General features: G+C 37.3%; 1 protein-coding gene across 1 annotated transcript; it reads left to right on the top strand.

Annotated features, from left to right (window-relative positions):
• The first annotated feature begins 13,191 nt into the window (after nt 1-13,191).
• prrx1b (paired related homeobox 1b) lies at nt 13,192-54,379 on the top strand. Its single transcript, XM_057841142.1, has 4 exons — nt 13,192-13,820; nt 22,915-23,090; nt 42,076-42,257; nt 53,236-54,379. The coding sequence occupies exons 1-4, from the start codon at nt 13,574-13,576 to the stop codon at nt 53,366-53,368; spliced, it is 738 nt and encodes a 245-aa protein (XP_057697125.1). The 5' UTR covers nt 13,192-13,573; the 3' UTR covers nt 53,369-54,379.
• Nucleotides 54,380-72,089: the final 17,710 nt, after the last annotated feature.

A 72,089-nucleotide genomic window follows, 5' to 3' on the forward strand; every position in this document is an offset into this window, starting at 1 on the left:
TATCATTATGCAACAGGAATCGTCACAAATGTGATCACACAAAACCCAACCACGCATCGCATCCCCGCATTTCAATTCTTCTCCTGAGTCCTCACAAATATAACATAAAATTGCGGCGGGTTTTCGGGCTCGGGCCTGCATATCAAGTTAATTGATCGGCTTGGGCCGGGTCAGGCTGGATTTTTTTAGGCCCGATCTAACCTCTACTCTGAGGATGTTCAAAGGACATACATATTCATACAGTCAATAGGACTAAACATACAGTTGTGGTCAAAAGTTTACATACACTTGTGAAGAGCATAATGTCATGGCTCTCTTAAGTTTCCAGTTATTTCTACAACTCTGATTTTCCTCCGATAGAGGGATTGGAACAGATACTTCTTTGTCACAAAAAACATTCATGAAGTTTGGTTCTTTTATGACTTTATTATGGGTTAACAGAAAAAGTGATCAAATCTGCTGGGTCAAAAATATACATACATGGATCTGAAAAAGCGAATCATTGACTTGAACAAGTCAGGAAAGTCACTTGGAGCCATTTCAAAGCAGCTGCAGGTCCCAAGAGCAACAGTGCAAACAATTGTTTGTAAGTATAAAGTGCATGGCACTGTTTTGTCACTGCCACGATCAGGACGAAAACGCAAGCTATCACCTGCTGCTGAGAGAAAATTGGTCAGGAGGGTGAAGATTCAACCAAGAATCACCAAAAAGCAGATCTGCCAAGAATTAGAAGCTGCTGGAACACAGGTGTCAGTGTCCACAGTCAAGCGTGTTTTGCATCTCCATTGACTGAGAGGCTGCCGTGCAAGAAGGAAGCCCTTGCTCCAAAAGCGGCACCTTAAGGCTCAACTGAAGTTTGCTGCTGATCACATGGACAAAGATAAGCCCTTCTGGAGGAAAGTTCTGTGGTCAGACGACACAAAAATCGAGCTGTTTAGCCACAATGCCCAGCAATATGTTTGGAGGAGAAAAGGTGAGGCCTTTAACCCCAAGTACACCATGCCTACCGTCAAGCACGGTGATGGTAGTATTATGCTGTGGGGCTGTTTTTGCTGCCAATGGAACTGGTGCTTTACAGAGAGTAAATGGGATAATGAAGAAGGACGATTACCTTCAAATTTTTCAAGATAACCAAACGTCATCAGCCCGAAGATTGGGTCTTGGGCGCAGTTGGGTGTTCCAACAGGACAATGACCCCAAACACACATCAAAAGTGGTAATGGAATGGTTAAATCAGGCTAGAATTAAGGTTTTCGAATTACCTTCCCAAAGTCCTGACTTAAACCCCATTGAGAACTTGTGGACAATGCTGAAGAAACAAGTCCATGTCAGAAAGCCATCAAATTTAACTGACCTGCACCAATTCTGTCAAGAGGAGTGGTCAAAGATTCAACCAGAAGCTTGCCAGAAGCTTGTGGATGGCTACCAAAAGCGCCTAATTGAAGTGAAAATGGCCAAGGGACATGTTACCAAATATTAGCGCTGCTGTATGTATATTTTTGACCCAGCAGATTTGATCACGTTTTTCTGTTCACCCATAATAAAGTCATAAAAGAACCAAACTTCATGAATGTTTTTTGTGACAAAGAAGTATCTGTTCCAATCACTCTATCAGAGAAAAATCAGAGTTGTAGAAATAACTGGAAACTCAAGAGAGCCATGACATTATGTTCTTCATAAGTATATGTAAACTTTTGACCACAACTGTACAATCATCCTACTTCATGTGGTAATGCACGATAAATTATTTCTTCTAGTTAACGTACCAAATCTTATTTTATTGTCCTGACAGCGGCTTTGTTTCTTTTCATGGACATGAGTAAACTGGCATATTGACGCATTCACAAATCACACGATCTGTAATTCCCTGCCAACAGACCGGTCGCGCTCTACTCGCTGAAGCGGTGTTGGATTTCGTGGTGAGGGTGATTTTAATTCCTCATAACGCCGCATGATTATCGCAAATTCCTCCTCCGTGAAGTAAGGTACCCGTGCCATCGTCACAAGTAGTGTTTGACTGTGGTCTCCGCCCCCTTTTATGTGAACGCGCAGTAACTCTGACTGGGTTGACACAGGTTAGACTAATCAACCTCATAATCAGCGTCGTAGCACCGATTGACCACAAACTAGATAACCAGGTTTTGTCAACTTCGGTTACCCACTGGTAAGCAGGATTTCTTCTGGGGAGGTTGAACTCCGCTCGTAGTATAGGCCACAGTTCTCAACCATTTGTATTTTTTATTTGCAAACATCCATATATCAGAGATATGAGCCAAATGTGTCTCAAGTTGGAAACATTGCATTACAATGAAAACATTCTCCATCATACTATAACTCCCCTGGTGACTTGACCTTATGGAGGTCAGCAATTTTGAATGAAATGTTTATTACATCAAGGTAAAGGAAAATATGTTTTTGTGTCTCCATGTTCAGGCTTTATTATTCTTATTTATCTATTTTGGAAATAATATATAAATATCTGATATATATATATTTCTCTGTATATACTAAGAGTGTAACGCTGTTCGTCACGGTACGGGCATCATGGTTCAGTGCACGCAGTCAGACAGCGAATACGTTTGAGGAAAAAAATAATCCATGTTGGAGTTAGCCCTCCTCCATTCCAGGGGGCAGTAGAGGTAATACACCTAAACCAAAAACCAACATTACGGGAAAAAGACGACAAACTCACAACTAGAAAAGTTATGGCGAATGTGCAGAGTGAGAACTATCAAATGAGACTGAGACTTTTTGAAGTGTTGTGATTTTATATTTTCAAATCAGCAAATATTTATTTTGCTCTACCCATAGGCAGAAGTCAAGGAAACACTGAGTGAGTATTTTTGCACTATTTCAAGAGATGCTTTTTCAGTTTGGGAACTACAATTTTATAGAAATAGGAAAATAGAAATAGAAAAATAGAAAAAGAAAAATTGAAAAAAATAGAAAATAATATAAATAACAGATAGAAAAAAATATGTCTTATGTGTTTGTTCACTGGTAATGTTTAAAATTTAAATGTGTGCAATCCAACATTTAAAATCATAGTACAGTGGTCGCTTTTCTTACGAAATTAATTTTTTCTGGAAGTGGTTTCGTAACCAGAAAATTCCGTAAATTGAGAAGCGTTTTCCATGTAAATGCCCTAATCTGTTCCAAGCTCCCCAAAATTCAGACATAAATGTTTATAATGCATAAAAATGCATCAAAACATGTAACAAATACATGCTACAATTAGATTATTGCACAATAAACATAAAATTAGAGTTATTCATAATGTAACTGTATATATTTATATTAGGGCTGTCAAACGATTAAAATTTTTAATCAAGTTAATTACAGCTTAAAAATTAATTAATCGTAATTAATCGCAATTAATCGCAATTCAAACTATTTATAAAATATGCCATATTTTTCTGTAAATTATATATATATTCTGTAAAATAATTTGTTGGAATGGAAAGATAAGACACAAGATGGATATATACATTCAACATACGGTACATAAGGACTGTAGTGGGCATTTCACTCTACTGTCATTTAAATCTGTCTATGCTGTCCTCACTCCGAAGCGCCTACTTTTTCCAAAGCTAGACAGCTAGTGAACGACGCCTTAATAATCAGACTTCTTCCTTTTTCATCTGATTTATTAATAAAATGGCCTCAAACCACTGTCCTCTTTAGACCGTAGTGAAACTACAAAAAAAAAGTACACAAGCATTGCATTAGCAACAACGTTAGCTTAGCACGCTATTACAGGTTCACTAAACATAAACAAAAAGCGTCTCATACAAAAAATATAACATTTCGCTTATTAACATAATATGTACATTCTTTACAACAACCATACTTACGGACAAATCTTGTCCAAGGATCATATAAGCACAACATTAAAACGTAGGCGTCAGCCCGAGACGTCGTGCAGCCATATTGAACTGGCAAGAAAGCAATAAACCATGTCGCAAAGCGACCACAAGAGTTCGCTGTTAGACAGCACAAAAAACCTTGCTGTAAAACTTACCAAAAGGCAGAATACTGTCTGAGCAGGACATGTGCGTCAATTGCGTCAAATATTTTAACGCGATTAATTAAAAAAATTAATTACCGCGCGTTAACGCGATAATTTTGACAGCCCTAATTTATATCTATTAAAAACATTGCCAGCTGGCGAGTGCTACCTGACTTTAACTGTTACCTCACTCAATCCCTACAAAAATGGTGTGTTGTCTATTTTTGCACTGTGAATTAAAGCAAGCTGGAACAATAAAAACTAGGGCTGTCAAAATTAGCGCGTTAACAGGCGGTAATTAATTTTTTAAATCAATCACGTTCAAATATTTGACGCATTTAACACACATGCCCCGCTCAAACAGATTAAAATGACAGCACAGTGTCATGTCCACTTGTTACTTGTGTTTTTTGGTGTTTTGTCGCCCTCTGCTGGCGCTTGGGTGCGACTGATTTTATGGGTTTCAGCACCATGAGCATTGTGTAATTATTGACATCAACAACGGCGAGCTACTAGTTTATTTTTTGATAGAAAATTTTACAAATTTTATTAAAACGAAAACATTAAGAGGGGTTTTAATATAAAATTTCTATAACTTTTACTAACATTTATCTTTTAAGAACTACAAGTCTTTCTATCCATGGATCGCTTTAACAGAATGTTAATAATTTTAATGCCATCGTGTTGATTTATTGTTATAATAAATATAATATAATAAATAAATCTAGTACTTATGTACAGTATGTTGAATGTATATCCGTCTTGTGTCTTATCTTTCCATTCCAACAATAATTTACAGAAAAATATGGCATTTTTTAGAGATGGTTTGAATTGCGATTAATTACGATTAACTAATTTTCAAGCTGTGATTAACTCGATTAAAAATTTTAATCGTTTGACAGCCCTAATAAAAACACAAATTCGCAAATTAGATGTGTTCTATTTATTTTGCACTTTAATAAGAGCCGTGTTTTAGTTTTATACAATAAAACTGTTAACTTAAACTTTCAAATGCTGTGATAAAAAATGGCTTTTTGTTTTTCCTTTTGTACCGAATCCTAACCAAATCGTGATCGCTGTACCGAGGTATGTACCGAACCGTGACTGGTATGTACAGTGGTACTTGGGCACTACAAAGGTCTCCACATATAGAATTTTCAGGTTAAGACACACCTCAATGGGAAAATATTGCCACGAAAGAAATTTCAGGATACAAAAGGCAAAAATACAGTATGGCTGATACTCGCAGCTCCCACAGTTTCCTGAATGTAACATACTTATACTGTAGCTGCTCTGCGATTGGCTATTGCCTAGCATTCTTGGCATCCAATTGGCTAAGAGTGACTTCTACTGTATGTGTATGCGTGTATCCCAACATCCTATTCATTGGCCCCTCGTGTTCCGACAGCTGTACATGAGTGTATTAACTTTTATTCTTTACTCTATTCTTGTTTTTTTTTTAATGATGCACAACTTTGATTTTATGTTTATTGTGCAATAATCTAATTGTAACATGTGTTTGTTACATATTTTGATGCATTTTTATGCATTATTAAAGATGTATGTGTCAATTTGGGGGCTTGGAATGGATTGAGGCATTTACATGGAAAACGGACAATTTTGTGTCCTGAGAAATTCTACTTACAGAATTTTCAAGTTACTAAACTACTTCTAGAACTAATTAATTTCATTGAACAATTGATATTTTCCTCCACACAGTCATTCGAGTGTTTAGGTGGGAAAAACGCAAATGTAGTCTATATCGCTACAAAGACAATTTAGCACCAGGTTTCAAACATTAGCATTAATAGTCCGCCAATATGTCACATATCAGAAAGAAATGACACATTTTGTTTCATTCAAGTTTGAAACTGCAGTGTAGAAATTGTGATGTTAACATAATTGCTTCTCATCGAAAAAAAAATTGGATCTGATATTGGCTGACCACAGACAACAGTCAAGAAAATACAAGTTTCTTTACATCAAGCAAAACAAAGAACAAGGTCCCCGTAGGAGAATATTTTGGCTTCGAGACATGGGGGCCTTTTTTTTTTTTTCATAGACGTTGGCAGCAGAATGGACTTGTATGCAGGAAAATGGAATCTGGGAAGGAAACTAATGATGAAAAAGTCTACTGCAGCCCTGTGCCTTCATTAAATACATGGAAAGACCGAGACACATACATCTGGATTCAATCTGTTTTCCTTTGATGGCATCAAGTGTTCTTTTCCCAGATCAGGGGCAGGAACCAAGGGGATGTCTATATAGCAGCTCAGAGCCTTGACTCAAGTTCTGCCATCTGAACACATGAACCCCTCATTCTTTTACGTCACCTCTACCACCCGACTCCCTTCTAAGTCTATACATTTCAAAAGAAACACTAGTGCTGTTCACATGTACACAGGATCGGCCTTGCCCATGTTGCTGGGTAAGTTTTTTGAAAAATTATTCATGAGGCCAAGCACTCATGTGTCTAGTTTACAATTTTTGTTTGAGTTATGAAGGTTATTGGATGCGCTTGATTGCGTTCTTCAGCCTTCATCAAAACTCAATTTAGCATCCATTCATGGACAGAGGTCGGAGGGCAGTCATACATTTCCTTTAAGAATGTGTTTCAACGACCGAGGTATGTAGAGTAGCCCAACATTTTATTCAAGTAAGAGTACCGTAACTTCAAAATAATATTACAAAAGTATAGGCTGTCCTCTAAAAAATTTACTCAAGTACAAGTAAAAAAGTATTCGGTGAAAAGAATACCTAAGTAATGAGCAACTGCTTACAATGGCTGATTTTTTTTTTTTTTAAACAATGGTGTTTTATTTTTCGCAGCACAATAAACATACATTAATATAAAGCACAGTAATATAAACTTATTATGATACTGAACTATACCTAAGGCTGCAACAATAAAATAGTTGCCAACCAATGTGATAATTGACTTTTTCCGGCAGCTAGGAGCAGTCCCGTGTGGGTGCTTGTCTGTGTGTAATGTGAGACTGCGCATGCGTGCAAGTGATTTGAGCTAGAGAGAGAGACTTCACTGCTACACTCAGGTTTGTTTGATAAATCAACAATATTACAAAGTGTCGAGAGTTGGATTGTGTTTTGCGTTGTTAGAGCCAGTGCGCCTCCATCAGGTGGAGGTGAGTAAATGAAGGCAATTGTATTGTTTGTATTCTTTGTTGATGAGACTTTACTACTTAGCACGGAGCGCTTAGCTAGTTAGCGATTATGCTGAAGTGTCCGTTTGTATTGTATTATTATTTATGTTACAGCTTAGCGCAGGGATGGGTAAACCGGTCCTCAAGGGCCGCAGTGGATCCTGGTCTTTGTTACAACTGATCCAGCACAGGCAGTTTAACCAATGAGGGGTCTGGGGAAACAAGAAGCACCTGACTGCAATCAAGTGATTGCACTTGTAAGACACCAGATTGGTGAAATGGTGTCCTCTTGATGGATTGCAACAAAAATCCGCACCATCTCAATGCTTTGTATAATAGTTTGCCCACCCCTGGCTTAGAGTCTCCTTTCAACACAAACTCCTATTCAAACTGTAAATTGGGATATAAGAAAGTCTGCTTTGAAATGTGACATGGATTGTATTCATGAACAACTGTTTGATAAAGAAAACTAACTCATTACAGTCTGCCTCCTCCTCATTCGATTTTTGTTGTTTAGTTTGTTTAAAGAAAATGAGTCGTTGACAAAATTTATATCAGCGCTCTGCAAACAAACAAACAAAAAAATGTCAATAATCAATCAATCATCAATTTTGTGTCCTGAGAAATTATTTTTTACGTTGATACTCAGAACCTTTATTGCACTTAAACCAGGACAGCTCTAGACTACAGTTAAGTCAGGAAGTGGTAATAAAATGTTATTTTTGAAAGAAAAAGCCATCCATTTTGTCTTCATTTCTACTACTCTACAACATGCCTAAAACAACTTCAAGTTAAATTGTGAAGGTAATTGAAAAAAGTGACATTTATCTGATTGTTTAAATAATCAACTGATTAATTATAAATTAATATTATGAAAATAATCGTTAGTTGCAGCCCTAACTATAACCTATTACATGACCATAGTCAGCTAAAAAGATGTACAAAAATGGTGCCAATTAAAAACTTTCGAGACATGTTGACGGCAGCGCTCTTATGTCAAAAAGTTCATTTTTACACCACTTTAAAAACCCCACATGATTGAACAGGTCGGTGTGATCATAGGACTTCTGACTGCAAGCTTGCATGTGGTCACCTCTGATTGGTATAATGGAGTCATGTGATTATTGTTCCGATGTCTCATTGGTGAAACTGGTAGAGCCACTGTCGGCATTTCGGGCAAAAAATAAAGTAAATCTAATTAGAAAGGTAAAATGTAAGGACTCTCGTGCAGGCCAAAGTAGCAGAGAAGAGTCGCGTTTCTTCTTCACAAATCTACTTAAGTAAAAAGTACATTGAGGTAAAACTACTCTTAGAAGTACAATTTTCACAAAAAGTTGCTCAAATAAATGTTACGGAATAAATGTAAGATATTACTCCCCACGTCTGGTCAGGGGGCAGTCATACTTCAAGAATGTTTTTTGACAACATACTGAGTTTTTTTTTTTTTTTTTTCATTTAGTTTTCAACTTGATCTGCTGCAGAAACAACAAGAAATAATTCATGCCAAACAATTACTACAGTCCTCCCAGCTCTGACCAAAAGTTCAATGCTTTACTCACGGGCTGAAAAACAGTGTTATGGGATCTATTGCCCATTCAAGCTCATTATCTTGAACTTCACAGTCCAAGATCATCAAAAACTGTGAGACCTCATTTTCAAATGTTTGTGTTTGCAGTCTCCAAAACATTGCAATACAAAGTAATTACAGGCAGTCCGTCCCCGTGTGAAATCTGGAGCGTGACGGTAGGTACATATTTAGGGCTTGTTTGGCATAATTAAGGGAAAGACATATTATAATGGTCATAAATTAAAAAAAAATAAAATATGAGTCACAGTAATGGGTAAAGCTTCCCTAATAGATCAAGTAAAGCACAACGTAAACTAACAGCCTTTAAGTATTCATTTTAGGCAGAAGGGGAGGCCTAGTGGCAGAGAGGCTGTAAAAGAAGAAAACATACAAATGGTCGCCAGTTAATTGTAGGGCACATTAAGAGAATGAATTACATTTACAAGGTTTTAAAAGGCCTTTGAGATGTTCCATTTTTCACTAACAAGCTCACGATGTACTTTTTGATGAGGAGAATGAAACTTGCATATCATTACATATGATTGTCTATTATGACAAGACCCCATCGAACAAATGTCTTTAACTTCTAAAAGCACAAAGTTACCTAAATGTGAGTGAATCAAAACCTACAAAAATATAGCAAATATGAATAAGAGCTTTAATTTATGACTACACTGAAGTGAAAAACAGCTTCCTAATAATCAAGCTAATATAAGATTTGAAGCAAACATAACTTAAATTCTTATGTTCTCTTGAGCTGCTTGTGCTGCTGTTTGTTTGTTTGTTAGTTTGTTTTTTGGGGTGGGTGGGGGGGTATTCTTCTCCATTTATTTAAAAAAGTGAAAATTAATTATTTTGAATGGTCAAGTTTGTAGGCAATAGATTACTTACATTTTTTTAATAAACTGATCATTAAACATTGTGTGAACGTGAAACTTTTAGTCTCACTCAAGAGAGCCTTCAAAAGTCAAGTTAGCCAAGTTAGGTAACTCAATTTTCTGCGTATTGCAATATGTTCAAATCCTGTTAGGATGACTTCAAATTTTGAGCTCCAATGACATAAAGAAATTCCACTTTACTTACAAGTTTGATTTCAAATTACTTCACTGCCCCATGACACAAGTTTGCCATCAAAAGTTGAAAATTCAAGTGAAAACAGTGAAATACTTGAAATTTCAAGTTCTATTTTTTAGTGTGTATTTGAAGGAGTAACCACCCAACCACCCCTACCCCCTGGGGACATTACAGGTGGTTCCTGGGTTACAAACGAGATCCGTTCCTACGCTGAATTTAAGCGTAGATCGATATTAACCCTTTAAGTACCCTTAAATCTCAAAATAACTTGCATTTTGTTTAATAATGGGGATACACTGCCCTTTGGTGTCAGCGTTGCAGGACTGAGGAGTAGTCATAAACATGGTTAAAGTTGCCTAGAACTCCAGAGTCACCGCTGTTCCAGCGATAGAGTCTGGCGACCGTTTCGCGGATGAAATTCCCAGGGCGGAGCAAGCCAAGGCAAACAGACAGCAGAGTGGACCAATCAGCGACGGGCGGACACGAAGTTGGTAAAGCGACAAGAAATTCTAGCGCAAGGAAATAACATACGATGACTAGATGTGTTTTGGTCATTTAAAACTGAATTTACCGCAAATTGGAACATATTGTTGGCTCTCCCATTCGCCATGTGCATTGTTGTGGAGACGACTTCCAACGCGCAAGAATGACGTTGCTTGTTAAGAACATGTCACGCAAATAAACGAATCTGATTGCACGGGCATGTTCGTTCTGGCTGGAGAGGCCAATGAGAAGCTTGGTCCCAGACTGGTCTCCCGGTGTTTAAAAAATATAGGTAGAACAGTCTGACCGTGCCAAGCAATGGATAAAGGACAGCTGTGCTCTGGTTTGGCCCACATCCGGCTGTAAATTGTTTCAGCTAATTATACTGTATGTTTGTGTATGCATTTGTAATTAAGTTTAGAGCTACAGTTTGTGGAGTTATATGTGAACGGTTTGCTATGAGAATTGTAAATACCATAGACTTCATAATGTATTGACAGGACACGAGGCAATGGACCGATAAACAGGGGGCCTGCATGTTGGCGAGGCCATCAAAGCTGACCGAGTGGAATCATAGACAAAGAGCTTTTGTTCGTTGAAAATTCTTGTGAAAAAATGCATAAATCCCTGAATGCTTTATAGTTATGGACGGAAAACAGTCTCTATTCTTGGTTAAAAGCCAAAAACACGTGCAGTTAGCATTTATTTTACGTAAATATGTTGAAGTGAAGCTTTAAATGTACAAGAGAAAAAGGTACTCTATTTCACTGTGTATGGCAATGCGGAGAAGTTAAGAAATTTTGGCACGAGGTAAAAAACATGTTGGAGGAATTGATTTTAAAAGACATTCCATTCGGACCAAAGTTTTTTTTGTTGGGACTGTTTCCAGAAGAACATAATTTTACCAATCATGAACAGACACTTCTTAATCTTGGTGTAACAATGGCTAAGAAATGCATTGCGCTGGTATGGAAATCGAATTATGGACCTTCTACCAAACAGTGGATGAATCAGATGTTGTCAGTAATGACTCTAGAACGCATGACATACATTTTGAAGGACAAACAACAGACTTTTGAGGACATGTGGACACCTTTTATGAGTTATGTCAAAAAGAGGAAACTAACCTGAGGGCCACTGGATCAAATTGTGAACTGTGATTCTGTGTTATGGAGGATAAAAGGGGAAGAAGGAGGAGGGGGAAAAAAAGAGGTGAAGCAGGAGCTTAATAATGGTAGAGGAACAATTGTTTGCTTGTTTTTTGTTTTTTTCGTTGGGTTTTTGTGTTCTGGTGTTTTTTTATGGTATTGTTTTTGTTGGTAGGAATTATTTGTTGGAAAATCAATAAAAAATACAGTGGGGGAAAAAAAATATGTTGCTAGTCTTTTAGTGAATGTAGCTAGCCGCTGCCTGATGTAAACAGAGCTTTTCCGTTGAAAATTCTTAAGAATAAATGCTTAATTCCCCAAATTCTTTATAAATATGGATGTAAAACAGTCTCGATTCTTGGTTAAAAGCAAAAAAAACAAGCAATTAGCATTATTTTACGTAAATATTGTGAACTATGATGCCAGTGCAGTATCGGCTAATTTCTCCCATTGATTTTTTTTCACATTTCAAAAAGCATGTATGGTATGAAAAATATAATAATTACCTTGAATCCTCGGACAAATCACTCCTGAAACAATCCTTCCTGTTTGTATGTGGTATAGCTTTTGTACTTTTTCAACAGAAATCCAGCGTCAGATCACTGCATGCGTTTGTGAATGGCTCCTGTTGATGTGGCCGGCCCTCCACTTAAATGTGAGGTGCAGTGCATGACCGATCTTATCCATCAATACATTATGAAGTCTATGGTAAATACATTAACTTTCGTAGCATTTAAACTAGCAGACTTTTGAGAGGCAAATGAAGCTAATTTAATCTACTAAATTTATATCCTGATGGTAAATGGTAAATGGTGTTACACTTGTATAGCGCCTTTCCACCCTTTAAGGCCCTCAAAGTGCTTTACACCGTCTTCTCATCTACCTACTGGTGACGCAGCACCAGGATCAGACTAGATGGACGTTTGAACACCAATTGTTTTGTGTCAAGTGTTTTATTGTCAAAATGCGTGTCGTTTTGAACATAAGTGTAGCTGCGTGGGTGTTCACAGCTTTACAAAAAAAAAAAAAAAAAAAAAAAACCACACAATTGCCTTGTTTGCTGTCTGTCAAGATGAAAAACTTCACGTTTAGCAAGGACAGAACACATCATATTAATAAAGTAAAGTAAATGACTGGAGACAAAATGGCGGGCAAGACTCTGTCGAAAAGTCGAAATCACGTAAGTCGAGTACATCGTAACTATCTGTATTTGAAACTAAGAACCATTCAATAAATGTCTATTTTTGAACTAGAGAGGCCTTTGACGCATTGGATGCAAAAACTGCATACAGAGACAATTTGAAGTTAAAAAGAGTGGAATTTATCTCCCCTTTGTTATTGTGCCATATTCTGAGCATTAACATGTTGCCTTCACCCTCATTAAGCTGTGAGCTTTGCCAGCCCTAGAGGCAATAAGGCCAAGAGCGTTGATGGCACTGATGGTAAAGCTTGTTCCAAAGGGGGAGGTGACATGTTGAGGAGGGCTGTTAAAAGTCAAACTCAGGCACTGCCACGTAATTAAAAAGGCTCAGAGGGGGGGGGAGAGAAAGAGAGAGAGAGAAAAAGAGAGCGAGAGAGAGACAGTGGGAGGGAGAGAGAGAGAGAGAGAGAGAGAGAGAGAGAGAGAGAGAGAGAGAGAGAGAGAGAGAGAGAGAGAGAGAGAGAGAGAGAGAGAGAGAGAGAGAGAGCTTCCCTCGCATTACTGAAGTTGAGCAAACTTCAGAAGACTCACTAAGCTTTGAGCATCTGGTCGCCATCAGACAGCGGCCCTTCCCACCCATTCTCACGTGTGATTCTGCCAGAGCGAAGAAAATTCCAAAGACAGTTTCTCTCTGCATTTGAAAGTCTCTTTAGGTTGCCAGAAAAACAAAATATATACATATTTCAAATCGTCGCTTTATGGATCCAGGAAAGAGGTTTGAGCAAGGAAAAGAAGCAGAAAGCTATTGCTGACGTTTGTTTGAGCCCTCGGAGGCTCATTTGGAAATGAACAAATTAAGTGTCATCTCCAAACAGACTAGAAGACTTTGTCTTTGACAATTCGTTCTACAAACAGGGATCATTCGTCTTTTTTTTCCTCTTTTTTTTTTTAACTTCCGGATCACTCAATTTCACGTTTTTTTCTGGCGTCATGACTTCTAGTTATGCACATGTAATGGACAGGCAAGCCACGATATCAAACCGCCTGGAAAGCCCCATCACGTCTAACCTGGACAATTTGCAAGCAAAAAAGAACTTCTCGGTTAGCCACCTGTTGGATCTGGAAGAAGCCGGGGAAATGGTTGGCAACCACGCAGACGAAAACGTCGGGGAAGCAGGAAGAAGTATGCTGGAATCCCCGGGACTGACCAGTGGAAGCGACACAAACCAACCGGACAGTAAGTCCGCTTCGGAAATTATTGTTAGTACTTGGAAATGACAGTGCTCGTAAGTCAGGAGGAATTTTTCTCCTCACTTAATGCGCTCTGCACGGAGGAAACGCTTGAGTGCGTTTGGGCAATTCGTCATTTTTTGACGAGGCCATGAATTCATTTTTGAAGCCAATCAAGTATAATGGCCTTCGTGGATTTGATGAAGTAATAATAAATCTTTTCCCTAAATGAGGTCACTGGTTTGTCCGCAGAGCGTGTATTTTTTAATTAACTCGGGGAAATTTCGAAATGACGCTCGCATTTAACACGCAATAGATTTGAATACGTGTTTCAATAAGTGAAGAATGCAGAGGAAAATATTTTTAAACGTGTCAATATTAATGATTGCTTAAATTGCCATGTTTATTCGTAAAACGCAAAGGATAGGGAAAAGTAACTTAAAAAAACAATTTACCTCACACGCAACCTTACTATTGCGCCAAGGAGAGGAAATCATTTCTCCTCTCCTCCGAGGGGCCTTTGGAGCAAATTGACACGAACGTTAACGGCTTTAATGAGTGTTATTGTTATGTTTAAAGGCTCAAAATCAGAGGAGTGACCTCGAGAAAAATGCGAGTGGAAGTGGCCGGGTCACATTCATTTACGGCTATTTTCGGCATGTCAATCATGAAATAAGATGTGCTGTTTGTCAATCCTAAAATAAATGTCCACTTTTCCACGTTCGGCGTTTATCTTCACGCTAACAATTAAGAAAATAAATAATTCTCCATCGGGATTTCGAGCAGGACGTGGAATTAAACGTACGAAGCATTGGTAGAGGATTACTGGATTGGACAATGCGGAAAGATTTATGCTCTTTATAAACGGTAAGCATTTTCCTGAAACCCAAATTACGGTAATAGCCCCCATTTGTTAAGAAATCATGCAAGCACTTTGAATAATCCGTTCTTTATCATTTTAATTTATATAGGCAACACAAAGTTACATTACATTCAATTCGATCATTTTTTTATGAATTATTATTTTATGGTGATTTTGATTATAATTATAATTATTGTGTTTTACTGGACTGTCGGGTTGTTTTAAAACTGCGTCATGACAGGATGTTTCACTTATTATTTTGCAAATCGCAATTTGGAGAACTATAGAGGCAAATGTCATTAATTCCTCGTAATACAAAAAGCCAATAATGACTGATTGTATTCAAGATCTTGGTTTGCATCGGGACGGTAGGGACATAACAATAGTAACTTTTCGGGATGCTCCAGTTGTCCCCACCGACTATTAAGCCATCTTATTTGCATTAACGACTTCAGTTATATAGGAAAATTAGCTCCTCTTCCCATATTTTGTAAGGCTTGAATTCACCCTACCATCATTAAGTGAATTATTTTCATCATGTTCAAGCTTACATTTACCCCTTTTCACTTTCTGAATGTCACAGTCCATTTTTTGCCTCAAATGCACGTTTGATTGGTCGATGATTTGCATTTATACAAAAAAGTATTTATTTATTTATTTTCCACATTATTTATTTGAAATATTTTTTATTTGCGGCCTACTGAGACATTTTTCAGATAATCATCCATTAATCATAATCGATGTAAAAAGTTTTCTTTTTTGTTGTTGCTGAGTTTTGCTGTGCTTGTGGACAATAGCAGTATTGTTTTACCTCACGGTAGGCTTCATTTTTATTTTATTTTTGTTATACCCTGACTAAGAAGTTTTTTTTTGTCCGTTTTGTTCATTTATTTAGGCAGACAATGTTGACTGCTCGTGAGACAAATGTTTTTTTTTTTTTTTTTTTTTTCTGAATTACTGAATAGTTAAGAGATTATTGACATGTGTATATTTACTGTGCATGTTAATTTGTTGTGCATGTTCAAATATTGCAATTTAAATTTGCTAATAAAATCCAGACATTTATTCTGGAAGTTTTCAAAAGAAGTTTGTGAAAACAAAGGTTTGAAATGATCGGTGTATCACCTGGACCAATACCTGTGAACGTTGTAACAAGTCAATACAGATTCATTTTGCATTGATCATTTAGCCTATCGATTAATTAGGTTCATATTCATGAGAAATGTATTCCTGACCCCCGTTCACCCAATCTGTTTGGTCTTATTAATGTCCTGACCCCAGCAAAAAGGTTATGCAGCTATATCGTCGCTACCACTGTTGAGACCAAACCTACGCCCTTGAGTGTATTAATGATGTGCGTTTTTAACATTAAATTATATTGAACACACGTTCAGCCCGGCACAAATCAATATCAACACTCTCAATATATAAATGCAGATAAAGTATGCAGGCAACTAATTCTGATGACCTCGATTATTGTTGTTGTTGGTTTTAGGGTTGATCCTATACAGCATATTTACTATAGCCCACCCAACTAAATTTAACTAGTCATTTTCACAGATAGATAAATCTTCCCCATGCACTGGATTACGCATGGAATTCAAATGAGCAGGAAACACTGAGCAAACATTACAGAGAGCCATATAGCAAAAGCATTGATAGAAAATCTGGGCCGACAGTCATTTTCTATGTTACAAGAGCATTAAGTGACAATTAAGGCTGACAAAATCATTTCGGTAATTGACCTGCTCTCATTTACTGTGTGAAGGGCGGCTGTTTGTTTTTAATGAAGGGTTAGAGGTCAACAAGTTTTTAAACTTCTCAGTTGTAATTGAATCTAATACCACCTGCAGACATGTCAATCACTGTCAATCCATCACGCGGAACATTTAACCCTTTTTCTGTAAACAACTTGATCGGATTTTGCATTTCCTAGAATTGGACTTTTTGTGATGGATCATTTGGATGGCATACAATTTTGAAAGACGGATCGTGTCATAAAATTGCTCATCGGCATCTCTCTTACATAGCTTTGCTCAAAAATTTACATTATCTATCTATAAGCACAACTATTTGCATGGGCCATAAAACTTGGTGTACAAATACACACATGCTATTTGTAATGTGCGTGTCCGTTGCTTCCATAAAACATCCCAATTGCATAAGACCTTTTGGACAACCTCGAAACAATGTGTTGTTCGCTGAAACATATGTGCAAAACTGGATTTATTTTAATCAACATAAACTGCAGCATCGAGTACAAGTAATCTCTTGTTAGGTAAAAAGGTGATAAGCAAACAAACAGTGTTGACATTCTTCACCATATAAGCACCTTGATAATGTGAGAGCAAGGCCTTTTAAAGGGGGAAGGAATAATACTCCAAACCACGTTGTAGTCCAATCATTTATTGATTGATTGATTTCACATATCAGTCTTCATTTGAGTGACACAGAAAGAGCAGTTAAGTTGCATCAGATGGCAAAACTGAAAGCTGATCCTGACAACCAAGAAATGATGTATACTGATCCGCATAAACTCTGTAGTGGTGACACAGAAGAATTATTTTTTTTTAGAAATGTCCACGTATTGGATTGGAGGTATTGACACAGTTTGAGGTGCATAAAATCTTCCAGCAAACAGGTTAAAAATGCATTACATACAACTCTTAAAATTAGAAATAATATAGTATGTAATAAATAAAATGATGATAATAATAACAATAATATAAACTTGCTGCATATATATCTTACATGTTCTTCCTATTCCTGCATATGTTTATTAAATGCAATTCTTATCAGAGAGCAATTTACTATAATAGAGTACAATTTTTATTAATTTCTTTCTTGAATCGAGTATTTAAAACTATGAGAAACACATTTAAAAAAAAAAAAAAAAAAAAAAATTCCTAAACATGCATCTGTAATTGTGTTTACACAATTGTGTAAAATGCAGAGGTGGGTAGAGATAGCTAGAAAATTTTACTCAAGAGTAGCGTTACTTCAAAATAATTTTACTCAAGTAAAAGTATAGTCATCAAAAAAATTTACTAAAGTACAAGTAAAAAAGTATCCAGTGAAAACAATACTCAGGTAATGAGTAGTATTGTGAGTAACTGCTTATTTTTTATTTTATTTTTTTAAACAATGGTATTTTTTTTTCTCTCAGCACAAAGTTATCTATATGTAGTGTTGTTATAATGATACTGTACAAAATAACCCATTACATAACCACATTGAGCCAAAGAAATACCAAAAAAAAAAAAGAAAAACAATAACCACATTGAGCCAAAGAAATACCCCCCCAAAAAAAGAAAAACAAAAAACACTGAATTCCGGCGAGAAAAAAAAGACAGAAATGAAGCATTATTCGTCCAAAGAGCATGAGTGCCCTCTAGTGGGTAAAATAGGTCTTAGTTTGAATAGTGAATAGTTTCTTCATTGTTATTACTATGAAATTAAAAGGATCACATCTGCGGTTTTTAATAGTCAATTGATGCCAAATAAAAACTGGGAGAAGTTTGGATCGAGACATGTTGAGGGCAGCACTCTATGTCAAATACTTTTTTCTTTTTACGGTGCTTTAAAGACACCACGTGATTGAACAGACTGACGTGATCATAGAACGGCAAGCTTGCGTCAGATTAGTGTAATGGAGTCATGTGATTGTGGTTGCAAAGTCTCATTGGTGAAATTAGTAGCGCTAATCTTAGCATCGTTTGTAAAAAAAAAAAAAAAAAAAAAAAAAAAAAAAAATCTAATATGTACAATAAAGAGGAAAAATATCATGACTCTTGTGTAGCGGATTAAGAGTAGAGTTTTTTCTTCACAAATCTACTCAAGTAAAAGTAAAAAGTATGGCTACTCTTAGAAGTATATTTTTCTGAAAAAGTTACTCAAGTAAATTAAATGGAGTACATGTAACACATTACCACCCAGCTGTGGTAAAACATACACAAAATTGTGTTTGGGATTTAACTGGCAAAATGAACAACAACAAAAATCTCTAGTTCTTGACGCTTTAACAATTATTTATGGTTTTAGTCTATTAGTTAAGGGTATTGTGTCTTAAAAGGGCCTCCGATCCTTTTACAGGTCAGAGGAGCAGACATTTAAATGCTAATATGGGCTCGCTAGCTGATGTTGCTGTGTCAAAATAATACAACGGTAAAATCAAGGAAAAATGTTCATTTGACAACGTAAATATTTGAACTATATCAACACATTCAAGATTCCTTCATTCCATACAGCTTTATCTTCACGATGGTTGCGGAGGTGCTTGAGCGTCTCCCTCCTGACTGCAAGCAGGGGGCATGCTACACCCTCGATTGGCACATTCAAGAAATTAATTGTTTTTAAAGTCCTCCATGTTTAATGTGAAAGATTTGGTGTCATCTAAATAATACAATGAGGTGGATTTTCCTTGTTCTTCATCCAATAATTCAATGTTTTACAACCTTTATTGAGTCAAGGAACCAATTTGACAAGACTATCTCACAGAAAAACATGTATAATGCCACAAAGATAGGTGAGAGCTGAAATCATGATGATATGGTCTTTTTTTAACAATAAAATAACTTAATCTGTGTGAAATCCTGGCCTGTTATATTGAACACAAAGCTGAAAGGCTCATTCTTTTTTATGAATTGTAAGAGAATACCCGGTGTTCTGACGAATGGGGAGCCTTTGTCGAGTACACCTGTACACTGGCACACGTGTGTGATTTTGAATCACAGCAACAAGAAGCCCTGTTGGCTCGAATGGCTTTTTAATAATTAGATCATGATTCTTAAAATTGCAAGATATTATTTATTTATTTTTTAAATGTATTTTTTAATTATTATTATTATTTTTTAGGACATTGCATATTTACCCTTTTTAAGTACAGTGCTCATTACAGTGGACAACTATTCAACTACTCAAACTATTCAAAATTTGACACTGAAGACATTTAACCTTTTATAGTGCAAGTGACGTTTTGGTCATTAAAAAAACTTTAATATTAGCAGTTACTTTTATATTTATTTTTAGATTAACAATTATTATTGTATTTTTCTATTACTTTTTAATCATCTTAAATAATTTATCAATGAATATGATGTTAATGAAAAATTATTAATGACATTAAAATAAATATAAGACAAATACACTGGTTACAGCCCTAAATAACACTAGTTTTTCTTTTTATAATATTTTACTCGTTGCATTCCAGTAATAGTGATAGACGTCCAATACATTTTAAGCGGGAAGACAAAAATGATTTGTGCATGAAAGGGTTAATCAAAATGTTAGCCCGAAGCATCAATGTAAATATCCTGGAGTTAGCATAGCTGCTAATCCACATCTGTTGTCCTAATATGAGGAGAAGTGAGGAGAAGTATTTGCACCCCTTGTGATTTTGTAAGTTTGCCCATTTAGAAAATAGGTACAGTAGAGGTCTGAAATTTCAGTCATAGATGTATTTCCACCTATAAAAGATCTGGAACTCATATTGTATGATTTTTCAATAATTTATTTGTAATTTACTGGGGTTGTGCTAATATTTAGCCCTTGTTTGCAATTTCAGCTTTATGTAGTTCTTCACCAGGTTTTCACATATGGAAACAGGGATTTTGGCCCATTCCTCCACACAAATCTGCTCAAGATCTGTCAGGTTTGTGGATGTTGCTGAGAAACATGAAGTTTCAGCTCCATCCAAAGATTTTCCATTGGATTGGGGTCTGGAGACTGGCTAGGCCACTCCTAGAACCTTGATATGCTTTTTACGCGGCCACTTCTCGGTCAGCTTTGCTGTGTGCTTCGGGTCATTGTCCTGTTGGAAGATCTAGCCACGACTCATCTTCAAGTGTCTGCTTTATACAGTACAGTCGTCCTGTCCCCTTTGCTGAAAAACAGAGGTTTCCGCCCCCATACAACACAGTAAGGGTTGGTGTTCTTGGGATTGTACTCATCCTTCTTTTTCCTCCACACATGACGAGTAAGGTTTGCACCAAAAAGTTTTACTTTGGTCTCATCTGACCACATGACTTTCTTCCATAACCCCTCTGCATCATTCAGATGGTCCCTGGCAAACTTCAGATGGGCCTCAACATCTACTGGCTTCATCAAGGGAATCATCTGAGCATGAACACATGATTTTAAACCATTGCACCATAGTGCTCTACTGACAGTAGTCTTTAAAACTGTGCATCCAGCTCTCTTCAGGTCATTGACCAGCTCCTGCTGTGTAGTTCTAGGCTGAGTCCTCACTTTTGTCATCATGAGTCATGCCCCACTAGGAGAGATTCTACATGGATCCCCAGTCCGAGGTAGATTATCAGTCATGTTTAGCCATTTTCTAACAATTGCTGCAACTGCTGATTTATTCTCACCAAGCTGCTTTCCAATCGTCCCCTTTTCCAGCTTTGTTGAGCTCAACAATTTTTTCTCTGGTGTGTTTCGAAAGCTCTCTGGTCTCGCCCATGGCAGCAGTTGGATAATGATTATTATACGGGGTGCACAGGTGACAATAAAGAGCTCAAACGGGTGGTGGGTGGGTTATTACTCATGGGGTAAAGGTGGACTTTTTGAAGGTAGACTGACACTTTGAGTGTCATAATTATTGCTGATTCTCATGGGTACAAATACTTATGAACCCCAGTAAATTACAAATAATTTTTTCAAAAAATTATATAATGTTATTTCTAGATTTTTTTCCCATTATGTCTCGATGAGTGGAAATGGATCTATGATAGAATTTTCAGACCTATTTTCTAAGTGGGTGAACTTGCAAAATAAAATCACAAGGAGTGCAAATACTTCTGCTCCTCATTATGTATACAGTATGTATGTATATATATATATATATATATATATATATATATATATATATATATATATATATATATATATATATATATATATATATATATATATATATATATATATATATATATATATATATATATATACTGTACATAAACAATATATAGAGCCGGGTTCACTAAATCCGGACCTTGGTGCCACTTTTCCTGTCGTGTTTTCCACGTCTCTCTCCCCTAACACACCTGAATCAAATGATTATGTCATCAGCAACCTCTCCAGAAGCCTGATAATGATCCTGATTATTATGATTCAGGTGTGTTGGAGGAGGGAGACATGGAAAACACGACAGGAAAAGTGGCACCGAGGTCCAGATTTAGTGAACCCTGATATAGAGTGTCAAGTCCACATAAAAGATAAAACGACAACAAATTTACACATGTGAACAGTTCTGGTTTTCTACTAGCTACTGTTGGAGGTTGTGTTTTTTTTTTTTTTTTTTTTTTTTAAAGGTGGTGTAAATAGCACAGTCTCGAATATAAGATGGTAATATATTTCAGTCCTGGGTTCCTTTGATGGACACAGCCATTTGGCCTAATTTAGTTTTGCGCTGTTGTACATGACAATCACCTCTAGTTAGTGTTCTGATGTTCATTCTAGAGGATCTTTTTAATGAAGTGCTGTAATTGTCGAAGGCCTTGAGCATTCAAAACCTCAAAGATAAAAAAAAACATCCAAAAACAACTGAAAACTATCCAGAACCATGATTTTGTACGCTTTTGTAATTTTACAGTAATGGAAGTGTATTAGTACTGCATAGGATTTTTTTTTTTTTTAATTAAATTCATTATTTATTTATTTATTTATTGGTAGTATTTGAAGTGTTCTCTTTAAAAGAAAAAACGACATTGGTTGTGAAGTACTCTCAGATGTATGTGACCAAGCTGGGTAACAGTAGATGTGAGAGAAGTCTTTTCTGTTTCCATAGTCAGAAAACGGCTTACCTGCCTGTAATTCAATAAATTAAATTTGAATGTGTTTTTAACTTGAAACTAAGGCTAGCATCAAAGATTACACCGTAGAACTTAAAATGTTCAACCACCCCAAATCCCTTTACCATTTACTCTCCATACATAGGTAATCATAAGAATCCCTACACATAAACACATTTAATGGTGCATATAACCAAATTAAACATTTTTATTGTAGCCAAGCCATATCGACAAATGTAAATCTTTTGTAACTGAGTGACCGAAAACAAAATGCTGAGTGTTTTAATGAATAAGTAACCATGTATCACATTTCTGCATGAGCAGCTCTACCTAAAACAAAACATTTTTCAAATCCATTTTTATAATCTTTCTCTTGGATTTTTTTTTTTTTTTTGCTTTGCTTTTAAACAACAACATATTTACTGCCACATGATTCTCTTTTCACATAGATGAGCAGATGAACACGGAGGAAAAGAAGAAAAGGAAGCAGCGCAGAAACAGAACCACTTTTAACAGCAGCCAGCTCCAGGCTCTTGAGAGAGTGTTTGAAAGAACCCACTACCCTGATGCTTTCGTCCGAGAAGACTTGGCACGCCGGGTCAACCTTACAGAGGCCAGAGTGCAGGTAACCAGAAACCAGCCTCAGTGTGTTTATGTGCGCACGTGCTGTAACGATATGCACATCGAAATCGCGATACTCAGCGTCAGTGTCTTGTGGTGTGAGACGATGGAAATGTGACACACCTCTGAGATGAGTTAATACAAAATATTCACATCTGCTGAGAGACATTGATCATGACTTGTGAACTGCCCCAAAAATTAATAAATGGAGAGAGAAAACAGCTCACGGGTTGTGAGTGAGATAGGGAGAGTGAGACCTCGTCCCTCATGTGGTTCTACACTCCGCGTTCATGTTTGCACCTGCCCTTAAATTTTGAGCCAATGCTAGTATATTTGTTTTATCCGCTCAGAGGTGTACGACAAGTAAACATTAGTTGAATATTTTCTTTTTTCCCAGACAATAGTCTGGGAGAAAAGAAAAAAAATCAACTAATCTATAAGTGTAGACAAAATTAAGTTGATACAACAGACAAGTAAACATGCTTTCGTTAAAACAATACTTTTTTTTGTTTTTTTTTCCCACGTTTTTGCTGACAAGTGACTCTGCCTTGAGCTGATTGCCGGAAGATTGCATAGGGCATCGCCAGACATATTTCACTGGGGCACTGGTATTGATCTGCAGTGCCCCAGTATATAATTCACCGGGAAAATAAATAAATAAAATTACTTTGGAGTTTTAAGTCATAGCATTATCTACAAGCACGTTCGGGGCCACATCAACAACTGAGAATCATTTTGAATCATTTGATTTTTTGGCAAAATGGACCAGTCTGCTGCATCAGTTTTTCACCTTCATTTTCGGGGTGTCTTTGATTTCCCCCTCCGTAGGGTGGTCATTTTCATTTTTATTTAATTATGCAGTATCATTTTGTAAGGCTGCAAAAACTATTGGATTGAATCGATAAAAATCGATTAATAAATTTGCTGCCAATATATTTGATTATCGATTTTTGTCGGCAGTTATTAGCAGTCCTGTTTGAGTCCTTGTCTGTGAAGCTGCACATGCGCCAGTGAGTAGAGCAAGAGAGAGAGAGAGTGAGAGCGTTCACTGTAACAAGTAGGTTTAAATTGCTGAATCGATAATATTTACGATGTGTCCTTTGTCGTGTGTGTTGTTAGATCCAGTGTGCCTCCGTCAGCGGTGAGTAAATAAAGCCAATTGTAGTCTTTATATTCTTTGTTGATGAGACGTTACTATTTAGCACAGAGCGCCAAGCTTTTTAGCGATTATACTAATCAGAGTCAACCTGTCCGTTTGTATGTTTTGGTGCAGCATATTAGCATTTGAGTTACTGTCAGATAGTAAAGTTGTCTCATTTCTTTTCATAAAGGAACCACACACAGAAACCTATTCAGATAACAGCTTTGGAATCTTCTTTCAATACAAACTCCAATTAAAACTGTAAATTGACATACAAGAGAGTGGGCTTTGAAATTGGATTGTATTTATGAACAACTGTTGGATAAAGAAAATTGATTCGTTACAGTCTACCTCCTCCTTATTTGATGTTGTTGTTTAGTTTGTTAAAAGAAAATAAATGAGTCTTTGATCATTTTTATCCCCTACAGGGAAAACAATTCAATCAGCAGCACTTTTTGTATCTGAATGAACGTGACGTTAGTCTGATTTATGAACTGAGAAACTCTTTTTATGTTTTAAACCAAGAAACCTTGCTAAAACCCTTAACAAGTTTTATGTACTTGAAACAGTACAATTGTACAGTTAAGTCAGGAAGCTGTAATCAAGTATTATTTTTGAAGGAAATAGTCATCCACTTTGTCTTCATTGTTACTTAAAACTAGGTATGAACGATATTAGAAAAAAACTATCATTGCGATTTTCTGGGGGGGGGGGGGGGGGGTCGCCATATATTACGATACTATATTGCGATATTAAAACTAGAACAATTTTCACAACTTTTTTTTTTTTTTGCACCAGCACAAAATGTAGGCGCACCCACATTTTCCATTGCATCACCTTTAACGCCATACTTTCAATCACTGTTCATATAATTCATTCACCTTCTGAACCACGTATATATGGGCCATTTACATGGTGACGCTGCGACACCAAGACGCAACAATTGCGTTGCAGAATGGCGAAAACGAAAGGCGAAGATGCAAACTTTTGATCCCGGCGGAACAATTTGATTGAGGGGATTGCTCCGCAACCATATGCATGGAACGCTTGCTAGTAAACTTGAAAACAGCAAACATGTTTTTATAATATTTTTAATTTAGATATATTTCATTTTTACATTTTTGTGCCTTTTAAAGCCCCCCCCCCAAAAAAAAGATGCATGGACGCCATTGCTTTGAGTTTTTTTTAAATTGACAAGCAATGTCATACATTTACCGGTAAACTTGTAAAGAACAGCAAATGTACAAGAAATACGAGAGAAAATTTAAATATACAGGGAAAAAACGTGAATCTACCTGCAAAATAAAACGTAGGGATAGGGAAAAGAAAAAAAAAAGCCATTGCTTCGAGTAGGTGGGTGTGTTGTGTTCTAGGCTGAGGAGGTTGTTGACAAGGACGAGACAGGCAGGTCTTGTCATTGTCATTCCATTTACACATCATTGGCTTTTGCCTTGTAAAACTGCACGGCCCTATAGGGCTCGGCATGAATACTGGCATGAATATTACATCTTGTTCACACGGATTTGCGACATCGTTTGAATGGAGACCCAACCAAGACAATACAAACATTAAAATTTGTTGTATTCTTGGAGCGTCACCATGTAAACGGCCGCAACGACACACAACCATTCATGCACACACTCACACTGATGGACAATTTGGAATGTTCAATCAGTGTACCATGCATGTCTTTTTGGAATGTGGCAGGAAAATCCACGGAGAAACATGCAAACTCCACACAGGAAGCTAGGAGCCGGAATTGCACCCACAATCCAAGAACTGTGAGGTGGACATGCTAACCACTGTGCCACCGTGCCGCCTACGTCATTTGAATTCTTTTTAAACAAGAATAATGTATAAAAATGATTCATTGAGTGACTCCCCTCAAATTCACTCACAGTTCCAAGAACAGCCTGTCACTTACACAATGAATGAGTTGGCACGGCACACTTCAGACTGGGCTGCAAGTTTAACGATAACTAACATATTTGTGTCTTTGATTGTGGAGCTACCGAGGCTTCTCTGGCCAGATCAAAGCTACAAACCTGAAAATCATTGTTAACGTTAAGTACCAAACGCCATCTGCACTGGTGACCAAGAAAAACAGTTTTGTTGCACTGCCCAGCAGGAGGGAAGATGAGAGACTGTTGTGCTTTACGAGCATGAAGCAGAAAAACATGAATGTATTTTTTAGATTAAAAACCTGATCCTTTTGACCGATTCCGATCCTCCGAAAAACAACGCGATTGGCCCAATTTCTGATCACGTACTCGAATCGGGGACATTCCTAATTTATATAATGTCGTTTCATCTAGGCTTGCTGTACATAAAAGGGATCCAGGATCTGCACACACTTTGCTTTAATAAAGTAAAATAAAATTTTACATGTTTAAAAAAAAAAAAGTCAAAAAAACAATTGCACGTCCTGTGATGTGACTATTGCACATGCGCTCATTGCGATGGGGATGCTCAAACAATATAACGATATAAACGATATAAGAACAATGCTGAAATGACTTAAAATAAAGTTAAATTGTGAACGTAATTGCAAAAAAGTGCCATTTATCCGATGAATTGTCTAATGAATCATCAAAATAGTCGATTATGGAAATTATCATTAGTTGCTGTCCTATCATTTTGTTAATAATTCATTACCTACTTATTGTCAGGAAAAATATTTAAGATAACCCCCTCCATTTAGATCTGATGGGTTTTTAAGTGTTCTTCTAATTTTTGCATAATTTTTTTTGCATAAGTGCTTTGGGAGACATGCGTTTTGGTGAGTTCAATTATTTCATCACATTCTTCAAATTTCCTTTTTTTGTCATTTTATTTCAGAAATAATATTAAACCTATGATAAAAATGTATATATACTGTATATATATGCCTAATTGCCTTACAAATAATTTTAAAGTATATAAAATAAAGACATATAAAATGAAATGCAAATGTTTATAGATTGTACCTGAAAAAATAAAATGGAAATGCTACACAGGTCCCAGGCTTGAACACTTGATCTTAGAACTGTGAGCTAACCATCTAACCATGCTGTCTTTCAGCATGTTTATTTGGGAAAAATGGATGTTTAATTTGTCATCACAAGTGTAAGGTTATACAACCGTTGTTTCTTATGGGACTTAAATTTGAATTATGTAAAGTAAGCACATTGGTCTTCTCCTGTGTTATTTATGGAGGACCAAAGCTGCTCCTCCCAAAATTAATCAATGAATAAATAAATACAGGTGAATATAAAAACGCCTATAAATACAAAAATATGAAATAAGGTTCAAAAATTCAAGAATACAGAAATAGGTATGGAAATAAATACATAATTAAATAAAAGTAAAAATAAAAATGAATACAAATCCAACAATAAGACGATTCAATAATTAAAAATAAGTACTGTACATTCAAAATAAATATACAAATTGAATTTAATATTTATTTCATTGTCTGCGTGAATATGCGGAGGGAAATGTTATTCAAATGAGTTGAGCGTATTTACTATCATTTTAATTTAGTGTTAAATGATGAATTTATAAACAGTATACCCAATGCAAAAAGCGAGACTACGCCCTGCCATATGGATACAGAAAGTGTTCAGACCCCCTTACATGCTTCATACTCCTATAATGCAGCCATTTTCCCCTCAATATTGTACATACAGCACCCCATATTGACAGTAAACAGCCTCATGATTGTCTTACTATGAAACACACTGTGAGCTGTCAGGTCTTATATTGACAAGCGCATGCCTGTCCGTCCCATGTACATTTCACTGAATGTACTGCTTGTGGACTTAAATTATAGTGTAGGAACCTCTTAAGATTGATCAGAAGAAATGGATAGTACCTGAGTTAAATATAGGAGTGTGACATCAAAGGGTATAAACTCTTATGGCCAAGTTATATTTTACTTTTTAATACATTTGCAAACATGCCAAAAATTGTTTGATTTTCTGCCAGTACGGGGTACTGTGTGAAAGTTAATTAGGAAAAACAAAGTGAACTTAAATACCTTTAGCAAATGGCTACAATAACGAATCTTACTCAGTGATGAAATAAATATGAGTACGAGTGGTTGTGTGTCTCTGCATGTGCCCTGATTACTGTACAATCCCGGGTGTAATCTGCCTTATGCCCAAAATCAGATGGAATACACTCCAGGATGCATGCAAGAAATGAATTTGAAATGTCAAGGGGACGAGTTTTTTATTGACTAAACAATAGTAATGCTTCAATGGAACACACATTTCAACAGCTGGAAAACTGTACTTATCTGGGACAATTACAAAGATTTTTGAGGAATTCCCAAAACTCATGATATTTCAAGACAAAGTCATTAATATTGCCGTAAAAACTAATTTGGCTTCTGTGAGATTCTTACTCTGTGATATTTCAAAGGCTCCCTGGAAACAAGACAACACCTAGTAGTACATATCATCTGTTAGTTCCTTATTTATACTCAGACGTCGATTGCTGTTAGAACCTTTGAGCATATTTGCTCTTTGTGTTAGACTGTTTAAAGTGAGTTTTTTTTTCCCCTCGTGAAAGCATAAATTCACTCTGTAATCTATTTGTTGACAGGCAGTGGGTAGTATGTCTTACTCCCTCCAGCAAAACATTGAAGAGGTAATGAAATTTAGCCATTAAAAAATATAACACTTAGTTGCAAGAAAAAACAATACAAAACATAGCCTGCAAGCAGGACTGAACGGGCCTTTGCAGTTTGGCGCAACTTGGAAGGCACGCAACTCGCACGGCACACAAACTCTGGGTGGTGGCAGATCATCCCCCTCTCATCATCTCATGAGATACTAACATGTGCTCAAAACAAGCCTCTTTTTTGTGTGGAACCTATTTTGTGTTGTGGACATGGCTGACAGAGAGGTTTTTGTATATCCTGAGATGAGAAATACATTCACACACTTAGGAGGGTCCTACAAAAAAGGAGGTGCTACAGAGCTGTGTAGACACGCCCTTACTCAATTCAATTAAATTCAAGACACTTTATTATTCTCTTGGGAGGATTCCCTCAGGGAAATTAGTTTTCCAGCGCCCATAGCACCATAGCACCAAAGATAAAAGTATAAAGTGCAAGATAGTAAAAAAAAAAAAGTGTGAAGCTAAAAAGGATTAAAAAATAATCAAATTAAATTTAAAAAGGGAATAAATACAATACTCTATGACTTAATAGGTAACACTTTATAATAACTATCCGTTTTACTAGTTAATAGATCATTAATAAACTGTTGATAAATGATTTATTGTTGATTTGTGAAGTATTTGTTAACAGTTTGTTAAGCATTTACAGGGTGTTCTTAACCTGAAACACAGTTGGTGTAGAAACTTTTCAAGTTTTTGTGTGTAACGTTTGGCATTTCTATCTTTTCAGGTTAAGAAATGCCGTTCACTTCAAAAGAAAAGGCATTTTGACAAGGCATTTTGCAGGCAGCGCTCATGTTGCACATTTATGAAAATCTGCCATAGAACCAACAAATATTTGTAATTTTCTTTGTATATTTAACCAATAAAACTTATGACCTTCAACATAAAGTGTATATAGTTTTATTAAGATCTTATCAACTAGCATGGGCATTTAGAATGGGGTCAACCATATTGGAACACCCTGTAAATGCTTAACAAGCTGTTAACAAATACTTCACAAATCAACAATAAATCATTTATCAACTGTTTACTAATGATCTATTAACTAGTAAAACGAATAGTTATTATAAAGTGTTACCAAGAAAGGTATATAATAAAAGAAATAATAGAAATAGTACACATCAGGCAGACAATAGCAGGAGAACCAGGTTACAAGTAGCACCAGCAGTGCTAAAGTGCTAATAGTGCATTACTATCCCTCCTCCTCCCACCTAGAGTAGTGTTGTGGAGCTTGATTGCTCGTGGGACAAAGGAGCCTCTCTGTTGGTTCCACACTTGAGGAGGAGCAACCTGTTGCTGAACGTACTCCTCATGACAGAGTGTAGAGGCTGACTGGGATTGTCCTTAATAGCCAGGAGTTTCCTCATAGATCTTCCCTCTACTACTGTCAGCAGAGAGTCCAGGTTCGTGCCGACCACAGAGCACGCGTGCCTGATCAGTCAGTCCAGCCTGTTGGAGTCCCTCTTAGCTAGTATGCTCAAAACCAAAATGAATCTTCTAATTGGGCCAATTCGACCAAGTGTGCCAAATTTTGTAGCCCTAAAAGCTGCGTAAGTTACTGAAGAAATCTGCTTCCTTTCAAGGGCAGACAAAGGGTCGTCAGGGCAACAGACAGATACATGTGGACTTGGGCCATAAAATGTAGTACGACAAAAGCTCTTGTAACTACACTGACCCACCTGAAAGAACGGGGCATAAATAAAATGAGGAACTTTCTGTTGCCAGTAGTTGGCGTTGTATGTTGTTTATCCGGCAAGTTATGACTGTTCAAAATTTGTGGTGAGACAAAATGGCAACGGTCGTTTTCACTTTCATGTTTGGACCCCTCTGCTTCAGTGAAACCTCAATATTTTTTATCAGGCACCTGAACACATGTCTTAATTAAAGATCCCCTGATGCAGGTTTGAGGTCAAATTGATTTTTTTCTCTTGAAGGAGGAGCCTGTCTAGTAAAAAAGTGCATTTCATGTTCCCAGCAGGGGGCACCAGGCCTGTTTGTGCCTCGATAAAGCATCGCTCGAAAGATATTTTATTCTTTTGTTTCATATACATGATTATTGTGTAATTACCTTGTCATGTGTATATTTCATTTGCTTACATTTATAGTCAAATGTTTTGACATTATTGCATTGCTACGAGCAGGAATGTTCTATTATTAGAGAGAAAGAAAGTTGGGGTGGGTTGTGGGTTTACTCTCCAAACTACCTTCAAACTATCCAAACTCGAACCTGATCACAACTCTCCTTCAAACACCCACATTTTGAATGTAGCTTGAAGTATTTATAGCTGTCAAACTGCACGCCAAAATCTCAACCACTTCCTGATGCAATCATGTGGTACACGGGACTTCGGAAGTCATCGTTTTCAGCACCTCCCCTAAAATGAAGCGAAACTCGGTACGCACTTCGCGGAAACGTCCCTTAATTACTCGACACACATTCAAAGCCCCGGCGCACCTCTCTACCAATCGGCTTCCTCTTGTGTCCCCTGCCTGTGCCTCATTGTCCCGTTACCCCATGTCTGTATTTAAGATCCCCATGTGCTGTCAGTTGCTGCTGCATCATTCTTATCTCGTTCTGTGCACATGCCCTGGTTGTCCCCGTATCCCCGTAAGTGATTTTTGAGTTTATAGTTAGTGAACCTGCATCGTAGCAGTGTTTGGGCCGTGTCACTCATGTGACAGGTCCTACAAACAATGATGTTCTTCAAGCTTGGCTGCACTCCAGGCTTGCTTGTTTCGAATCACATGGTAAGATTTTTTTTCTTATCTTGGCAAGAGAGAATATGCAATGTTGCTTTAGCCTTTTAAGGTCCGTGCTGAGTGATCATTACACAATTAGGGTTGCTAACCGTCCTTTGAAAAACGACATTGTCCCGTATTCAGAAACAAAAGAACGCATCCCGTATTAAACTTACAAGGGACACATTTTGTTCCATATTAACATGAAAATTGTAAATAGTGTTTTATTTGTAGAATGAACAAACAATGGGATGGTTCTTTTCTCTGTACCCTTTACCCTTGCACATGTAATTAGATCCTTCCAACCGGAATATTGACTTTAACTCAACTTTCTATTTTCTGCAAGTTAACATGGCCAGTGAACAATATACACAAATGTAATAACTCCTAGCTTAAGAGAGAGACTTTTTTGTAGTCCTGCACCCCGTATTTAAGAATGGGATATGCTTATGACACACATCTGCCCCTACTACTACACAGATCTACCAATCTTTCAAGTGAAAAAACAAAATATTATTATAAAAACTATTTACTGTCGTAAACAGCAAGCATTCGTGACCAGATGTGGATAGTGCTGCGTTACATTTACTCAATTACATTTACTTGAGTAACTTTTTGAGAAAAATGTACTTCTAAAAGAGTATTTTTACTAGTGATGTGCCCTACTGTGCCGAGGCACCGATGCGTGTGCCGAGTAAACCGGAAAAAAAATCTCCAAAGCGCACATCGAGGCATGTGTTGATTACGCTTGTGGCCACGCCCGAAGCCTCGGAAGGCATGTTGCCACGTCCGAAGCCTCACGAGACGGGCTTCCTACGTCATCGCCAACACATAGTTTCGCCGGTGATTCGAAATGAAATGGCGCACCGAGACGACAATGAGCTGACAGGTGACACTGACACACCCAACTCGCATCTTCAAACCTAAATTCAATCGGATTCGTTTTGCAATGGACGCACTGTCCAACATCGAAAAAGAAGAGAACATCCCCTGTCTGGGATCATCTTTAGCAGTTCTCTCCTAAAAAGGTACAAATTATAACCAGTGTGAATATATATTGAAAATTATTGTGGAAACACAGTGTATCTATCCCTCGTGTTAATGTCTTTCTTCTACTTGCTGATTTTTCATAAGGTGAAGTGCAAACTTTGTTCTAAAGAACTTGGGTACCAAGAGAACACTTCATCTATGTTGAGGCATTGTACCCCGGCCTCATCCGTCCCTTGCGAAAGTCTATTTTCAAAAGCAGTAGAAATCCTATCTAAAAAAAAAAAAAATTAACCGTTTAAAGCCAGAAACTTTGGAAATTAGGAAAGTTTTCCTCAATAAAAATGAATGAAAGGTGTGTCTTGTTCCTTGTTTATATATAAAATAAAGCAATCATTCTTTCAAGTAGAGCCTAAATCTGAGTTCGGGTCGGGCCCAAAATGTCACTCATTTACGTTCGGGTCGGGTTGGGCTGGACTTCTTCTCTCGCTAACTTTTTTGAATAAATGTATATTTGTATATGGATGTTTAACTAAGGAATACTTGTTATAAAATAAATGAATTGTATAAAACAGAGAAAGGGCGCTGTCATGAGCCGCAGGAGAGCCGGTGCATTGTTTGCGCACATGAAGGCTCTGGGGCTCTCCGCGACTCTGCAACTCTGCATCCTGATATGTCCTTTTCGAATTTCGATATGGATGTGATATTAGTCAAGCATCTTTTATTATCATTTATTTCGAGGGCCGCACCTCTTCGTGCTAAGCAGGACGTCGTGGAGTTCGTGGTGTTCCTTAAAATGTTATTTTGGTTCAGTGCTCCTTAAGGCAGGTTGTTCTTTTGTGTATTCTGATGCGAGTCATTAAAATAAAGAAGGTTATTTAAAAGTATATTAGTTTATTTTTGTATATGCTGCTGGAGAGGTGCGTCCATGAGAGCACAATATCCCACGCAGAAATATATTTAACAAACCTATCCAGCTTTATTTCGTTGTGTACATGCATTTATTATGATCATAAAAATATGTAGAGTATTTAAACATTAAGAAAAATTGCGTTGTTTTCTGCCAACTTGAAGAAATTAAAATAAATGTCTGTTGCTGCATTTTGCCAAGGAAATGACGCATGAACTATCCACCTGATAGAACAGACACACAAATATGAAACATGTTTATTGAATATGCATTTTACAGTCTTGTTCACCTGGGAGAATTTGTTACAAAAGACATGCTTTAATTTGTTATCATTATGCACATAGGTGTTGTCACAAAGTTGATTACACAAAATGCAACCATTTTCCAAGCAGTGCTCTGTCCAGGTCTGACTGACGCATTGCATCCCTTTATTTCCTCCTCCTGGGTCCTCACAAATAAAAAATACAATTTCGGCTCTTTTTTCGGGCTCGGGGATACAAATAAAAAAAATATAATTTAGGGTTTTTTCGGGCTCGGACCAGAAAGTTAAGTTAATTGCTCGGGCCGGGTCGGGCTGGATTTTAGGCTCCACTTTCAAGTAACACACACACATTCATTCACATAACAACTCCCTGCCCTTTTGACCCCATCAAATCCATGATATCATTTTAATCACTCTGTCTGTCGTGACATTTATTTTCCACTTGAAGGCGCAATAGAACAAATGAAGCCTCATGATGCGTCAGCCCAGGAGCGAACCAGTTTGATGGAAAGCCTCATTGCTTCATTACGCTTCAGTTTGCCATCACTGATTTTTACCACGCCATACATTTTACTTGAGGAAGAAATACCGCTACTTTGGGCTACACTAGTCATTACATTTTTCTTTTTTGTACTACATACTGTATTAGATTTGAAGTCGCAACAGTAATCATATGACTCCATTACACCAATCAGATGTAACAGTACCGTCAGATGACCACACACAAGCTTGCAGTCGGAAGTCCTATGATTACGCCGTCCTGTTCAATCACTAGGTGTCCTTAAAATGCCGTAAAAATTCAACTTTATATTCACATGGAGTCATCATTACTCGAAAGCATAGATTTCAACCTCTATCCCAGTTTTTATTTGACATCGATAAACAACTGGAAACTGGACATAATGTTTAATCGTTTTTATTTCATGGTAGGATTTTTTTATTGTCCTCTAGAGAGCATTCATGCTCTTTGGATGGGTGTTGTTTAATTTTTCTAGTCAGAATTCAATGATTTTTGTCTACTTTTTTTTTTTACAAAAATGGTCATGTAATATAGGAGGTTATATAGGTTACAGTACAGTATGATAATAATGATAAAAATAACAGTTCGTATAGATTATGTTGTGCTGAGAAAAAAAAAATCCATTGTTTAAAAAAATATCAGACCATGTAAGCAGTTACTCACAATTTTTTTCTCATTACTTGAGTAATGAGTAATATTACTTGAGTTTCATTTTTCTAGTAGGAATTAAATGATTTTTGTGTATTTTTTGGCCTAATATGCTTATGTAATAGGTTTTAGTACAATATTATAATAATAATAATATTAATAACAGTTCCTATAGATTATGTTGTGCTGAAAAAAAATCCATTGTTTAAAAAATATCAGACATTGGAAGTACTCATTAATTGAGTATTGTTTTGACTGAAGACTTTCTTTCAAGGGTGTAGGTTTGGTCTCAATATTGGTAGGGACGATATAACAGCTTAACCTGCATATGAACTTTTTGCTAGGGACGGAACATAAATAAGACAAAACAGAACGGGAGTCCGGGGTACATTTCTCACAAATATGAATCTAGCTACTTGATAGGCTAAATGATCAATGCAAAAATAAATCTGTATTGATTCATACTAACTTTCACACTGCAGATTTATAACGTCTTTAATCTGATAATTTTTCTTAAATCAGGCGAATAATTTTCTCCATCTTGTTTTGAGTGTTAAAAACTAGTTAACAGATTAATACATAGATTATTCCATTTAAATTAAGTAAATATTACTATTTGTTCTTATTAAGCCCATACATCCAAAGGTTGATCATTTTTCAGCTAAATCCTGGAAAAATGCTTTCAAATATTGTTTTGAACAATATCTATTCTTGAATTAAACAAGCTTTTTATTTCAAGATTAAATATACAAACTTTTTGCTTCAAATAACATGATCATTTTCAGCAAGCAATTTTTTTATGTCGAGAAATCTAAGTGAGCAAAATGTAATTTAAGCACTGGTAGATCATTTCACTTATTTATAGTGAATTTACACTGAAAACAAAGGAATTTAAAGTGCCTGTGACACCATAAAAAATCTTAAATACTATTATTATGTGAATTAAAATCATATTTCGAGACGATTTGACTATGCACAACAATTTGGCAAAGCGCAGTTGATGAGAAATGAGTCTTTCAATCTGCCGTTTAGCTACTCCTGTTTTTATAGCGCTCTGGCGCCGCCATCTGGGTGATGACATTGGCAGAGTAACAATTTCAGCTGATTTAGAATTCAGCCCAATGGAGGAGGAAGATTCAGAATGTAGAAATGTCATTGTTTTTATCTCTCTTCTCCAATATTTTTACAGGATATTCTTTTTATCTAAGTATTTTTCCCCAATTGCTAAATAAATTGTAAGGTCATGACAAATAAGTCTTGTGCAAAATGGAATATGAAATATTAAAAATGTATTTATTCAATACGACAGGGCTAAATCGCACAAAACTACCCTGATTCATGTCATACACGGCGGCGGGGGTGATTGTTTTCACCGACCGGCCAGCCCCCGGCGGAGAGCAAGTTTCGGCTCGTCATTTCGCTGCGGTCCTGGCAGGCTGGCAGTGCTCGTCCCCGGGGACGCAGAGGGGAATGAATGCCAAAAACGGCACATTCTCGGTGGACAAACCGGCCGACGTCGAAGTGCATGGCTGCCCGAGCCTATAGCACTCTCTAGGCGAGCACGTGAAGAGAGGGGTCGATGTCTCGACACAATTGAGAACTGGCGAGACGAGAGCGGGGGGCTCCCGGGCCTAAGCCGAGGATAGCGCTCTATAGTCGGGCGCGCCTTTATCGGCTGGCGACCATGGTGTGCGACAAGCCGCGGGTCGTCGGTACAGTGGCCTTCTCGTTGGACACGGAGCATTGTCACCCACAAAATGCAAGCCACCTCCTTATTAGAAAGTTTGCCATGATCCCAGTATTTGATATAACATAAAACACGTAGCTTACTCACTTTGGCATCCTTCCAATGGTCTCTACATTGCCGGATTTGTTTTGCCCATTCTTTTTGAAATCCAAAAAGCCTCACACCAGTTTCCCTGGTGTAGCAACAAAAGCCTGCAGCACACTGGGTTGCAGTGATGCAAAAATTAAACAAATTAATCCACAAAATCAGCTGAATCCACAGTCTTTCTGCATACTATTGTAATGGCTGTATTGAGAATGAGCTGAGAATTGAGCTGTATGATTTGTCCGCTGACGTCATATTCGCCTTCTTCCTCAATCCAGACTCTTGCCATAGTCACTCATTTTTGTAGCGCAGGATTAAAAAAAATTGAAAAGATATATTGATCACTTCCACACACATCCAAGCGGTCCATTTCATTCAGGAGCATAAAATACCACATGTAATATGAAATAAACATGACATTTTTGTGTCACAGGCACTTTAACTAGTTTTAAGGAGGTGTATTGTTGCAGTGCATGCATGTTGGTTATATATATACAGTACATTTCCTGACGTTTTGTAAAAGAGGAGCAAAGAGGAGGTTTGAACTAGAAGACGGAGCACATCTGTGATTAATATGTAGCAGAAAGTAATGCATAAATCCTTTGATAATTGAGTCTTGGAGCTCATTCCTGAGGCTATGCGTCAGAATGCAGCCAGCCCCTGTGAACACAAGTCTCTAATAATGGATATGATTTCACAATGAGCAACAACATTAGCTGCCCATGAGTCATCATGTATTTAGAAAGTTGGAAAGGGTTCATAAGATGCGGCTTATGAATCATACATGGCAAATTCTGTTCATGTGTATACGAAGTACACATACAGTAGGCTACTACAAAATATTACCGGATAGAATTTCACAATTCATATATAGTCAGGTACTTTAATTTGGAGACCCTGACAAAACTGTTTTTGGCTCTGAACACCACCCTAATGGATTAGAAATGAAAAGAACAGGATCTGCTTCAACTGCTGACGTTCAACTTTAAATTTAGAGTGCTTATATACACAGGTGAACGTTGCAGGAATTCCAGCACCTTTTTAAAAAAAAAAAATTCAAATTCAAGGACCAAAAGCAAATAATCACAAATCAAATTGTCACTTTTTAATACATTGTTGTAACTCCCTCGCAGTCAGGGGCGGACTGGAGGGATGGCTTGGCCCGGGAGTCTTTGAAAGACCGCCCCACTGCATATACGGTGTTGGAAGCCATCCAGCTCTTATTTAGCCTACAGTAAAATAATTACGACAGTGTAGTAATTTTAAAGCATTGAGTGATTTCAATGCAAACAGGTCGTTGATACAATAAACTATAACATGAAAGACCCACAGAGAACTGTAACCTGATCAAAGTACACACGTAGATGTTTTAATTTGGATTTTCTAAATATTGGTACAGTAAAAATGCATATTTTTGAGTTTGTGAGGAGTCATAGAGGTCCACTACTAAAATTCACCAACCTTGAACTGAACTTATTCAAAATTGTGGATTTACAGTACCACAAAAATGACAAGTGTAACCTAATCAAAGTACAGTATACCTGTAGGACTTTTAATTCATTTATCTAAATATTGGAACAGCAAAAATGTATAGTTTTGAGAATGAGAGTAGTCAGAGAGAATGACTACTAATATTTACCAACCTGGACCAGAATTTATTCAGATTTGCTGATTTACAGTGCCACAAAAATGAGAACTGTAACCTACCATTTACTGAAACGACCTGTTGCAAAAGGGAATCTGACATGGCAGGGCAAATGGCGCAAATGTAGGTGGAGCGGTTTTAAAATGCCTGTGACGGCATAAAAAAAATCTTAAATAGCATTATTATGTTAATTAAAATCATATTTTAAGTAGGGGTGTGACAAAATATTGAAATGGTGGTATATCGTGATACGTTTTATCTCAAAAGGTTAACGATATGCTCCTGCCAAGAATCGAGATATTGTTTAAAAAAGGTGTCAATGTCTAAAAAAATAAAATAAAAATGAACCAAGTTGCTACCAAAATCTTCCACCATAATAGTGTCTCAGTTAACTCTAAGACTGCATTGACGGTGCTTGATGCCCAATTCATTTAGACTGGGAACGTTCGTTCATTCGAAAACAGAGCATTCACAGTCATTCTGTCCGATTTTCAGGGCATTTACAGGTCGTTGCTGTTCATTTTAGGGCATTCACAGGTCATTTCCTGTTGAGTTTAAGTCACTGCCTATTCATTTGGGTGATTCCCAGGTCATTTCCTGTTCTGTAACTCAAAATAAACAGGAAGAGACCCCTAAAATACCCCAAAATCAACAGGAAGTCACTGAAAATCCACGGGTAAATGGCCTTAAATGGCCCAAAATTACCTCATTGCCTGGCATTGGCTACTAGCGACCGCCAAAGACATTCAATCCGTTTGAAGTGGGAGGGATGGCAGCGAATCTTTCATTCGCTGCCACCCTCCCAGTTCAAATGGATTGGACGTCTACTAGTAATAAATGCATTCTAATTCACAGCAGAAGCTTGTTTTTCTGTTTATTAGTTGTTTGTAGAATATCCTAGAATGATTTCCTGACCAATCGTTGTATCGCCATATCGTCAGATCATCGTTATCGTGAGCTTTATATCGCAAATCGTATCGTATCGTGAGGTACAATGAGGTTCCCACTCCTAATTTTAAGACGATTCGACTATATACAACAGTTTGGCAAAACGCAGATGACGAGAAATTAGTCTTTTAATCTGCCGTTTGGCCCCGCCTGTCTTTATAGCGCTCTAGCATCCTCAGCTGGAGTATGACGTCGGCAGGGTCACGATTTCATCTGATTTAGAATTCAGCCCATTGAGAGGGAATTATTCAGAACAAGGAAAATGCGACGAAGAGAGACGCAAAATGTCATTGTTTCAATCTCTGTACTCCAATATTTTTATACATTACAAACATTTTACACATTTTTGTAAAGTATTTTTCCCAAATTGCTAAACAGATGGAATAAATTGCTAAACAGATGGTATGGTCATGACAAATAACAGTCTTGTGCTAAATGGAACATGAAATATTAAATATGCATGCACGAAAAGAGGACATAGGGAGGTGTGCGACGAGCTGCCAGTCGTCGGCCGAGTGGCATCCTCGGTGGACAAGGAGCATTGTCAGCCACAAAATGCAAGCCACCTCCGTATTAAAACATTTGCCATGATCCCAGTATTTGATATAATTCAAAATGTTGTGATGTGTACATTATGTTTAATCACTTCCTCGTAAGTCCAATGGTCCCAGAGTTGTCGGACTTGTTTTGGCCAATCTCAGGGTGACCGGAACTCTTTGAAACCAAAAAGGCTCACATGCCTTTCCCTGGTGCAGCAGCAAAACCCTGCAGCACATTTGGCTGGCGTGATGCGAAAAATAAATGAATTCATCCGCAAAATCAGATGAATCTGCAGTCCACCTGCATGCTATAAAGCAATGCTGTATTGTGAAATGCTGACCAGGGTGACGTCACATTCGCATTCCTCCTCAATACAGGAAGTTATTCATTTTCATGGCGCAGTATTCAAAAAATTGAATGTATAAATCGATCGCTTCCACACACATCCAAGTGATCCATTTCATTCAGGAACATTAAATACTTTAGCTTTTTGCTGTCATAGGCACTTTAAGATGGGGCGACTTTATTTCCTTTATTAAATGATGTCAATTGTGGCTATATATATTTTAATGTGTTGAGAGTGTTTTAAGAGTTGGGAACAACACGAGCGCACGGAATCTCAACTGCTTTTCCGCTCGGTCGGAATGCATTTACCGTAATGCTTGGATTATGTGAGTGCGCTAATTTTAGGGTCCGCTCATTTGACCACGGGAACACGAACAACCACTGGCTTGACTGCAGGCACCAATTCCTACTGGTTTTTTTCCCAATACTTATTATTCCTGTGTACTTGTAAAATATGTAGGGTCGCAGTTCGCGCATGTGTAGTGAGCACCAAACCCTATTTATTTAAGGAATTAAGACCCTACTTATTTCTCCCCGACACCGGCCAACCGGGGAAATCCCAGGTATCCTCGTATGACAGTCCGCCCTTGCTCATAGTCAACGAAGGTCTAAAGTACTGAAAGTATGAACATCACCTGACACTGGGTTTTGTCTCTGGGTACGTTCTGCCAGGCCTCTGCAGCAACTGTATTATAGCCAATAAGTTTCAGCGGCACACTGGATGACTAGTTAGCATGACGCTTCATAGATCAAGGGTTTGACCATTTTCAGTTTGCTCTTCCGTGCCTGCGTGGGTTTTCTCTGGTTTTCCCCCTACATCTGAAAAACATGCATACCTACAGTACATGTGGCTTATTGTCCTGAGGTGTGAATGCTTGTTTGTCTCGTTGTACCCTGCAGTTTGCTGGCAACCAGTTCAGGCTGTACCCTGCCTACTGTCTATTGCCCATAGCTAGCCTTCCTCGTGATGATAGGCCGGGCGCAATGTAAGATGAATGAACTCTAGAAACATTTGACTGAATATGAGCTGATAAACACTTCAGTATTTTTCCTTCCGCTTTTGTCAATAGTCTCATTATTAATACATAGATACAAAGGAATCCAGTTCCACTGGCAGTCATAAATGCCATTGTTATAGAACAGCTTAGCCACCAGTTGTTCTATTTGGATTCTGTGTTGAGTGCATGTTTTCTCTAGGAACTTTAGTTTTATTCCACCACCCAAAAATATGCATGGTAGGCATATTGGACAATCTAAATTCTCCGTGAGTGTGAGTGAAAAGTTACAATTTGCCCTGCGATTGGCTGGCAACCAGTTCGCGGTATACTCTGATTCCTAGTCTTGGTTATCTGGATGGGCTTCAGCACCCCTGCAACCTTCTTGAGGATAAGTGTTAAAGAAGACAAATGAATTTATGTATGCAAGCAAATATGTAAGCAAATAGAAGAAAGAGTCCAACTGCTACTCTCTTTGTGTTGAGCTTCCTTATTGGTTCTTGGTTCCAATTCACCTCGGGCTTGGCTGAATTAGCCACACATTTACAGTTTTGCGGTTGAAAACATTGAATATTTGTCACATTTTTCCAAGTGGAAAAATCTTTTATCCACACCTCGGGGTAACTGATCTTTTACTAGATATGATCAGACAAGGGAACAAATGGTGAAAAGGCCTGATTATCAGTATGTAATCGCTGCTGCTTTACAATGAAACGATAAGATTTTTAGTGAGTTTAGTTAGTTAGTGAAGTGATCGGGCCTCTTGGCAGAGTGGATTTTCAAATAAATGCTATTCTTTTCTCATTGCAGGTTTGGTTTCAAAATCGGCGAGCGAAGTTCCGTCGGAATGAACGAGCCATGTTGGCCAGCAAGAATGCTTCACTTTTGAAATCCTACTCGGGAGAGGTTACAGCAGTGGAGCAGCCAATTGTACCACGCCCTGCACCACGCCCAAATGATTATCTTTCCTGGGGTAACACTGCCCCATACAGGTTTGTCTCCCTTGAATCTTTTTCCACGTTACCAAAGACATTTGAACCCTTTTTCAATACATTTCTGACTACTGTATTTTTTGGGATAAATTCTTAATTATTATTTAATCATGTAATTGTATTACCAGTTAAAATATGAAAGAATCTTGTCAGGCAAATATACTTTTTTAATATAATAAACACTAAAAGCCAAACTTTTTTTAAATACATTTTAACCTGGATCAAGGATATATATACGCAGGGGTGAAAGTGGCTAGAATTTCTTGCAGGAACTTCCCGACGTGAAGGTTGCCACAGAGCCAGAAATTTTGTTTATTTATTTTTTTATTTGCTTTTTTTTTGGGGGGGGGGGGGGGGGGGGCAAACCTCCTAAAACTACTGAAATGCAAAGAAAACTGTTTTGGCACAGTTGTTTCTATAAAACATACAAAAACTGATTTTCCTTCAAAATTGTATTTTTTCAATGATTTGCAAAATAAAAGTTAACAAAAACTGCAATAACCCCAACCTCCATCTCCTAATTTTTATTTTCCCTCATTTCCTCACATACTAAATGCCAAATCTCAATTTTAACTACTTAAGAACAGAAGATGTATAATAAAATTAGTTAATGTCAACATTTACTTTTTTTTTTAATAATAATAAAGATATAAGTAACATACATTCAGAAAAATACCATTGACTTATATTAAGAAGAGTGAAATGGAATATATTTTGAAAAACTTTTTTTGTTGTTGCTGTTCCAGAAAACATGCGCTAGCTAGCTAACTATCTATGCTGATCACATGTCAATATGTCAGCCAATTGAACGGATAAATGAGTCCAGGCGTTTTGCTTTGCTGTGTGCATTCGCACATTGACGTGACTCATCATCGTCAGACTCGGATAACTGCAGCAGCTAGGGAAACCTCCATGCTGTCCGTGGAATAAAATAAATAATAAATATAGGTGGAAATGGATTACGCTACACAAGCACTTTATTTTTTTACTTGTTATTACCACTTGTGCATGTAAATCTGATGTTGGTAGATTGTTTTCTTCTTGGAGATGAAATGCATGTGTGGCAGCTCAGCATTTAAAAAAAAAAAAAATTTACATAACGTTTTGACAGTTGCCGTCATATTTTTGGAATCGAAGCACCGTGTACCAGAACAGCATTCCGGCCCTGAATCTTATACCGGAACTGCGTTCCTGCCCTGAATCTTGTACCGGAACGGCGTTCCTGACCGTTCTGTCCCACTTTCACCCCTGTATATACGTATATTAGGGCTGTCAAATTTATCGCATTAACGGGCGGTAATTAATTTTTTAAATTAATCACGTTAAAATATTTGACGCAATTAACGCACATGCCCTGCTCAAACAGATTAAAATGACAATACAGTGTAATGTCCGCTTGTTTTTTTGTGTTTGGTGCCCTCTGCTGGCGCTTGGGTCCAACTGATTTTATGAGTTAGTACCATGAGTGAGCATGGTGTTATTATTGACATCAACAATGGCGAGCTACTAGTTTATTTTTTGATTGAAAATTTTACAAATTTTAATAAAACGAAAACATTAAGAGGGGTTTTACTGTAAAATTTCGATAACTTGTACTAACATTTATCTTTTAAAAACTACAAGTCTTTCTATCCATGGATCGCATTAAGAGAATGTTAATAATGTTAATGCCATCTTGTTGATTTATTGTTATAATAAACAAATACAGTACTAATGTACCGTATGTTGAATGTATATATCGGTCTTGTGTCTTATCTTTCCATTGCAACAATAATTTACAGAAAAATATGGCATATTTTATAGATGGTTTGAATTGCGATTAATTAATATTAATTATTTTTTAAGCTGTAATTAACTCGATTAAAAATTTTAATCGTTTGACAGCCCTTATATATATACAGTGGGGCAAATAAGTATTTAGTCAACCACTAATTGTGCAAGTTCTCCCACATGAAAATATTAGAGAGGCCTGTAATTGTCAACATGGGTAAACCTCAACCATGAGAGACAGAATGTGTGGAGGTGGGTGGGTGGGGGTGGGGGGGTGGGGGGACAGAAAATCACATTGTTTGATTTTTAAAGAATTTATTTGCAAATTTATGGTGGAAAATAAGTATTTGGTCAATACCAAAAGTTCATCTCAATACTTTGTTATGTACCCTTTGTTGGCAATAATGGAGGCCAAATGTTTTCTGTAACTCTTCACAAGCTTTTCACACACTGTTGCTGGTATTTTGGCTCATTTTTCCATACAGATCTCCTCTAGAGAATTGATGTTTTGGGGCTGTCATTGGGCAACACGGACTTTCAACTCCCTCCACAGATTTTCTATGGGGTTGAGATCTGGAGACTGGCTAGGCCACTCCAGGACCTTGAAATGCTTCTTACGAAGCCACCCCTTTGTTGCCCTCCCTGGCTGTGTGTTTGGGATCAGAGTCATGCTGAAAGACCCAGCCACATCTCATCTTCAATGCCCTTGCTGATGGAAGGAGATTTTCACTCCAAATCTCCCGATACATGGCCCCATTCATTCTTTCCTTTACACAGATCAGTCGTCCTGGTCCCTTTGCAGAAAAACAGCCCCAAAGCATGATGTTTCAACCCCCTTGCTTCACAATGGGTATGGTGTTTTTCCCGATGCAATTCAGTACTCTTTTTCCTCCAAACACGAGAACCTGTGTTTCTACCAAAAAGCTCTATTTTCTAAGTTCTAGTTTCATCTGACCATAACACATTCTCCCAGTCCTCTTCTGGCCTGGTTGTGTACTTTCTTCAGCAGGGGGACACGTCTGGCAGTGCGGGATTTGAGTCCCTGGCGGCGCATTGTGTTACTGATAGTAGCCTTTGTTACTGTGGTCCCAGCTCTCTGTAGGTCATTCACTTGGTCCCCCCCGTGTGGTTCTGGGATTTTTGCTCACCGTTGTTGTTATCATTTTGACGCCCCGGGGTGAGATCTTGCATGGAGCCCCAGATCGAGGGAGATTATCAGTGGTCAGGATGTCAGTATATCAGTATGTCTTCCATTTTCTAATACCGTAATTTCCCGAATATAAGGCGCACCCGTGTATAATGCGCACCCCAAATTTACTTGTAAAATCTAGGGAAAATTATTGTACCCGTTTATAACGCGCACCCTAATTTTAGCACCAATAAATAGAAGAATACAATACTTGTGTACAGATACAGAAATGTCATTTTACTGATTGGTGAAACACAGCACAAGCATAGCACATTGGTAGTTCAAAACATTACCATAAACTGACAATATTTACGGTAATAATATGATTTGATGATTTCACAACTTCTCCAGCTTACCACAATCTAGGAGAAAACAAAACAGATGTGACTTTTCTTTTAAAGGAAGCTGTATAACTTGCTCTTTCCGTCATGATGAATAAATGTTTCCTCCATGGATTGATACGGTAAAATGAAAGTGAGAACGTCAGTCGGAAATCCGTGAGAGCTCATCTCTGTCGACACGACAATAACAATAGGAACTATTGTTATTTGGGTTTGAGTTTCCCGAGGGACAGATATAGTTGACGGACACAGGAAGTCTGTGTGCTTACGTTTGTTATGGTCAGAGTTGCAGAGCTGCAATAAACGTTGACTCAAATGAGTTTAAGAAACTAAATTCTGTGCTTTATGAAGAGTGAAAAAGCTGAATTTAACACTGACGAAATCATTCGGCCGATTAGAGTGAAGTATTACCAAAACAAAATGGTGACGTCACGTACCGCAATGGTCGGCAATGGGTCGCCGCATACGTTTCAACACAACGTGGCCGTGTCAATAAAAAAAAAAAATCTATATATATATGTGTATGTATATATAGATAGATAGATAGATAGATAGATAGATAGATAGATAGATATATATATCTATATATCTATATATATATCTATATCTATCTATCTATATATCTATATATATATATATCTATATATATATATCTATATCTATCTATCTATATATCTATATATCTATATATATATATATATATATATATATATATATATATATATATATATATATATATATATACTGTATATTTCTGTCTCCATCCATGTACCCGTTTTTAATGCGCACCATGATTTTACAAGTTGATTTTTGTGGGAAAAAAGTGCGCGTTATATTTGGGAAATTACGGTAATTGCTCCCACAGTTGATTTCTTTACAACAAGCGTTTTACATATTGCAGACTCAGTCTTCCCAGCCTGGTGCAGGTCTACAATTTTGTCATTGGTGTCCTTCCACAGCTCTTTGGTCTTGGGCATAGTGGAGTTTGGAGTGTGACTGACTGAGTTGTGGACAGGTGTCTTTCATACCGATAATGAGTTAAAACAGGTGCCATTAATACAGGTAACGAGTGGAGCTTCGTTAGACCTCGTTAGAAGAAGTTAGACCTCTTTGACAGCCAGAAATCTTGCTTGTTTGTAGGTGACCACTTATTTTTTATATATATATATATATATATTTATATGGCGGAAAACACTCAGGTGACTTGAAGTTCTGCTGCTAGACCCCAAATTTGTCGAAATTTCAAAATTGTCCGAAATGCATGTGTGATACATCATTGGAAAGCTTAAAATCTCAATATTCTGGGGGAAGAAAATTTTTGAACAGGAAGGCATTCTTTTTTTGTTTGTTTGTTTTTTAAACAGCAAAACCCTATCTGGAGGTGAGAGCACGCGAGAGCAGAATTACAGACGCCATGATTTTTACGAAATCTTATAGCGTACTTACCTTGTTTCGATCCAAAAACTCCATGTAGCATGCATCACTGAGTGTCAAGACACAGCTGTGAATGGCCACGACTGGATTTTTGGGGGACTTTATGGGTGAAACATGGTAAAATAACAAGGGTCGCGATGCAGAAATCACAGACATCAAGGAGTTATCGAGATGTTTTTTTTTTATATAGTTACACTTTTAAACGTTTCTTTTTAATATTTCTTGTTTGGATCGATTATTTATCATCGAAGATATCGGAGAAAATGCGACAGTAGGTAGATTGAGGTAGATACCCCGTGACTTTTTTACAGACACAATTTTTTTCATTGTGACGTAATTTGTTTAAAAGTTTAAAATATGCGAGTGAATAATTTTTCCAAGTCTTTTTTTTTTTTTTAATGAAATATTAGACATTTATTAATGATTCTAAGCTAAAAATGACGGACATTTTGAATGAAAAATATAATAACTTCCCTGCTTTTTATGGCTGGGTTGAAACAAAAGCGGTTGCGCGACGTCTGTAAACGGGGGTTTTAAGGGTAAAACGGACAAATTAAAAATATTTCGGGGGCTTAATGCGCCACAAATCTGCTATAACAGCATATAGACATATTGTTCTACCAAACACAACAGTTGTTTTGGCTTAAAATACAGCAGTTTTCTTTTAAAGAGGAGTGCAAGAGCAGAAACTGCTTTTTCAGTTTTGTCTGTGTTTTCCGCCATATACTGTATATGTATATGTGTGTGTATATATTTATTAGTGCTGTCAAATTTATCGTGTTAACGGGCGGTATTTAATTTTTTAATTAATCACAGTAAAATATTTGACGCATTTCACGCATGCGTGGAATGACCCACTCATGCATTGCCTCAAACAGATTAAGATGACGCTGTTTTTTGCACATTGAGAGGCAGAGAAAGACGAGTGGACTCAGGCGTTCATTGGACTGCGCCGTTTATTGGCATAAGCTTCGGCAACTACTTCGAATAAAACATAAGTATCACTTAGTGAAAGCACAACAAAATAATATTCCTATCCCTTAAAAAAAAATGTTCACAAAAAGAAATGAGAACTGGCATTCCCAATCGAAATAGCTATGCAAAATACACATAAAACTTGCTCAGACTTTGGTTAAACTGTATTCAAACATTTCGTTTAGCTCAACAAATAGACTGGATGGCAATATTTAGTCACAATATACAAACTATCAGAGGTTTTGTAGGTTGTGAAGCCAGCACTCAAATGATCGTGAAGTACAATGGAACGGATGGACCCAGTAAACAGGGAACTACGGCGTCAAGCGAAGGACAAAACACACTCATTGGCTTAATTTCTAAGTAATTAAAAACTCGCCATTGACACCTTGTGGTGTATTTCAATCAATATCTTACGTAGTTAAAGACACTGCGGAAGAACGGCAGGGAGCCCATGTGACGTCACCGCTCGAAGACATCGACAATGGCGAGCTACTAGTTTGTTTTTTCTTTGACTGAAAATTTTACAAATTTTATTAAAACGAAAACATTAAGAGGGGTTTTAATATAAAATTATTATAAATTGTACTAACATTTATCTTTTAAGAACTACAAGTCTTTCTATCCGTGGATCCCTTTAAAAGAAAAAATGTTAATAATGTTAATGCAATCTTGTGGATTTATTGTCATAATAAACACATACAATACTTATGTACAATATGTTGAATGTATATATCCGTCTTGTGTCTTATCTTTCCATTCCGATGATAATTTACAGAAAAATATGGCATATTCTAGAGATGGTTTGAATTGCAATTAATTACGATTAATTAATTTTTAAGCGGCGGCGTGGTGGTGGTGGTTAGCACATCCGCCTCACAGTTCTGAGATCAAGGGTTCAATCCCGGGCTTCGGCCTTCCTGTGTGGAGTTTGCATGATCTCCCCATGCCTGCGTGGGTTTCCTCCGGGAACTCCGGTTTCCTCCCACATCCCAAAAACATGCATGGTAGGCTGATTGAACACTCTGAATTGTCCGTAGGTATGAATGTTCGCGTGAATGGTTGTATGTCTCCTTGTGCCCTGCGACTGGCTGGCAACCAGTTCAGGGTGTCCCCTGCCTACTGCCCGTAGTTAGCTGGGATAGGCTCCAGCACCTCCACGACCCTCGTGAGGAAAAAAGTGGCATGGAAAGTGAATGAATAATTCTCAAGCTGTAATTAACTCGATTAAAAATGTTAACAATGTTGACAGTCCTAATATATATATATATATATATATATATATATATATATATATATATATATATATATACACACATATATATATATATATATATATATATACATACACGTACAAACACACACCATAAACTTAAATGTTAAGTTAATGTCAATATTAAGTCGTCCTCACATGCTTAAACCAGAATTACAGTCATTAATTTGAAATACCTTCCTGTGGAATTTTCTCTAGGAGTCAGGCGCAAGCTTGAAACAGGAGGTATGTCATTTTCAAAATAAAGAGAACAATTTGTATTTGGCGTGCTATTTCAGACGACTTGAGGCAAATAGTCTGTGTTCAAATATACAAATTATACATTAGATTATATCTTTCATTCTTAAAAAAAAAAACATTTTTAAATCCATCTCATTTGCAAGGTTTTTATTTTGGTGTGGTGGTGTGCCACAATTTATTATGTGTAGGAGAAACCCTTAAATATTAGGTAATCAGACCCAGTGTTGTCACTTTACAAATAATTGCATGTCTGTACATAGCGTTTTTTAAATTATCCCCTAACTCACTCAGTCCGAAGCCGTGAAGACAAAATTGAAAACAAAATCCCGGGCTATACTGTATTATGATGTTATGAATATGATATTCGTTGTTATATGCCTTGAGATATTGTCGACATGGAATATCAAATTACCTGTTGTTGTTCTATTAAATAAACAGACTGAGTGCAAAGTTTGCTCTGGCAAATGACAAATTAGGGACTTAATCAAATGTAATGATAGAAAACTAGCTACATTCCGCACAATTTTAAACACATGTAGTCCCCGGGTTACGACGTACCCAAATTGTTGTTTTTTTCTTTTAGTCACGTAAACAGTACCTTATTATATCTCACAGTATCATATTTTCTACTATACTGTATTAATATGACTGTTCTGCTCTTTGGTGAAATGTGTATTTGATTATAATGTTGACTTTTGTTGAGTGATGCATGCTTTTATTTTGGCACAGGAAGCGTCGAGCAGGTAGTACGTACGTGAGTAAGAGCGCATTTGCTCCCTTGAAAAAAATTGTGCAGCCGGGTGGGAGAGCGAGAGTGGAAACAGTTTAGCTTGCTGTCTAGCTAGGATTTAGCTCCGACGTCTTGGTGAGGACAGCACAATGATGTATAATCCAAAGGGTTAATTACGACTTACGCGGAAATTCGTGTTATGTTGGCAGCTGAGGAACGGAACTCGTTTGTAACTCTGGGACTACCAGTATATAATAATGGAATAAGTATTATTAATTCATACTGGTAACAATGTCTTTAGTAACAGATTACCACAATCATGCTATAATTCTAATAAAGAACCCAAAGATGTGATAAGTTGAAATCCTCCCCCCCGTTTTAGTCCTAAAATCAGTGATTAACATAGGAAAAAATTACAAATAACATATTTGTATTCTTGACAACGTTAGTCAGCGCAATAAGAATTGGTACCGCAAAATACGAAATAATTAGTTCCAGAGTGGTTTCATATCATGATTTTTTAAAATATATATAATAAATCTCGTTTTACATGTAAATTGCCTAATTTGTTCCAAACTCTACTGAAACACCACACTAAATTTGTTTTCATGCCCCCTGATTGTTTGTCTTTATTTGTAATGCTTTGTAGTTACACTTAGGTTTTGCACTTGAGTGTAACTAGTTTGTTAGGCTTATTCTATAGAAGTTATCACATGACTACTGCTAAAAGACGAGCTAACTAACAGCAGCCATTGCTTGTTAATTCATCTCGTTTTTTGCATCTTGATAAAGCATCGCTTGTAAGTTATATTCTTCTTTTGTTTCATAGAAATGAGCATTGTGTAAGCAAATTGTGGTGTGTTATAGTCAAATATAGTTTCGAGCGGGAATGATCTCTTACAGTACGTATCATTTTTCGTACGATGAATAACTTTTCCTAAACTCGTATCAAAAAAAGAAACTGTGAGATGTCGGGAGGCCAGCTTGGATGAACACAAAATTTAAAACATTTACTTGAACAGCTTAAAACATTAAACAAATAAATAAAACAAAAATCCTGTACTCTTTAATTATATTTGTCCTTTCCTTACATAAGTCACTGTCTCCTGTCACTCCCGCTATCATTTGGAATCTAAGCAACCCAGATCCAGCGACCCCACCGCTGATGAGGTGATCATGTGAAAACAATCTATATTAAATCCACTTCTATGAGCCGTCTGCTACTGACTTGAGCAACAGATAAAAAATGGTGAATGACAGCAAAATCTTCAAAGATGACCTTACATTGGTCATGATGTACCGTGATTGTCCTAGTTGGTATAAAATCTCAGGCTCTGTGTCTTTGTTCCAACACAGTTAGCTTTTAGATAGAAGCTAGGCAACTAGATGCACGTGTTTTGAAGTAGAGTATTGAGTGGATCACGCAAATAGGGTTGCCAACTCTGTTAAACTTCTACTTATTTTAGTATTCTTTGCCAGGGGGACAGTGCCTTTGCAAAAGAAAGTGGGGTCTCAATTCTAAATAAAAGCTTGCAAATGCAAAGGGATGTGTTTGATGCGACTGTCCTTTCTTGTAACACTCACAAATGTGCCCAGGGTAGATAACCTTCCAATGACAAACTACATACACATGACTAAAACCCAGAGGTGGGCGGTAACGCATTACATTTTCGCCATTACATTTATTTGAGTAACTTTTGGGGGAATATGTACCCATAAGAGTGGTTTTACAGCACCATGCTTTTTACTTTTGCTTGAGTAATTTTGAGAAGAAATACTACTCTTACTTACCGCTACTTTGGGCTACACTGGACTTGTTGCATTTTTTATATTTTACATATTCTACATATTAGATTTGATTCCATTTTTGCCAACAGTGGCTCTGCCATTTTCACCAATTAGACATCACAACAATAGTGTAAGGACTACATGCGTTAGTAAACAGCCGCCATCTTAAAGCAGTAGACCTCTTAGGAAGGCTCTGTTGTAGAGATCCTTCCTCGCGAACCTACTTTTTTTTTTTTTTTTTTTTTTTTAAATCTAAAATGCTCCTAAATCGGCAAAATCTTGACTTAAACCTATCATTAAATGATGAAACAGTTTTAAAACTTACATAAGTTGAAAGTAGACAGAAGGGAACTAATGCAATAGCGGGAGCAATTTTAACAACTAACGGTTGATTCACAACTTTAAATGGCTTCCACACATAGCAAAGGTTACTGTCTAGTTATCGCAATAACCTTGTATCTAGTTAAGTGGAGGGTAAAGAATGGGGCTAGGGCCAATTGTCCCAAAAACCCTTTAAACTTCACATTGTGTGACCTTTTTTTTTTTTTTTTTTTAATGAGAAGAAAAAAAAAACATGAAAATTACCACTAGTTACTTTGCCAAGTAACTAGTTACTCTTACATTCAGGTAACTGAGTTACTAACGCAATTACTTTTTGGGAGAAGTAATTTGTAACTGTAATTAATTACTTTTTTAAAGTAAAATTAACAACACTGAACACAACATAGATACTGTTTGCCGTAGCCGACGCCAACATGAAAGGAAAAAGTAAAATCACTGCCGCACCTCTCTCACTCTCTCGACAGTCACACGGGGCATTCAGGAGCAGCGTGCAAAACACCACCGCTACATTAGAACCGAATTTGTTATATCATTATTATTATTATTTAGATTTTTTTTTTTTTTTTTTTTACAATTTATTTGTATTGCTATGTGTTATTGCTATTTGTAATTGTACCTGCAGTATATACTAAAGATTTGGCGTAGGTTTTTGGGCTGTGAAACGAATCCATCAAATTAAAATGTATTCTAATGGGAAAATCCCCCTCGACATACGACCATTTCAACATACAAACCAGGTACGAATTAAATTCGTATGTAGAGGTACCACTGTATACTGTATATATATATTTTTTACATGAGTTTCTTGACACAGTTTGTCTTACTTTCTGACATCTGTAGGTAACATTTGGGTAAACCTTTGACATCTTTTGCTTTTCTTCCCATTGTTCTCCCAGTGCCATGGCCACCTATCCACCGACTTGCTCCAACACGAATACTTCCCAGGGAATGAACATGGCTAACAGTATTGCCAACCTGCGGCTCAAAGCAAAGGAATACAGCTTGAACCAGGTGCCCACAGTCAACTGAAGTACATTCGGGGATGCCAAAACCACTGGACCCCGACAATAAAATATCATCAGTGAAATGTGCTTCATCTGCCACGGTCTTGAGATTTTTGCTTTTTTGTTTTGATACCAAGTGATACCATTTTGCCATGATTCGCAAAATGTAGGACATCAAGTCAAAACAAAACACCCCCACAGAAAAAAAAAACAAAAAACATTTGTTTGTCTTTACAAACCATTGTTTGTTCCATCTAGACTGAATGTTGTAATCAAATATTTGTGTTAGTGTTGTTCCCTATTACTTTTGTTCTGTTATCAGAAACACAAGAGGAATGAGACTCAAACAATGTGTGGAGTACCCTTTGTCTACTTAATAGCAATTATGCATCAACCACCTCCCGTTTCCATATACTTCTGGAAAACATTGAATATCAAGCAAAAGTGGTTCTATTTTGGCAATTTAACATATAAGATGAAAACATCACATTTTATTGAGCCATTACATTCAAATTGACATATCCCAAGCAGTTCCTTGTTATAACTTTGCTGATTAAGATTTTCATCTTAATAAAACCACAAACTCAGAAAATCTGAATACTGTGAAAAGCTTCAGTTTTTTAGCTTCAGAGAGATCCAAATTCTAATCATGCAAGTCATTCAAAACAACTGCAAAAGGGTCCTGAGCCCTTAAGAGGTCAGTCTTAGGATGGCTTACAAGAGTTCAGACATGGGGAAGGGAAGGCCATTTTCAGGATATTCTCATTTTCTGAGTAGTACATCCACCAAGACTTCATCATAAACATGGATTTGGGATTCATGGTTTTGAATAGATTTTGACGTTATCATTTTGCTTCTATGTTTTCCATATTATACCAATGACATCCAAATGTTTTGAAGTCATTTTTCTTTTCATGTTAGTATTCAAGATACAATAGAGCTTATTGTATTTCCCAGTTGATCCTTTTGTTTTTTTCTGTGATATCCTTCATTTGTAACAGGAAAAAAACATGTATATTAATTAATAAAATGCATTTGAAGCAATACACTCTATAATTCAGTAGACCAAATAACAGAAACCTAGATTTGGTGAAGGTGTTAAAGGATTTCACTCTTTTTAACAAGCTAATAATAATTATAATAATGATGACGACGATAATGATAAAATGCCCATTTAACTGTAATGATTACCTATAAGAAGTAAGCATGGTAGAGAGCAACACAATATGGGACCCTTTGCAAGACCAGTTACAGGTACTGTATATCTAAAACTTCAATTCTTCCTTAGAGAGACCCCCCCCCCCCCCCCCCCCCAAAAAAAAATCCTCAAGCTATTGAGCTTGCTTTTTAAATTAATATTTTGTACAACTACCAATAATTTTCATTTTTAAAATGGAATATGTATGGGCTTCTTTTGAATGAGGGCTCATAGGCCTAATTTACTGTAGTTGTCATACTGTACACATTCACTCGAAAGGTTTAAGACTAGAGATGTGACCGAAAATTCGGCCACGTAAACTTGACATTGTGTTTTCAATTAATAGACCAAAGTTAGCCTCCGAATATTGTGAAGAACCATAGTCCTCTTGTGATGACGCAATCAAAACACGGCGAGAAGCAAAGTTGCTTCTCGTCCCATGTCGCATCGAGGGCGGTGCATTTGCAGTGGCGGAGCTAGACTTTTATCCTTGGGGTGGCCAGGGGGTGGCCGAGGCTATTTCAGGGGGTCCACAGACTATAACAATGCATTTGTTTCTTGACTTATCAATTGCAATCGGAGTGTCAAATGTTGAAATGTACATACTAAGCACAAAGGAGATGAGATTTATGTATATTTAATTTGCATTTTATTAACAATGCAGAACGTTCAGAAAAGCATAATCTTCGGTTATTGTGAGAAGTCGCAAAACGTTTCACAAAGTATTTTTATTTGTATGCCCGAGCCCGAAACCCCCCCGAAATTTTACGTTTTATTTGTAGGCTCGAGCCCGTAACCCCCCCCCAAAAATGTATGTTTTATTTGTGAGGACTCAGGAGGAGGATGCGATGCGTGGTTGCAATGTGCATGACTACAAATTAAAGCCTGTCTTTTGTAACAAATTTTCCCAGTTAAACAATACTGTAAGATGCATACTTAATATACATTTATATCTTATATTTTATCTTTTACATTTGTGTGTCTGTTCTATCATGTGGATAATTCATGCGTCATTTCCATGGCAAAATGCAATGCACATTTATTTTAATTTCTTCGAGTTGGCAGAAAAAAACGCAAGTTTTCTTTGTTTAAATAGTCTACCTATTTTTATGATCATTATAAATTCATTTACACAACGAAATAACGCTGGAAAGGTTTGTTAAATATATTTCTGTGTGGGATATTGTGCTCACTACGCGCCTCTCTAACAAGGAGAGGAACAGCGGCATATACAAAAATAAACTAAAATACTTTTAAATAACATTCTTTAATTTAATGACTCGCATCAGAATACACAAAAGAACAACCTGCCTTAAGGAGCACTGAAACAAAATAAATAAGTACATTTTAAGGAACACAATGCACGAACTCCACGATGTCCTGCTTAGCACAAAGAGGTGCAGCCCCCGAAACAAATGATAATAACGATGTTTGACAAATACCTTTTAGGCCAGTACAATTTTTAAAATGCCTGCTCAGCGTCAAGGTGCCAGTCTTTCTGCTCTCGTACGAGAGCAAAGCGCCACATTTGTTGCATTCGGCAAGGCCGACACAGTTTTATGTAGCATCTTCCACTATCAGTTGAAATCCTTTCCACACACCACTTGTGGATTCTTGCCTTTTCAATCCCCCCGTCTTTAGTTTGCTTTTCACCTGTTGCTGCTCTATTCGGGTCGGTTCGGGTTCGGGCTCAAAATCTAGGCTCTACGGGCTCAAGATCTAGGCTCTACTTGGAAGCTAGACGCCATGGGATATAACGTTAACGTTTGCTTGATGCCGTGGCTCTCTGCTAGTAGCGAAAACAACAACAAATCTCCTACCTACAAGTTATTTTAAACATTGACTCATTAGCACACCAGCATATAACTTACTTTACGACGAGGATTTCAGTGTCCGTGAAGGGTATCATTCGTCTCTTTCTTTGTTGTCATCTTCTGTCAAGTTCACAGTGTCAACGATGACCGACTCAAATCAGACTCAAATCTTCCTCTGTTTCAGTGGCAATTCTTCTTCTCCTAATGAAAGCGGATTGCAACGCTTTGTGGTACATAGCGCCAACTACTGTACAGGAAGGACTTAGCAGTCGGTGCCGCGATATGTCAATCACCTGGGGTGGCACCTGGGGGGTCCAATCAGATTTCAGGGGGGTCCAGTGCTACCCCGGCCTCCCCTCTAGCTCCGCCCCTGTGCATTTGAGCCTGTGTGTGAGTATTTTGGTGTTTAATCGAGCGAGCAGTATACTAATACTTTTGCTATGGTTTAGTACAATAATTTTAACGCACGATCAGTTGCTCTTTTTGTCACATTTTTTTCCGCGACTTCCACACCCACTATGCCAGTCACTTTAACTGGCCGGGAGCGACTTCGCTCAGCTTCGTCGCCGCTAGGACTCGGCCCGCTCGCCTGGTTCTCGATCGATTCCACTTGTTGCACATTAAAACAGCAAATCTTATTCTAAGGAGTACTCGAGATTGTAATAGCCTTGTAAAGAGCTTCACTAGCTTCGGCGAGAATGGAATAGTTTGTTGTTGTGAACTACAGTTCCACACAAACGTACATCGAGATCTCATTTAGCTTTCCAACTGGAGGCGTGAGACCCATTTTTCGAGTCTCCCAAACTTCCAAGAAGGCGCATTTATCAAGGTTTCATCGGCCGTGAAGCCCACCAAACAGAATGCTACGACGACGCCAGCACCCCTGCTATAGGACACGTTCAGTGTTTGCTGCAAAATGCTCACTGACACCAGAAATGCACCCTCCCAAGGGGTTTCAACCTGAACCTTTCAAAAAAAATGTTTGCACACTTGTGAGAAGGGACCATATTTTATTCTCGCCTGATCGTAAAAAAAAAAAAAAAAGAGAAAAGGCCAAAGGACACTAATTGGAAAATAAGTAAATAAAATAATTTTTAAAAAATAAAAAAAATTAATTGTATATATGTGAATTATTCGGCCTTTCGTTTTTTCAGCCAGGTGTTTCCAATATTCGAGTTTCGGCTCCGGTCAAGAACTTTGCTTTCGGTACATCTCTATTTAAGACACTTTCATTCTACTGAATGGTGACGTGTCTTAAAACCTTTGACTGCAGGTGTCTATGCTGTTACCATGCATGTAAAATGGTGCTGGTATTTTATGTTTATGAAACAGAAAAATCCAGACGAGTTGTGTTGTTTTGTATCCAACCTAATCATCCAAAAGTTCCTTCAAAACGTCTCTACTTGAAACTAAATAACCGAGGCCCAAACCGTGGGTCCTGGTTTTTGTTCCTACCAATCGAGCACAGACCGTTTAACCAATGAGGTTTCTGCTAAAATAAGCAGCACCTTACTACAATCAACTTGTTATACTTGTAAAACACCAGATTGCTACAAAGGTGTCATCCTGTTTTGTTGGAAAAAATGAATTTAAAATGATATTGGATAATTTCGACATCGGTTTTTCATTATCAGTTTTGCATAAGCATGTTGCCTGCAGTGAGCAGCAGCCCAAGAAGTGTCCATCACGAAATGCTTTTAGTCGGCTATAATTCATTTGAAATGTAACAGGCCTTTAGCAGTATTGTAGCTAAATGTGTGCATCCGCAGTGCTGATCGTGGCCTCCCTTGGTAGAACTGGAGCCAACCACAACGCATCCAACGTCAGCAGCCGCCTGCCTGTGCGTCCCTGCGCGGGGGCCGGCTGTTGGTCTCACTTCAACAGCTCAAATAACATAAAAGGTATATGCAGTACATGCAAGAGATGATAAATTTGGAGGATCGGTAGCTGTAACTTCGATGCAATTCCTGATGGCAAAGTATATGAGAAAGTTTCTCTTGTGGTGAGGCAGAAAGCAAGAGTTGTAGCTGACATCACCTGACCTTCTTTTTAGGCCCGACCAAAAAATCTTGGCTGGTGAGAAGACATAAAAGACTTTCTTGGAATAACTCAGAGATTCAGATCTCAATTGTTCTCAGTCCATGCAGATGTTTGCAGCACTCATAACATATTTCATGTATTTAGAAACATATCAACAAAATGATTGGTGTCTCTCTTTATTAATTGACTATTTGATTGATTGACTATTTTCATCTTTGGAGCCTGTACAATTTACATTATCCACAACTGAATTAAAAAGTCTCTTTACACTTAACTGTAAAGCTGCCTTTTGCCCTTAGTGCAAAAAAAAGTTTGACATGGGAATATCACAAGGAAATGTTTTCTGAAATAACCCTTAAATGTGTTATGAAATGTCAAAAAGGGAAAATGACGGCACTAATGTAACTTTGCATGGCGAATACAAATTTGGCACTCAACTCTGGCTGTTTTTTTTACCATTTCAAAGTGATTCCACCCAAAACGATCTATCAGGGAACACCCAGTTTTTTTTTTCACAGCAACTCTGGTAGAATTGATGATCACGTGTAGCATTCTAGTGGTGCGCTAGCTAGTAGAAAGAACGTACATAGGGCAACAAGAGAATAGTAAGCCTATGGAAAGCATGCTAGCAATAATCTGCAACTCAATCTGGGTTGGAATCTGGAGTTTTTTTAGTAGGATTAATTAGGATCTAAATTCATTATTAAGCCTATTCTGTCACTTTTTGGTGTGGATTTGTGTCCAAAATATGATCTGCCATCAATTATTGTAGCATTTCATACCAAATTTAAACAGATTTGAGGTATTTTTCCACATGCTATTTGCTACAAACCAAAGAGCACATAATTCTATTTGTATGAATAATTTTTTAACTTTTCAGCAATTGACTGACATTAATTATTTATTCCGACAAACTCGGCTGAGTACCTCCAGCTTTGCTTTGAAGTGAAGGGTATATTGTCATAATAAAATGGTGGTTCACTGATGTGGCTTCAACATTTATCCCATCTTGCATGCCACATTAAAAAAGGATATTCCTGTTTTCTTTGGAGTTGTTTTCTTTTCTGCTCTTAGTTGTTTTCCTAATCACTGATCCCTGACTGTGGTATGTCCAGTGTCAGACCCTGTCCCCCTCTCCCCTGCCAGGCGTCTGGTCTCACCTTTCATGGCCAGAGTTTGGGCTGACCTGAAGTGATTCCAGATGTGGAAATCTTTTTAACCTGAACCCCATCACCGGCTCCCCCCTAACCCCCGCACTCTTCACCCTCTCAGTTCATCTCCTCCCCCTCTTCACTCCAGGCGCTGGCCAGCCACTCCATCAGGTATGACAGCATTCCCCGAGTCGCTCCTCGCCTGAGCACATGACATACAATGCGAGAACCCCGCTCTCGGCACCAATTCTGCCCTCACCCACCCACTCCGGTCTTCAACAGAACATCTGGTGCTCATTACAGAGGAGACAGTAAGGGTGAGGGAGGGGTGGAGAGTCTGCATTCAGAATGTGTATGCGCAACAGGAACATTTCTTAACTCTGTTTTTATGAAACGCTTAACTCCTTTTCACTTTTCTATTCCTTTTCACCAACTTCATTAACGCCACTTTGCTCTAAATTCTGCCGTGATTTTTTTTGTCTCGCTGTCAGTGTCACATGATCATAAATACTTTATTAGTAAGTGTGTTTGGGATCTGCTTCAACGAAAGAAATGAAACATGATGGCGCAAGGGGGCTGAAATACTGCACAGCTGCTAACAGTGTGTGGTTTGGGGTGAACAACCAAAAGAATTCTTTGAGATGTGGAGTTTCCACGCTAAGTCGAGCCGACCGAGCGAGCGGTTGGACGAGTTGGATGAAAATGCGTACGCTTTTTGAAAGATGTTGAAATATAAACTCTGGAACGTTATAAAAGGAAAATAGCTAATCTCATTTGATGAATAAATAATGACCACCCAACTCTCGTAGTTTCTTTGTTTCCGAAACTGAAAAAGGAGGGACCCCTTATTGAAACTGTGTGCTTTTTCAATTGGTGGCTTTTTTTCTGGGAAGTCACATCAAATGTAGGTTTGAAATGTATGTGACTATAATGCAATGCTAGTTTTAACTGACCAAAATCAGAAACAGGACAACTTTTTTGTCATTCTCGTCTCAGCATACAGTAGTAAATTATAGTAAAATAATTGCTTCAAATACTCCAGGTAAAATCACAAGTTCTATGAGAGAATTAAAAATAAATCCTTTCCCACTACTTTTTCCTATTTAGGCACAAGCTATTTTCTGTAGAGCCTTTGGTGCACAGGATGTCCATAAATAATCACATGCTGTTTTCCCCCATGTGTTTGTACCAAAGATTGGTTTTGACTTGTTCTGGAAGAGACTTAATTTTGATATGACGAGAGGTGGGTAGTAACACGTTACATTTACGTCGTTACATTTACTTCAGTAACTTTTTGAGAAAAATGTACCTCTTAGAGTGGTTTTACCGCAAGATACTTTTTACTTTTACTTGAGTAGATTTGTGAAGAAGAAACACTACTTTACTCTTCTATTTTGGGCCACACTACAGTTGTTACATTTTTCCTCTTTATTCTACATATTGACTTTATTTTTGCCAGAGATGCCGACGGAAGTGCTACCTGGGTGGCTCAGTGGTAGAGTAGTTGTCCCCCAACCCAGAGGTTGTGGGTTCGATTCTTCGCCCTGATGAACTTGCCTAAGTATCCTTGAGCAAGATACTGAACCCCACGTTGCTCCTGGCGCTGTGTCACCAGTAGGTGAATGGCGAGATAGTGTAAAGCGCTTTGAGCGCCTTGAAAGGTGCAAAAGCGCTATGTAAGTATAACACCATTTACCTGTTTTACCGATGAGAAGTCGAAACAATAAACACATGACTCCATTATAGCGTTCAGAGGTAACAATGTATTTTTCTCCACACATGCTCTTTGGACGGGTAATGGGTCAAAGTTTTCTGCTCTAAATTTGATGATTTTTGCGTCATATTTTTGGCATAATATGGTCATGCAATAGGCTCAGCAACTCCGCATCCCCAACCATGGCTGGAGACCGGTACCAGTCCGTGGCGCATTTGCTACCGGGCCGCAGAGAAATATTAAATAATTTGTTAACTATCGCAATCTGGCCTGTGTCTCTTAACTAATCTGAGTAAAGATTTGCGCACGTCACCCTGTAGTGGCTGGCCGCCATTACTGGGGTGTTTGCACACCTATAGCAGCGCAGCGTCAGTCAATGTAAACAGTAAAGTTAGCTGCTGTTGCTATGGACTGCAAGCGGCAACGTCTTTGGACAGCTTTTTTATGGGAAAAGGCCACCTGATGAGCAAGAAGGGGAGCCCACAACCAAGTCTGGCCAGTGTGGCTAAAAGCTAGCAAATGATTGCACCAAGAACATCATACCTTGTGGCTAACCGTATTGCTAAAGCCAAGAAAGAAGAACTCGTTATGCCCGTGACCAAGGATATTTGCTGTCAAGTTTTAGGAGAGTTACAGTGAGTTTCATTTTCCCTGTACTTAATGTTAATTTTTAATCCTGTCGTGTTATTTTATATTTACTGTTATTTTCTGCCATACTTTGCTGGTCCGTGAAAAAAGTCCCATATCACACCGGTCCGTGGTGCAAAAAAAGGTTGGGGACCTCTGGGCTATATACGTATATATATAAATATATAAATATATAAATATATATATATATACGTATATATGTACAGTGGTACCTCTACTTATGAATGTCTCTACATACAGAATCTTCAGATTAAGACATGCCTCAACGGGAAAATATTGCCTCTTGTTAAGAAAGAAATTTCAGGATACAAAAGGCAAAAATACAGTATGGCTGGTTCTCGCAGCTCCCACAGTTTAGTGAACGTAAAATACTTATAGCTGCTCTGCCATTGGCTATTGTCTATCATCTTCCTGGCATCCAATTTGCTCAGCGGGACCTCTACTGTATATTCATGTGTGTGCGTATCCCAGTGTCCTCTTCATTCGCCCCTCGTGTTCCGACAGCTTTACGTGAGTGAATGAACTTTTATTCTTGAGTATTTTTTTATTTTTTTTTAAGACTATGCACAACACGGATTTTAGTATGTTTATTGTGCAATATCTAACTGTTACATGTATTTTTTGCATGTTTTGATGCATTTTTATGCATTATGAAAGATTCATGTCTGAATTTTGTGGGGTTTAGAATGGATTTGGGCATTTACATGGAAAACGCCTCTCTACTTACAGAATTTTCAAGTTAAGAAACTACTTCCAGAACCAATTACATTTGTAAGTAAATGTACCACTGTATAATAACAATTTATATCGATGAAGTTGTGCTGAGAAAAAAAATATATAACTTTTTTTTTTTTTTTAACTGACTTTGTAAGCAATTGCTCACAATGTTACTCATTACTTGAGTATTCTTTTCAATGAATACTTTTTTTAACTTGTACTTGAGGAAATTTTTGTATGGCTACTTTTGCTTGAGTAAAACATTTAGCTACTCTACCCACCTCTGGATATGACAAATATTTTTGGCTTAAAATAGATGCCATAACCCCCATATCCTTGGTGAATTAGCGTTTCACTTATCAATAGTACATAGGTCTACTTAGGGTAACCACCCAACAATAACGAACAGGATGTGAGCACTAGGGTTACAGTATCAAGTACTTATTCTTTCTTGGCATTCGACCTGTCTGAAGTATTTGGACTTTTTGTGTTTTGCTGACATGGGCGAGCGGTAAGAGCAAAGTCAAACAAACTTACCACAGGCGGTTTCAAATTTTTACATCAAGAGAGACACTTTCTCGTCAAGCTGCCTATTAAAATGCCTCTTTGATGACTGAGCGAGTGCAGTGGAGACAGGAAGGAGTACCATCAGCCCGCACTGAAAATGTTCACATAAGTAAACGCATTCAAATGAGGGGCAAAGGCAAATACTATTTTCAGCCCAGAAGTACAATTGTTGCTTTCAAATGGCATTTATTTACCCTATTTGAAAAATTGGCATTCACTTGCCAGACTATATGGCTGTCTTACTCCCCCTGCTGGATATCATGCGTCTATACCGCTGAGGAGCCAATTTCACAGTACACTCGAAAAATACTTGTTAGGTGGACAAAAAAGTGATGGAATGTGTTTCAACCTGATTAAATTGCTCCTAATCTATTTGAGCTGGCAAAACTCTATTTATTAATATTAATTTGATTTGTTTTTCCCCCCTAGTGTTTTTGTAAATTATGCTGGGCCAAGATAATTTACTTGGGGTGATGCAAATTAAATTACTAGTGTTGGTCCAACCTCACATCTTTACATTAGTTCAACACAGTTTAGCTGGTTCAACCCAAATAAACTAAGTTTTCCCAAAAAAAAAAAAAAAAAAAAAAAAAAAAATTAATGCTGACTGGTAGCAAAAGAAAGGTTATTTAGAGATGCCCATCAATGCCCTTAATCTTAATGAAGCTAAATACACTTTATGTTGAAGATCATAAGTTTTATTGGTTAGATATACAAAGAAAAGTTCAAATATTTGTTGGTTCTATGACAGATTTTAATAAATGTTCAACATGAGCGCCGTCTGTGACTCTGCACACGTCAAGTCGGTATTCAAGCTCGCGCCAAACTCGCTGTAGCATGTCTTCGGTAACAGTTTGCAGTGCAGCTGTAATTCTCTGTTTCAGTTCAGTTGGTGCCTTCTATACAAAATTTGTGAAGAAGGCTGTCTTCGGCGTCTGAGTCCGAGCATACTTTAACACGCAAAATGCCTTTTCTTTTGAAGTGAACGGCATTTCTTAAGCTGAAAAGATAGAAATGCCAAATGTTACACACAAAAACTTGAAACGTTTCTACACAAACTGTGAAAATCTGAGGTCATTCCAACGAAAATTGTCAAAATGATTGGCCTACGAAATGAGGTCAAACATTTTGGAACACCCTGTAAAACTAATCATAATGAAATAATGACAAAATAATCATCTAATCATGATGAATAAGAACGTAAACCATCATGTTTGCCCTATTTACATATAAAAAAAAATGTCAAAACCACAAACCATTTGAATTAGTAAGATAAATAGCGTATTTCTTCCCATGCATCACATCATCTTTCATACATGTTCTACTCAGTGAGTGACAGTGTTATACTTGTTGAAGTAGTGGTCACTAGTGGCTTCATCGTCAGATTGAGCACTGTCACAGTCTGTCATGTGCATTTCTGCTAAGGCACAAGTAATGTCTGCCAATTTCAGAGTCCTGCGGCATAGCCATCATCTCTGCTATGGTGTATCTAAGGACAGGACAACATACATGATTGATTTTTATTTAGACCTATGTTATTATATGAAAAATGAGTGAAAAGGGAGACTTTTGTAACTTTGCTATCACAGTATAAGAATACACAAGGGCCTTAAATACCTGTAAATTTATGTTAGGGTAGAGTAGGAGTCACCCCTCAGGCAGATTATTTTACACAGCAAGAGCAGACACGCGTACTGTATTATCTTTATATTGTATTTCTCGTTGCGTGTGCCTTTCATGACTTTTGTTATTATTATTGTATATTATAGATTATTTCATTATTATTTATCAACACATTAGCTTACTTCTGTTAGGGCCTCTGCCCCTCCTTCCTGAGCCCTGCCTCAGGTGAGGGGGTTTGCTTGATTACAGGTCAATTGTCAGATGGGTGGAGCGGCCAGCTGTGACTCATCATCAGCCAGCTTAAAAACTCAGCGGTCGCACCACCACGTCGCCCGATCAACTCGTCTGTTACGCACGTCGGTTGTATCTCGCATTCCTTACATGATATCTTTGCTCACTGGCTCACGACTACCTTGCTTTCGTCCCAGGTCCTGTTTTCTGCGCGCCCCTCGTCGGATTCCACGCCTGCCTCCCTTCCGAGCTTCCTCGTCAGCTCAACTACCCCGAGCCAAGCAAACTTCCACCCGCCACGCTCTTCTCGCGATCGCTAATAAAATACTGCTCGCCTGAAGTTGTCTGCATTGGGATCCCTTCCTTTCCTTCAGAAATAGCTAGCTAACTAAATTAGCGAACGTTACTGTATATAGTATAGTGTGTGTTTATTCATTTATATAGCTACATATGGATCTATTTAAAACATCACTCTCACGTTTCCTTATTCAAGAAGTCATAGCTTATTGATACACAGATGAAATGGTCCTGCAGATGCTGGCTGATGAAGAGGCAGTAGTGGGTTTGGACTCAGTCCGAATTTTCTGATGATGAGGACCCAGACGATTGTCCAGGTGGCAGTGGCAGTCGCCCACCTGCAAATCCAACTGAACAGGATCAATCTGACTGATAAGATTCCACTTAGGTGTCCTCTGAAGAAGAGTCCAAATCATGGACTGAATGAGATCATGGAATGAGTTGGTGGGGTTCTTGCTGGAGTGAGTTACCTCCAGAGCGAAACCCAGAGCCACAATATGCCAGCCCGGCTGCCTTGTTAGAACAATGTCAATGAATAAAAGAAAGAAAAACATTGCAGATGTATTACATACCGTATTGGCCCGAATATAAGACGGTGTTTTTTGCATTGAAATAAGACTGAAAAAGTGTGGGTCGTCTTATATTCGGGGTCTAGACATTATACCCATTCATGACGCTAGATGGGGCCAGATATCATTGAAGCGATGTTCTGTCATGACAGATCTCAGCTAATCTCAAGTTTAACCAGTTTGCATTATTTTATTGCGATGTTTTTCCTTATTCAGATTTGTTTCAAGACTACAGTTACAGTTAGACTTCACTTTGATGGTTACTGCAGTTATTGCAATTTTGTTGTTTTATCACAATAGATTGGCCATTTCAAAAACCAGAAGCCATTCATTTACGAATGTGATTGCACTTTAGTTTACATATTTAAATGTTCAGATATTAAGATTTGAATGAGGCAAAATAACATGATTTTTCTCTCAAATATATTGTTATAATAATTTGTTTCAGATGTACTGTAATTATTTTCTGTATAAAAAGTAATTTGGTGTTCAAAAAGTCTTTTTTTCAAACTTGAGTCTTGAAAAAGTGAGGTTCGTCTTATAATCAGGGCCGTCTTATATTCGGGCCAATACGGTAATTAGATATATAAATAGCAACCTATTCCAAACTGATGAGATAATTATTAAGATATTTATTATATACTGCATTTGCTTCAATCAATTGCTGCTCACAATGAAGGAATGCTTTGCCTTGAAGAAGCATTGAAGCTTTGCCTGCTAGAGACAAGGACAGCATGACAGAGACAGCCTTGAGGGAATGTGCTGACACATATGTAACAATCCCACCTACATGCATACACATAGCCAAACAAAATCATTGGGTGTCACCCTGCTCGCCCCCCAATCTTTTTGGGTTGACACTCTCTCTTTTTGCTAGGGAAATCCCAAATAAAAAGAAATGGCAAGGAAGAGTTAGGTTGAGAACGATTGAGGAAACTGTTTTTTTTTTTTTTTTTTTTTTTTTTTTTTGTAGTCTAGTATTGCATTGTACAGTTTCCCTCCTTCTCCTTGCAAGCTTTTCAACTAAAAACTGCAAAAGAATTATTCTGGCTTTAAAGGAGGGATCCCCTTGGTGTGTGCGGTGTCTTTGAAGACCCTGTTGATCGCACTATGGTTTATCTCGACAATATGACCAACAAAAGGCATATTGATAGCAGCACTACACAGCGAATTTTTTTGTATTGTTGTTTTATTGTTTATTGTTGCCACATTAAAGTGAGTAAAGCAATTCCTGACTCCTCTCCCTCCTCACCCTCAGCCGGGGGTACATATTTTTTTGTGTGTGTTTGATTCTTATTAGTTTTTGTTAGGTAACAGCATTCTCCTGACGTAGCAGACCTAGTAATAACCATGCAAACACATGACTAAATAATGAGCTAAAATATATCGGTTTTATTTTATTTTATTAATATATACATATAATACACGTATATACAGTATATATGGCGGAAAACACAGACAAGACTGAAAAAGCCGTTTCTGCTCTTGCACTCCTCTTTAAAAGAAACTGCTGTATTTTACGCCAAAACAACTCTTGTGTTAGATAGAACAATATGTCTATATGCTGCCATAGCAGATTCATGGCACAATAAGCCCCCGAAATATTTTTGATTTGTCCATTTTACCCTGGAAACCCCCGTTTACAGATGTCACGCAACCGCTTTTGTTTCAACCCAGCCATAAAACAAAGGTAATTAATTATATTTCTTATTCAAAATGTCCGCCATTTTAGCTTAGAATCATTAATTGATGTCTAATATTTAGTTTTGAAAAAAAAAAAAACGACTTAAAAAAATTATTCACTCGCATATTTTAAACTTTTAAACAAATGACGTCACAATGAAAAAATTGGTGTCTGTGAAAAAAGGCACGGATATCTACCTCATAACTATCGCTTATTTGTATTTTTTTCGTTACCGTCGCATTTTCCCCAATATAATAGATGATGAATAATCGATCCAAACAAAGAAAAACTGAAAAAAAAAAGGGAAAAAAACGCTTAAAAGGGTAAATATATGAAAAAGAAAATCTCGACCACTCCTTAATGTCTGCGATTTTACATCGCGACCCTTGTTATATTACCATGTTTCACCCATAAAATCCCCAAAAAATCCAGCTGTGGCCATTCACAGCTGTGTCTTGACACTCAGTGATACATGCTACATGGAGTTTTTGGATCGAAACAAGGTAAGTATGCGATAATATCTCATTAAAGTCATGGCGTCTGTAATTCTGTTCTCGTGTGTTCTCACCTCCAGATAGGGCTTTGCTGTTTAAAAAACTTTTTTTTTTAATTGCCCTCCTGTTCAAAATTTTTCTTCCCCCAGAAAATAGAGATTATTAAGCTTTCCAAAGATGTATCACACATGCATAGAGGCGAATTTTGAAATTTGGCTAAATTGGGGGTCTCAGAGCAGAACTTCAAGTCACCTGAGTGTTTTCCGCCATTTATATATATTATATTTTGTATTTTTATTTTCCTACCAAAAGTGGTTGTGTGCTGGTCACCACATCTATTTATCGATTTATGGCAAGTGGCTACACATGAGGAAGAGCACATTTACACCCACGAAGAGGTGGGCGAGAGATGAGTGAAAGAGAGAGGGGATAGTTTACAGCTGCAAGCCTGCGCGCACATTTCTTGCTTGTGAAGCATCCACACAGGCAACGCCTGTATATAATACCTTTTGTACTGTTTATTGCGTTTTCAATTGTGGTCGAATAGTTTATGTAATTGTTTTTGATGACGTGCGGACGCTAACTGATACATGCTAACGCAAATTTGAATTCCTGATGATGAAAATGATTTAATTTAATTTTTAGTTGAGTTTCATTCTGCAAGTGTTGATGTCATGAGCAGCTGAATAAAGTAAGCAAACCACTCAGTCGTCTGACATCGTCATTTCGGAACTTAGCTCACTGTCTAGCTAGGACTTGTCTTGGCGAGGACAGTACAATGACATATACTACATGTTTTTGGATAGTTATTTTGAGATGTATGGGTACTTAAAGGGTTAAAAGCGGATGGAACGGAACTGGTTTGTAACCTGGGGACTATAACTGTACTTTCAGTGCAACAACAAGGTTTTACACCAATAAAACCTACAAATATATTTTAAACAGAAAATATAGTTACAATGCTTTCATCAAGAAGTAAACAACTTGAAAGTGGTACTTTCCGAGGATGGGGGCGATGGCACTTGAGCCACGGCAGTCATTTTGGATTACTGGGAAAGCAATGTGTTTAGGACTTGGAACTTTATTGGTCACTTTGTATTTTTCTTGTCCCATCATAATCTTTTGCAGAGCTTACTGCGTAGCAAACTGCGCAACTCATTCCTAACTTCTCGCCCCCTAACGCTGACAATTGCAGGCTTCTCAGCAGGCTCTACTCCATCACCACGAATTACTAAAATGCCGTGGCCTGAACAATGATTTTTTTTTTTTTTTACACCACATATTTAAAATTATTTAAAATTAAAGCCATCATTTAGCAACTATTATTAATGTTATCCACATAATAAATGTAAAATAGATGTTATTCACAATTTTTTTTAGATATCAAAAAAATATGTCACTGTGTGTGTTTGGGGGGGTTGCCTTATGAGACTGTTAAATCTACACATCATATATTCCTGAAAAAGCCTCTCTGTGGATATTCATTTGAAAATCGGAGGGATGAAAAACATTAACACCACAACGCCATCACATTCTTAAATATCTCTGCTGAAGATAGAATAATACATCTATTACGTTGATGCCTGAAATTGGTGAAAACCAGACTCATTCACATCCTTTCAAGTAGCATCATAAACACCACCAACACCTCCCATTTCCATGAAGAACTGCTTTTAAGACAGCTCAGTAGTGCCTTAAAACTTCAATGTGCTCTACAAATACTCACTATTTTGGTTTGTTAATTAAAAGATGAGAGCATTTCCTGATGTTAAAAACCAGATGTTTGCTGTAATTCATACTAACACAATGATCCTCAATGTTGATTCTACAACCAGTAAGTGTGCAGGAATTGATTGACGTATGCTCCTGATCTTCAGAAAATCAGCCAATTCAACAATAACCAAGTAATTCAGTTGACTTTTCCCTATTCAGTATAACTGTTTTTTTCTTTCTTTCTTTCTTTCTTTCTTTCTTTCTTTCTTTCTTTCTTTCTTTCTTTCTTTCTTTCTTTCTTTCTTTCTTTCTTTCTTTCTTTCATGCCATCTTTCATGTAAAAGATCTTCAGAAGGTTTGCAGCGTAGCTATCAGAGGTGAGTAGAGTAGCCAAATAATATTACTCAAGTAAGAGTAACAGTAGTCATACAAAAAATGTACTGAAGTACAAGTCAAAAAGTAATTGGTAATAAATATACTCAAGTAATGAGTAACATTGTGAGTAACTGCTTACAATTTTTTTTTTTTAAACAATGGTATTTTTTTATACTTTTTATTTTTATACTGTACTATAACATATTACATAAGCACATTAAGCCAAAGAAATACACACAAAAAATCATCAGCATCATTCGTCCAAAGAGCATGAGTGCTCTCTAGTGGAGAAAATAGTTCCTAGTTTAAATAGTTGAATATTGAATAGTTCCTTCAAGGTTCCTATTATGAAATAAAAGGATGATATCTCCGGTTTTCCATGGTCAATCGGGGCCAAATAAAAACTTGGATAGAGGTTACCATCCGTGCTTTCAAGTCATGTTGAGGGCAGCGCTCTATATCAAATACTTCATTTTTTACGGTGCCTTAGACACTACGTGATTGAACAGGCCGGCGTGATCATAGAACGGCAAGCTTGAGTCTGATTGGTATAATGGAGTCATGTGATTATTGTTGCGACGTCTCATTGGTGAAACTGGAACACCTACTGTTGGCATCGCTGAGAAAGAAAAAAAATCAGTAAAATCTAATTTGTAGAATAAACAAAGTATCGGAGTAAAGGTTGCGTTTCTCCTTTACAAATCTACTCAAATAAAAGTAAAAAGTATGACTCGGTAAAACTACTCTTAGAAGTACATTTTTCTCAAAAGGTTAGTCAAGTAAATGTAGCGGAGTAAATGTAACACGTTACTACCCACCTCTAACTGTAAATAAATAAAAGTGAAAATAAACTATAAATACAAAAACGAGATTAAAACATAAACATGGAAATAAATACACAAATAAGAAACAAATTAATTTGAATATAAAATTGAGAAATGAGGTTACAAAATTTAAAAAGGTAATTTAAATATATTTGGAAATATAGAAATATATCTATTTAATTAAATATCAATCAAATCAAGCAGTTCTACATATATTTTTGTATTTATTTTTAATTTTTTAGCCTTTAATTTTTTGTATTTATTTTCATTATATTTTTACATTTACATAATTACGTATTTCCATATTTATTTTGTGTGAACTGTATTTTTTTATTATTTCTAATTTTCCTATTTATACTTGTTTTTATTATCACTTTTATTTATTTAATTTTAGTTTTGGCAGTTTTGCTCCTACATAATGGTGAGCATGTGAGAAAATGAAAATGACTACACTAATGTAATTTCACATACAGAAAACGAATTTGGCACTCAAACCAGGCTGTTTGTTTTACCATTTGATAGTTATTCCGCCCAAAAAAAAAATGCATCACGAAACGCCCACTTCCAGAATTGATCAGATAGCTACATTTCTAGCACTGCGCTAGTTAGCTAGTGCATGTTAACAAAATGACAGAAAGGTCACACAGCAACAATAGAAAGGCTATAGATAGCATGTTAGCAGCCTGCAAACATCTGCAGCTCATTCTGAGTGTGTCATCATCACCACCTCTGTTAACTATCCATCAAGGGAGATGAAACTCACTGTCATGTATATTTTCTGGAGCATTTTGGGGTTACTAGGCTACGTCTACACTTTCAAAGACTCTCTGCTATGTGTGTGTTACAAATTTAAAGAGAGTATACGATTGTTGTAGCTGAGCAATTACTATTCTCACAGAAATCTCGCGTCTCCTAATAGAACAAATGTAGACAGTGATTCAAAAAGAATGTGCCAAAACCATTGCAGGAAATTTATTAAAAAAAAAAAAAAAAAAAATGAAAAGAAAAGAAAAGAAAAACAATTAATAACTAACTGGATACAAGTATTGTATATAACTTTGTTTTTATTTCATGCTTAACAAGTGCT

Source organism: Corythoichthys intestinalis, chromosome 7, assembly GCF_030265065.1.
Source record: "Corythoichthys intestinalis isolate RoL2023-P3 chromosome 7, ASM3026506v1, whole genome shotgun sequence".
Taxonomy (NCBI): domain Eukaryota; kingdom Metazoa; phylum Chordata; class Actinopteri; order Syngnathiformes; family Syngnathidae; genus Corythoichthys; species Corythoichthys intestinalis.

What these genes read in the sequence shown, in the direction of transcription:
- prrx1b (XM_057841142.1), top strand. Translation starts at nt 13,574, where the DNA reads ATGACTTCTAGTTATGCACATGTAATGGACAGGCAAGCCACGATATCA. An exon ending in CGACACAAACCAACCGGACA is followed by an intron (nt 13,821 to 22,914) that starts GTAAGTCCGCTT and finishes CTTTTCACATAG; the next exon opens with ATGAGCAGATGAACACGGAG. An exon ending in TTACAGAGGCCAGAGTGCAG is followed by an intron (nt 23,091 to 42,075) that starts GTAACCAGAAAC and finishes TTCTCATTGCAG; the next exon opens with GTTTGGTTTCAAAATCGGCG.